General features: G+C 47.9%; 1 protein-coding gene across 1 annotated transcript; it reads left to right on the top strand.

The window, feature by feature from the left end:
- The first annotated feature begins 35120 nt into the window (after window positions 1-35120).
- On the top strand, window positions 35121-67157 carry RPS15A (ribosomal protein S15a). Its single transcript, XM_063934389.1, has 5 exons — window positions 35121-35139; window positions 36735-36872; window positions 37311-37390; window positions 41083-41168; window positions 67025-67157. Exons 2-5 carry the CDS (start codon window positions 36740-36742, stop codon window positions 67116-67118), a joined length of 393 nt encoding a protein of 130 aa, XP_063790459.1. The 5' UTR covers window positions 35121-35139; window positions 36735-36739; the 3' UTR covers window positions 67119-67157.
- Window positions 67158-72089: the final 4932 nt, after the last annotated feature.

Raw genomic sequence — 72089 nt, 5'->3', positions numbered from 1 at the left:
GTTAAAATATCTCACTTGGAAGGTGGTCATGTTAATAGCCTTGGCTTCAGCTAGGCGAGTGTCGGAATTGGCGGCTTCGTCTCATAAAAGCCCCTATCTGGTTTTCCATATGGATAGGGTGGAATTGCGGGCCCGTCCTCAATTCTTGCCTAAGGTGGTGTCATCTTTTCATATGTACCAACCTATTGTGGTGCCTGTGGCTACACGAGATTTGGAGGATTCCGAGTCCCTTGATGTAGTCAGGGCTTTGAAAATTTATGTGGCCAGAATGGCTAGAGTCAGGAAAACAGAAGCACTGTTTGTCCTATATGCAGCCAACAAGGTTGGCGCCCCTGCTTCGAAGCAGACTATTGCTCGCTGGATCTGTAATACGATTCAGCAGGCGCATTCTACGGCTGGATTGCCGTTACCAAAATCGGTCAAGGCCCATTCCAGCAGGAAGGTGGGCTCGTCTTGGGCGGCTGCCCGTGGAGTCTCGGCACTACAGCTGTGCCGAGCTGCTACTTGGTCGGGGTCAAACACCTTTGCAAAGTTCTATAAGTTTGATACCCTGGCTGAGGAGGACCTCCTGTTTGCTCAATCGGTGCTGCAGAGTCATCCGCACTCTCCCGCCCATTTGGGAGCTTTGGTATAATCCCCATGATCCTTACGGAGTCCAAGCATCCTCTAGGACGTTAGAGAAAATAAGATTTTAAACCTACTGGTAAATCTAGTCTTCCGCATGTCAATCTGCTAAATGTCCCTTCCAAAATGGCCGCCGCCATGGAGGAGACATGCTAGAGGTCAAACTTGACCTCTAGTGTCTAGGAGGTGCCGGGACCCGCGGGAGCGCATAACGCTGGCCACGACTGGCGGAACCCTGCAGCCCTGCCGCGGCAGCAGCAACGGGGGGATCGGGCAGCGATGCCCGCGGCACACTAAATAGCGGGGAGCGGTTTGGGCTGCATTACTCCCTATGACACCCAGTGCATAAAATTCCTGACAACAAGCATTACCCCCCAGCAACGAGCATAACACCCAGCGCATGAAACCCCGGGCAACGAGCATGACACCCTGAGCATGAAAACCCCAGGCACCGTGCATGGAACCAAGAGCATGAAACCCCTGGCAACGAGCAAATAATTTAAAAGTAATTAGAAGCCTTACTGTAGGGCTTAATGTGTAATGGGCATTGTGGTGTGTGGCATAATGTATCACGGACATTGTGGTATGTGGTATAATGTATACCGGGCATTGCGGTGTGTGTTATAATGTGTCACAGGTATGACAGTGTGTGGTATACTGTATCACGGGCATTGTATGTGGCATAATGTCTTAGGGGCATTGCAGTGTGTGGTATAATGTATAACGGGTATTGCGGTGTGTGTCATAATGTGTCACAGACATGACGGTGTGTGGTGTACTGTATCACGGGCATTGTATGTGGCATAATGTCTTAGGGGCATTGCAGTGTGTGGTATAATGTATAACGGGTATTGCGGTGTGTGTCATAATGTGTCACAAACATGATGGTGTGTGGTGTACTGTTTCACGGGCATTGTATGTGGCATAATGTCTTAGGAGCATTGCAGTGTGTGGTATAATGTATAACGGGCATTGCGGTGTGTGTCATAATGTGGCACATGCATGACGGTGTGTGGTATACTGTATCACGGGCATTGTATGTGGTATAATATCTCAGGGGCATTGTAGTATGTAGCATAATGTATAACGGGCATTGTGATGCGTGGCGTAATGTGTCACAGGCATTACAGTGTGTGTCATAATGTGTCACAGGCATTATGGTGTGTGGTATAATGTCTCAGGGACACTGTAGTGTGTGGCATAATTTATAACGGGCATTGCGGTGTGTGGCATAATGTCTAAGGGCCATTGCAGTGTGTGGCATAATTTGTAATGGGCATTACTTTAAAGAGGAATAATGACAAATAATGTAAGGGGCATGAATCCGGATTATTTTTTTCTTCCTGTGGTCACCAATGTTTTGGCATACAGGTTGCAAAACAGGGGTATAAGGTAGTCTTTTCCTGCAACGCCACGCCACTTTCAGCAAAGCCACACCCCATTTTCGGCATGCGCAAATCCTTCACTTTGCTAGTGCCAATTATGAGGATGGAGGGGGGCGTCACAGAATTTTTTGGCTTGGGGGAGAAATTTTTTTAGTTACACCACTGGTAGAGCCATAGGCCTTGATTTAGGATGTCTACTCTGCCAGTGTAGCTGTTGTGTGGCTATTACTGCTGTGTGCCTTGTGTAACTACTGATTCTTCTATTGTGTCACATAATACTGTAGAAGGCTTGGGCCCCACATAGCTTGGCAGGAAGGAACGCTTTGGGATCACACATATGCGGCATCGCCGGATGCCGCAGAACAGGATCCGAACAGTGCCACAACGGAATTTCAAGTAGAACACGCAGAGCCACACTGTGTGAACACATACATTTAAATGGTATGTGTTTTACTTGAAATCCGGTCATCCCGTTATCCTGCTGTGGATCCGGCGGCTGCGGTACCACCGCATATGTGCAGTCGGCCACATAGGAGTCCATGTGCAGGCTCCTTCCTGCCAAGCAGGTCCCACTGAACGTGACCTGCTAAAACGCTTTGTGCGGCCCAATCCTTAGCTGTTCTTCTTGCTTTGGTGCCTGCTTGGCCTCACTGACATTGTCCACCGGCTCACACAGTCATAAAGGTGAGGGCAGCTACCAGCGAATGGGGGAAGGGGGGCACGCTGAAAGACACATAGTGAATGGGGGGTGGAGGTTGAAAGACACAGAGTGAAGGGGGGCAGGCTGAGAGGCACAGAATGAAGGATAGACAAGGATACACAAACGAGCATCTTCCGGACCATGTGATATCCTAAATGAACAGTGAATACCGACTGAAGATGCCGTCTGGCCAGGGAGAATACACTTCTTCAGAGATTCGCCGTTGTGGGAAACCATCATATAGGTAAGTTGCATATGGAGTAGAAAGGAATGCCAATGGCGGTGCTAGACACGCCCAAAAGGCGGTGCTGGATATGCCCAGTAGGTGGTGCTAGCCACGCCCTCAGACGGTGCACCCCCTAATAAAATGTGCTGCGCATGCCTATGTGTGTTTGTGTGTGTGCATGTGTGTGTATGTATATATATATATATATATACACACACACACACACTACAACTGTAAAGTATTCACAGAGCTTCACTGTTTCCACATTTTGTTACGTTACAGCCTTATTCCAAAATGGATTAAATTCGTTTTTTCCCTCGAAATTCTACACACAATACTCCATAATGACAACGTGAAAAAAGTTTTTGATATTTTTGCAAATTTGTTTTAAATAAAAAACTAAAGGGCCCTACACACTGGCCGACATGACTGCACGATATGAACGATCTTGTTTATTAATGAACGAGATAACGTTCATATCGTGCAGTGTGGAGGCTCCAGTGATGAGCGATGCGCGGCCCCGCGCTCGTTCATCGCTGGTCCCCCGTCGGCTATACATGCAGGCCAATATGGACGATCTCGTCCATATTTGCCTGCACTTCAATGCAGCTGGGTGACGGGGGGAGTGAAGAAACTTCACTCCCCCTATCACTGCCCCCCCCACCGCCGGGTCGCCCGCATCCGCCGTCGGGTAGCTCGGCGGCGGATCGGCCAGTGTGTAGGGTCTATCAGAAATAATATGTACATAAGTATTCAAAGCCTTTGCCATGAAGCTCAAAATTGAGCTCAGGTGCATCATGTTTTCCTGTTGTAAATTCAGTTGTGTGGACATAATTTGGAAAGGCACACACCTGTCTATATAAGGTCCCACACTTGACAGTGCATGTTTGAGCACAAACCAAGCATGAAGTCAAAGGAATTGTATGTAGACCTCCGAGACAGGATTGTCTTGAGGCACAAATCTGGGGAAGGGTACAGAAAAATATCTGCTGCTTTGAAGGTCCCAATGAGCACAGTGGCCTCCATCATCTGTAAATGGAAGAAATTTGGAACCACCAGGACTTTTCCTAGAGCTGGCCGGACATCTAAACTGAGCGATCGGGGGAGAAGGGCCCTAGTCAGGGAGGTGACCAAGAACCCAATGGTCACTCTGTCAGATCTACAGCATTCCTCTGTAGAGAGAGGAGAACCTTCCAGAAGGACAGCCATCTCTGCAGCAATTCACCAATCAGGTATGTATGGTAGAGTGGTCAGATGGAAGCCACTCCTTAGTAAAAAGCACATGGCAGCCCACCTGGAGTTTGCCAAAATGCATCTTAAGGACTTTCAGAAACAAAATTATCTGGTCTGATGAGAGAAAGATTTAACTCTTTGGCTTGTGTCAAAGTCGAAAAATATTGCAGTACACACATCACGTACAAACTACACACAGATGGCCTCCGTGCGCGTACTTGCTCTGCTGTGCGTGCACATATTCGCAATTTGCGTATAGTCGCTCTCGCGGTCCTGCGCATTAGCGCGTGGTATGGGTATTTACGGTAGAGTTTGTGAACGCATGGAAGGCTATCAAAACACATTACATATTTAATCCAAATAGTGCACAATGTACACATAGTATCCCTGCACCACATCAGAAAGTAACAACAGTTTAAATGGTAACAGAACAAAGGGATTCACCTTTACAGGATAGGAGGGGACAGAACAACGTTATAAGGTGGTGTTTGGTATCCAGCTTTAGGGTATTTTAAGGGTAACATTCTGGTGTTGGTTTGAGAAAGATTGCATGTTCCTGCGGATAGTTATGTGCAGGAGCAGAATATAGATATAAACTGTATTTACTGTACATTATGTATGCGGCGGGAATCCAGAGGAGACCACCCACAAGAGCAGTTGGAAAAGACATCGCTTACCTATTCAAACCGACCTATGACCTTTCCTGTACTGTAAATGACCATCCCTGTGTCCAATGGACAAAGAGATTACAGTATCCATTGTGTTATGTTTTGAATGAAGTGTATAAAGAGAGCCTGCAGCAGGCCTGGTCAGACACAAGACTCACAACGTTATCTATCAGATGACGGAGGACCAGACTGGGTAGCGCGGCGAATTCACTCACGTATGTAACATTGACTGTAGCCATTTACTCTGTTATAATGTATTGTATTGATTGTATTGTAACCCCCTTTCAGCAATAATACGCTGTGGTGTCGGAACCCAGCGGTAAATTACAAACCGGTGTTGTGTCTTCCTTTCCCTGCTAAGGTTTAAAGGTAAATTGCTATCGCATTGCATTGCTGTATAAGGTTTAAAGGTGAATTAGTAATGCATCACATTGCTGTATAAGGTTTAAAGTGTGTTCATTGGGTGTGTACGCGCTGTGAGTACTTTGTACCATCAGTGCGGCGTTTGTACGCTAAGTCCGTACACAGCACGGGACTTTGTACGCTAATAGCGTACAAAGTACGCAGAGTGTGTATTAAGTACAGCGGCCGCAGCGGCTCCATGGTAAAGTGTATTTAAGGTGTGTTTAAGGTATAGCTTTCATTCCTAAGGATAAATCAGCATTATCAATTGGGGGCTCCTCCGGTTTTCCACATACTTACTACCTAACAGGTCACAGCAGACTTCATCTATCAGCAAAGGGTGGATAGAAAGTATCCTACGTATCCTTTTTCTGGTCGATGGATGCACTGAAAACCCTACTTGATTGCTGATTAGATGGCGTCTGCTCTGTATGGTTTGTAGAGATGCTGGTAGAACTCGTAAGGTAAACAGGAAAAAAGCTATTTAAAATCTGTGAATTTTTTTTGGCGCCAAAAGCGTACACGGCACCCATACTTTGCATACTCTCTCACATTGTTGCCATAACATTCAGATTGCTAGATTCATTTAGACCTGTGTGAAACCGGAGATATTTGTTGCTATATAGTTAAAACTAAAATAAGTATTTAAGGAAGTAAGAGTAAAATCACAAAACGCAGTTCTGGCCCAGTAGTAAGAGGGTTAAAACGGAACAAGTGTGGATTGTGTTTAGTGGGCAATAGTTTTATTGCTCACATTTATAGAATTGTATGATTTGTGCTATTGCGGACATACGGTTTTGTACACGTGTCTCGAACAAAGTACGGAACTGCACACGCAGCGTAAGAGACACGCACGGTCGCGTGTTTACGCAAATTGCGTAAGAATACGGTCGCTAAGTACAAATTACACAATAGTTCATTTAGTTTAAAGGTGGGACAGTAGCCACGCTACAATAGCACCAAACTACCCAGTTTCTAAAGAAATTTAGTATAAAAACAAAATTTAGTATAAATATTTTTTTTTAAATTCCCTCTGGGGTAAAGCTGCCAACTTGAGTGAATCCTAATTTTCTGTACAGAAAAACAAAGTATACCTGAGTGAGCGAACGTAGGAGTGAGTGAAATTCAAACCCAGTAAATAGGGATCCCGTCGTGTGGTACATCAAGTGAGTGGAGACTTGGTGGCGTGAGGCGGCTGACTCACGTTAGTATAAGATTGAAATATGCAAATCGTGAGGTGATTTGTAGAGGAGCGTGATAGTGCATTGTATTGCGAAGTATTGAAGTTAAAAGGTTTTTGTATTACGCTCCGGACTGAGGGTCGCAGTTGGTACATCGACCCGTGGTCGTATGGCAGATAGGTAACAAGTACCTATATGCTGTGCGATTTTGACCGCGCATTTGTGGGTGCGATATATATAGCGCAACTGGATACCCCTTTGCGAGTTTTTGCTTAAAATCGCGGTACCATTAGCACTGTATAGAGCATACGCAAGTGTGATTTGTGTATAAGGTTATAGGGAGTTTTCGCTGGTCTCTCTCAGGAAAATCTCCAGCGGTGTATATTCATTGGAATAGGTAAGTCACTCCTAAACACTTCCAGTGAATAGAAATCAGATAGGGACCTCGCTGGGTACGCGGTGTTCACTATTGGAGTGAGTCGTGGTACTTAGTGGAGAAGGAGTGGGTGAAAGCGCTCTAAGAACTTTCACCATCTATTCGTATTGTGCATTGGGGATTGAGTAAAAGGAAAAAGTCCGCAATGGGATCCAATTGCACAAGCGGTGGACGTCTTGTAGCCAGGGTTCAGGTTGAAGAGCCGCGGCCCAAGGGGTCGGCGAGGTTTGTTATGTGTGGTAAATATGGATCAGACACTGAAGACTTTTTGTCTGAATGGGTACGTATGACTGACAAAGATAGGGTACCATTCCCTAGGGTGGGCAGCTTTGAACCAGAGGTATTACAGAACTTAAGGTTAAGGATATGTCTGATAAAATCCAAGAAACAAAGGATTAAACATACAGATTGTTTAAATTTATGGCAACAGGAGGGGGATATGCAAAGGGAATTAGCTCGCGCAGCAGGTTCCAAACCTAGCGGGAAAACAATGGTGACTGCACCACCACCACCACCATATATTGTGGGGGAGAAAGTGGCTACAGACAATGGTACATTAGTACAGGATAGGAGAGTAATTGATAAATGTACTAACGCTAACCCTTGCCAATTGTATCCCATTTTAACTTTTCCCCAGGACTGCGAGCAGGAAGATGAGCCCAGCACGATATCGACACTCTCTCTAGCAGCCACCATACAAGACACTCAGGTGGGCACGGCCCAACCAACAAGAGCAGTAGTCAGGCCCCCTAGCGGAGGGATAAGTGAGGTCGTGTTCACAGGTAAGTACGGTACCGTACATTACGCAGAAACAATAGCACCTCACATTGTAGAATCAAACCAGAATGATGTAATTGAATTAAATCCTGTCAGGGTGATTGCAGTCCCCAATGGGAAGACTGACGCTCAGGGAATAACTCCCATCAGGAACCTTGCCATGCATTGTCCTTGGTCCCGGGCAGAGTTAAGGTCAATTATGTCAGAATTTCCCGATCCCAGAAAAGATCTAGTCGCATGCCAAAGGTTCATTAAAGAGTTAGGTAATGCCAACGAACCCACAAACAAAGATTGGCGAATAGTGCTACGGGTATGTTTACCCTCAAATATTGACCCCGCAAAATTCATAACCGATTGTAAGTTAGACGCAGAAGTACCTCTCACTGATGAATACAATCAGGAGAATGTACGGCAAATCAATCTGCAATTAGGAGTATATTTCCCTACTGTTGTCAAATGGAATAAAATCTTTTCCATAAGACAAAAGGAAGGTGAAATGGCATCCTAATATTTCCATCGAGCACTGCAGGAAATGTCTAGATACACTGGGATCGAGGACATAAAAGATAATGCGCATCACAGGGAGGTAGCTGTTACTGTATTAATGGGGGTGTGGCTCATCAAATCGACAGTGTCTAGGTCGACAATGTTTAGGTCGACCACTATAGGTCGACAGTCACTAGGTCGACATGGATGGAAGGTCGACAGGGTTTCTAGGTCGACATGTGCTAGGTCGACAGGTCTAAAGGTCGACATGAGGATATTTTTTTTTGGTGCCGTTTTCTTCGTAGAGTGACCGGGATCCCAAATTAGTGCACCGCGTCCCCTCGCATGGCTCGCTTCGCTCGCCATGCTTCGGGCATGGTGCCTTCACTCTGCTACCGCTTCGCTCGGCACACTTTACTGTTCCAATCGTAGTACACGTGGATCGTTAAGTATGAAAAAATACAAAAAAAGAATTTTTTTTGTGAAAAACTCATGTCGACCTTTAGACCTGTCGACCTAGCACATGTTGACCTAGAAACCCTGTCGACCTTCCATCCATGTCGACCTAGTGACTGTCGACCTATAGTGGTCGACCTAAACATTGTCGACCTAGACACTGTCGATCTTCAGACCGGATCCCATTAATTAACGGGTTAAAGGAGGCATTAAGAACAAGGGTACAGACCTCTCTACCAAACTGGAGAGGTATTTCGGTGGCTGCATTGAGAGAGTCCTCTATCGAGCACGATACGAACATCAGTAAGCACAGGGAGTCTCAGGGGGAAAAGCTGATGACTGTGAGTATAGACGCACTTACAAGAAGGCCATATCAGCCAAAACCCCAGACCCCTGATGGTAAGTCACGTGTAGTAACATGCTATACTTGTCACAAGGTAGGACATTACTCAAGGGAATGTAGGAACAAAGGTACACATCATGTATACCGACCCCCTAGACCAGAATATGAACCGCACTACAATGCACATAATTGGGATCAGGGACAACTTAGGAGAAATTACGAGCCACATGCAGGGGAAACAAGGAGGTACCCACCAAGGAGGGACTGGCAGGCCTCCGAAAACTCACAGCTACCCTGCTAACATATTGTAGCTGCCAATGTGCTGTGGGAGGGTCTCGCCACACAATAGGGGTTGGGCCACACCTGTAGTCTGCAGCCAGTGAAGTTGATTGCTAGCCTTGGTAGTGAACCTGAGGTCACGGTTGATGTAGCTGGTGTACCATTACCTTTTCTTGTAGATACAGGGGCGGCCAGGTCAGTGTTAAATTCGACAGTAGGTATAAAAACCACGGGTAAAACAATTTCGGCAATGGGAGTAACAGGAACTGTGCAACAATACCCTTTGAGTAAACCTGCAGAGATAACGATAGGGCCCTTGCAAACCAAACATTCTTTCCTGTTGGCTGCATCGGCTCCGACTAATCTACTAGGGAGAGATTTATTGTGTAAAATGCGGTGTGTCATATACTGTACTCCTGAGGGTGTCTTCTTGGATATACCTGGGAACCACGCTCAAGAAGTGCAAGATATATTAGACACCCCTCAAAGGCTAATGTCGCTTTCTACTGTTATAGACAAGTTTCCATCAAAGGTAGAGGAAATGATCTCACAAATACCGGGTACCCTTTGGACCAAAGATGGACCAGACACCGGATTGATGGCGAATGTAGCTCCAGTAGTAGTGCAAGTAAAAGATGGTAGGATAGCTCCAAAAATCCCTCAGTACCCTCTAAAGCCAGAGGTAGAATTAGGAGTGTACCCCGTCATAGAGTGGTTGCTACAACAGGGCATCCTAGTCAGGACGTCCAGAACTGCCAATAGTTCCATCTTCCCTGTGAAAAAGAGTGGGGGGAGGGGTTACAGGCTAGTGCAGGATCTAAGGGGGATAAACAAGATAGTTGAGAGCCAATTCCCCGTAGTGCCCAATCCAGCTGTCATCCTCATGCAAATTCCCTCTACTGCAAAATTCTTCACTGTCATCGACCTCTGTCCTGCCTTCTTTTCTGTCCCTCTGCACCCTGACAGCCAATATCTTTTTGCTTTTACATACAGGGGAGTACAGTACACCTGGACTTGTCTCCCCCTTTCATTGACAGCCCGAGTATTTTCTCCCAGGCCTTGCATGACTGTTTACAATCCTTTCAACCTGAGAGTGGATCAGTGCTAATACAGTATGTCGATGACTTATTGTTGTGTTCTGACTCACTCGAATCGTCTTTGAAAGACACAAAACAGCTTCTGATTCATCTTTCCCAAACGGGACACAAGGTTTCAAAGGATAAGTTGCAGTTATGCCAGACCAGGGTAAAATATTTGGGACATTGCTTGACTCAAGGACTTAGACACCTCACCGCTGATAGAATACAGGCGATTCATGACATGACTCTGCCACTAACTCAGCAACAGATCCGCACTTTCCTTGGAATGTGTGGGTACTGTCGAAACTGGATTCCAGGGTTCTCTATACTGGCTTTACCTTTGCAAGAAATGGTCTCTTCAAACAAACCAGAACGGGTCTCGCACACAGATGAGTCCGAACTGGCCTTTGAGAGACTCAAACAGTGCCTATCACAGGCACCTGCATTAGGTATGCCAGATTATGGGAAGCCCTTTGAATTATACGGTACATAAAGTACAGGGTGCGCGGCAGGAGTTTTAACCCAGAGACATGGTGATGCCAGCAGGCCGTTAGCTTACTACAGTGCACAGTTGGATACCGAAGCGCGGTCTCTCCCCACATGCTTGCGAAGTGTTGCAGCGGTAGCTTTGCTAGTAAGTAAAAGCAAGGACGTAGTGTTAGGACACAACCTGACCATCCATACACCTCATGCAGTATCAGCCTTACTGAACTCCGCCCAAACCAGACATGTCTCATCTGCTCGGTTTACAAAGTGGGAATTATCACTGATGGCCCCTGTAAACATCACCATTAAGAGATGCAGCTCACTAAATCCTGCAACTTACTTGCCAAGTGTGCCTGGACAGGCACAAAGGGTGGAGGATGAGAATGATGGTGAAGGAGGATTTAGTGCAGACACTGATACGCATGATTGTATGGAATACCTGAATCAGACTTTCACCGCGAGACCTGACATCAGTGACAGCCCACTGGAAGGGGTAGACTTTACCTTCTACACTGACGGTAGTTGCCACAGACAGACGGACTCAGGAGACCTGTGTACTGGATATGCAGTTGTAGACGACAGAGGTATCATAGAAGCTGAACCCCTGGGCCCACCGCACTCAGCACAAGTTGCTGAGTTGGTCGCCCTAACCAGAGCATGTGAATTGGCTAAGAAGGGTAAGTCAGCTAATATATACACAGATTCTAGGTATGCCTTTGGAGTGGTGCATGATTTCGGGGCCCTATGTCACCTCAGAAATTTCATGACGGCAGCTGGCACACCTGTAGTGCATGCGTCCCACATAAAAAGACTTCTAACAGCGATACAGGAACCAGACAGAGTGGCTGTTATCAAGTGCAAAGCACATACTTACAACCAATACCCAATTTCACTTGGTAACAGCCGGGCAGACGAAGCTGCTAAATCAGCAGCCAGCACCCCTATACAAACGAACATCACACCACTGATGACATTTAACACGATCAACACACAACAATTAATTGAAATGCAAGATTTGTGTTCATTACAGGAAAAGGCAGTCTGGAGGTCAAAGTGATATGGCCAGGAATCCTCAGGACTGTGGACAAGGTAAGCCAGTGGCTCCTAGAGCATATCTTCCAAGCTAAGCTGAGGCGGCACACGGTCTGACTCATCTGGGTAAAGAGAGTATGTGTAAGCTGGTGAGAGCCTACTGGTGTGCGCCAGGATTCTCTTCTCATGCAGGTAAGAGAGCAATGACATGTTTTACTTGCTTGAGGAAGAATATTGGAAAGTCAATACCAACAGAGCCATCCCATATCCCTCCGACAGACGGACCTTTTCAGGTAATACAAATCGATTTCATACAGTTACCACCCTGTAGGAATTTAAAATATGTGTTAGTTTGTATTGACATATTTTCTAACTGGGTAGAAGCGTTCCCTGCTGCCACAAATACTGCTTCGTTCACTGCAAAGAAAATTGTGCAGGAATTTGTGTGTAGATATGGTATCCCTAGAATAATTGAAAGTGATAGGGGTACCCATTTTACAGGTGAAGTCTTTCAGGTCATGTGCAAACTGATGGGAATTAATAGCAAGCTGCATACTCCGTACCGTCCACAGGCGAGTGCAAAGATGGAGAGAGTGAATAGCACTATTAAGAACAAGCTGAGCAAATTAATGGTTGAAACTGGATTGTCGTGGCCAGAAGCTGTGCCACTAGTGTTGTACAGCATCAGAACCACTCCCAGGTCTCCCCTTAACCTATCACCCTTTGAAATTCTTTTTGGTCGACAACCTCATGTAATGATAGACCCCCAGGATGATTTGAAATGTAATAATGAAGTGACTGAAATATTTGGTTGGGATGAGCCAGCAGCTGAGAAATCAAAAAAGAAATTTAAAGCTGGTGATTCCTGACCTACCGAACAGTAATTGTCATGACATTGAACCTGGGGATTATGTGATGATTCGAAATTTCTTATGCTCAGGTTGCCTCATAGACAGGTGGGAAGGACCATATCAAGTCTCGTTAACCAGCACAACAGCATTGAAGGTCGCCGAAAGAGAGACTTGGATCCACTCGTCCCACTGCAAGAAGGTCGCTGACTCGGAGAGAACTCGTGACAAAGAGCAGAGTGTAGAGAATCTCGTATCACTGGAGTGTCTGTTCCGGGAAAGTTGAGAGGCAGGACTGTTGAAGGTCATCTGAGCACAGAGAGTAACAAGAGCTAGAACGGTTGTTGTACCACTTTCTTTTTTTTCACCTCCCCCTGCATTTTTCCTTTCCTTTCTCCTTCTTATTTTCCTCCTTTCCCCTAACGAAATGGATCGATCACAAGAGACTGCGTTTCGGGTTCTATTAGTAATTCTGGTTTTGATAAGGACAGTGTGTTTTGGTGAGGGTCCCAGAGAGGTCGAGCAGGGATCTGGAATGGGTTCTGATGGCAAGTATGAATTTGTAGGATCTCAGGATCAGCACATCATTTTGGTAAAGGCTGGCATCAGTAAGCGCTCTGGTAGTCAGGGAGCTCGGAGGCACTGTGAGGGGCTATTGTCTGATGAATATTGTATTTGTAGGAATTGTGAGAATATAGTTGAGGATGGGTACATCCAGAGATGTCAGTCCAACCTTAATATCGACATGGACCGTCATCCGTTGAGTGATTACCACTCACTAGTGGGTAAGGTCTTAAACCAGACAGAATGCTGGGTGTGCTCACAGGTACCTCAAGGTCAGAGCAAGTCAGGATTAGTACCATACCCTTTAGCAATAGATGAGGTACTCGAATTACGGGGTGGGAGACCGGTGGACAAGAAATTCAATATCTCTAGGCCACCTAGTTTGAAGCTCCACCGATATCATGTAGACAGGTCCTTATTGTGTTTCAATATTTCCAATTACCGAAAACCGGGAAATTGGGAAGTGACGTGGAATAACCAGACAATGACCTTTTCACACAGAGCTGATAGGATACCCATAGACTCAGAACTTGTACGCCAAATAGCCAACAGTGGGAGGTATTTTCGGTATAGGTATACTCGTGGAAGCAAGACCATGTGGGTTGGAAAAGTATCGCCAGGGTATTGTGCCCATATCATCCAGCCCAGCCCGATACTTGTAATGAGCAGATGGGAGAACTAGGGATAGGTTTCTTTACTTGGTAAGTTTGTAATATGGTGATGTCATATTTTGTCCCCTATGTTCTCCCAGATGATGCCTATTTCATATGTGGGAGGAAGGCGTACAAGTGGCTTGCCCCGAGCTCAGAGGGATTGTGTTATATTGGGAGAGTACTGCCAGAGGTCATGACCATAACCCATGATAGGATGAAAGACGTTCACCGCAGTGCTCAGGCTCCTTATACTCATACTCACTATGAACACATCATCAAGAGACACCTCATAGATAGGACAGAGCACGCAGCCTCTGATTTGATCCACGAATCCACCGGGATTCAATTCCTTCTCGCATTAGACATCACCCGTACTGCCAGAGGAATTATAAATTATAGGTATATCCATGCGCTAGCGAACTTGATAGATAATATCACTGAGATGTATGATGACACCTTCAGGTATACGGGAAGGGAGTTACAAGCTTACAAGAAGGAACTGATTCAGCACAGGATGGTCTTAAATTATATCACAGCCGTGACAGGTGGGTACTGTGTTACTCTGGCAACTCAATATGGGGTGAAGTGCTGTACGTATATTACGAACAGTACTGACGACCCAATGGAGATCATCGATCAAAATATGGACGATATCTTGCAGTTGAAGTGGGAGTTCAGGAGGAAACACAACTATACCTTGGCGACTGTGAGTAATGAACTGACCGGCTGGGTCTCATGGTTGAACCCACGAAATTGGTTCTCAGGTTTAGGAGAGTGGGCTCAAAATGTTATTATGAGTGTAGGGAAGTTTCTCCTTTGTATCCTGGGAGTCGTCATAATTATTGGTTTGATATTTAGGTGTGTTCGAATTCTGACGCGGCGCAAGCACGGCACAAAGTCTAAGGAGCGAGGGCGCTGTTATAGCAGCAGATTTAATTTATGACCCATCCATAGAGACAGTGTTATGATAAGGATTGCAAATGAATTCCATGGCCTGTTTCTTTCACCCGTTTTTCTTTTGTCTCCCCCTCTGCCCAGATACATCCATCCGGAAAAAGACATCAGCCCTACCCAAAATGTTTATGTGAATGTATTTTATTTATATGTCTTATCTTCATTTCTGCAACCTTCAGTTAATAGCACACATAGGGGTATATTTACAAAGATTTGTGTTTTTGCCGTTTTGAAGGGTGTTTGAACTCGAATGGTATCGGGTGCATTTTACTGCAACTTTTTGAATCCTGATATGATCATTCACTAAGCTGCCAACTTTTCCCAATTCGTTTTTTTCCGATGTCGATGTGATTCGTGACGTTAGGCAGTGTTTTACGGGAGTGATGAGTAAAACACTGCCTGACAAAACACAAGTAATCCCGGCCGGATCTGTGAGATCCATGCAGGGCTTCATTGTGTACCTTAAAAAATAAGAATTTACTTACCAATAATTCTATTTCTCGTAGTCCGTAGTGGATGCTGGGGACTCCGTAAGGACCATGGGGAATAGCGGCTCCGCAGGAGACTGGGCACAAAAGTAAAGCTTTAGGACTACCTGGTGTGCACTGGCTCCTCCCCCTATGACCCTCCTCCAAGCCTCAGTTAGGATACTGTGCCCGGATGAGCGTACACAATAAGGAAGGATTTTGAATCCCGGGTAAGACTCATACCAGCCACACCAATCACACCGTACAACCTGTGATCTGAACCCAGTTAACAGCATGATAACAGCGGAGCCTCTGAAAAGATGGCTCACAACAACAAAAACCCGATTTTTGTAACAGCAACTATGTACAAGTATTGCAGACAATCCGCACTTGGGATGGGCGCCCAGCATCCACTACGGACTACGAGAAATAGAATTATCGGTAAGTAAATTCTTATTTTCTCTGACGTCCTAGTGGATGCTGGGAACTCCGTAAGGACCATGGGGATTATACCAAAGCTCCCAAATGGGCGGGAGAGTGCGGATGACTCTGCAGCACCGAATGAGAGAACTCCAGGTCCTCCTCAGCCAGGGTATCACATTTGTAGAATTTAGCAAACGTGTTTGCCCCTGACCAAGTAGCTGCTCGGCAAAGTTGTAAAGCCGAGACCCCTCGGGCAGCCGCCCAAGATGAGCCCACCTTCCTTGTGGAATGGGCTTTTACAGATTTAGGCTGTGGCAGGCCTGCCACAGAATGTGCAAGCTGAATTGTACTACAAATCCAACGAGCAATAGTCTGCTTAGAAGCAGGAGCACCCAGCTTGTTGGGTGCATACAGGATAAATAGCGAGTCAGATTTTCTGACTCCAGCCGTCCTGGAAACATATATTTTCAGGGCCCTGACTACATCCAGCAACTTGGAGTCCTCCAAGTCCCTAGTAGCCGCAGGTACCACAATAGGCTGGTTCAGGTGAAACGCTGAAACAACCTTAGGGAGAAATTGAGGACGAGTCCTCAATTCTGCCCTGTCCGTATGAAAAATTAGGTAAGGGCTTTTATAGGATAAAGCCGCCAATTCTGACACACGCCTGGCCGAAGCCAGGGCCAACAGCATTACCACTTTCCATGTGAGATATTTTAAGTCCACAGTGGTGAGTGGTTCAAACCAATGTGATTTTAGGAACCCCAAAACTACATTGAGATCCCAAGGTGCCACTGGAGGCACAAAAGGAGGCTGTATATGCAGTACCCCCTTGACAAACGTCTGAACTTCAGGAACTGAAGCCAGTTCTTTCTGGAAGAAAATCGACAGGGCCGAAATTTGAACCTTAATGGACCCTAATTTTAGGCCCATAGACAGTCCTGTTTGCAGGAAATGCAGGAAACGACCCAGTTGAAATTCCTCTGTAGGGGCCTGCCTGGCCTCGCACCACGCAACATATTTATGCCAAATACGGTGATAATGTTGTGCGGTTACATCCTTCCTGGCTTTGATCAGGGTAGGGATGACTTCATCCGGAAAGCCTTTTTCCTTCAGGATCCGGCGTTCAACCGCCATGCCGTCAAACGCAGTCGCGGTAAGTCTTGGAACAGACAGGGTCCCTGCTGGAGCAGGTCCCTTCTTAGAGGTAGAGGCCACGGGTCCTCTGTGAGCATCTCTTGAAGTTCCGGGTACCAAGTCCTTCTTGGCCAATCCGGAGCCACGAGTATAGTTCTTACTCCTCTCCGTCTTATAATTCTCAGTACCTTGGGTATGAGAGGCAGAGGAGGGAACACATACACTGACTGGTACACCCATGGTGTTACCAGAGCGTCCACAGCTATTGCCTGAGGGTCCCTTGACCTGGCGCAATACCTGTCTAGTTTTTTGTTGAGGCGGGACGCCATCATGTCCACCTTTGGTTTTTCCCAACGGTTCACAATCATGTGGAAGACTTCTGGATGAAGTCCCCACTCTCCCGGGTGGAGGTCGTGCCTGCTGAGGAAGTCTGCTTCCCAGTTGTCCACTCCCGGAATGAACACTGCTGACAGTGCTATCACATGATTTTCCGCCCAGCGAAGAATCCTCGCAGCTTCTGCCATTGCCCTCCTGCTTCTTGTGCCGCCCTGTCTGTTTACGTGGGCGACTGCCGTGATGTTGTCTGACTGGATCAGCACCGGCTGACCTTGAAGCAGAGGTCTTGCTAGGCTTAGAGCATTGTAGATGGCCCTTAGCTCCAGGATATTTATGTGAAGTGATGTCTCCAGGCTTGACCACAAGCCCTGGACATTTCTTCCCTGTGTGACTGCTCCCCAGCCTCTCAGGCTGGCATCCGTGGTCACCAGGACCCAGTCCTGAATGCCGAATCTGCGGCCCTCTAGAAGATGAGCACTCTGCAACCACCACAGGAGAGACACCCTTGTCTTTGGTGACAAGATTATCCGCTGATGCATCTGAAGATGCGACCCGGACCATTTGTCTAGCAGATCCCACTGGAAGGTTCTTGCGTGGAATCTGCCGAATGGGATTGCTTCGTAGGAAGCCACCATTTTTCCCAGGACCCTTGTGCATTGATGCACTGAGACTTGGCCTGGTTTTAGGAGATTTCTGACTAGCTCGGATAACTCCCTGGCTTTCTCCTCCGGGAGAAAAACCTTTTTCTGGACTGTGTCCAGAATCATCCCTAGGAATAGAAGGCGTGTCGTCGGGATCAGCTGCGATTTTGGAATATTGAGAATCCAACCGTGCTGCCGCAACACTATCTGAGATAGTGCTACCCCGACTTCCAACTGTTCCCTGGATCTTGCCCTTATCAGGAGATCGTCCAAGTAAGGGATAACTAAAACTCCCTTCCTTCGAAGGAGTATCATCATTTCGGCCATTACCTTGGTAAAGACCCGGGGTGCCGTGGACAAGCCAAACGGCAGCGTCTGAAACTGATAGTGACAATTCTGTACCACAAACCTGAGGTACCCTTGGTGAGAAGGGTAAATTGGGACATGTAGGTAAGCATCTTTGATGTCCAGAGACACCATATAATCCCCTTCTTCCAGGTTTGCAATCACTGCTCTGAGTGACTCCATCTTGAATTTGAACCTCTGTATGTAAGTGTTCAAGGATTTTAGATTTAAAATTGGTCTCACCGAGCCGTCCGGCTTCGGTACCACAAACAGTGTGGAATAATACCCCTTTCCCTGTTGCAGGAGGGGTACCTTGATTATCACCTGCTGGGAATACAGCTTGTGAATGGCTTGCAATACTGCCTCCCTGTCTGAGGGAGACGTCGGTAAAGCAGACTTTAGGAAACGGCGAGGGGGAGACGTCTCGAATTCCAATTTGTACCCCTGAGATACCACCTGAAGGATCCAGGGGTCCACTTGCGAGTGGGCCCACTGCGCGCTGAACTTCTTGAGACGGGCCCCCACCGTGCCTGAGTCCGCTTGTAAAGCCCCAGCGTCATGCTGAGGACTTTGCGGAGGCGGGAGAGGGCTTCTGTTCCTGGGAACTGGCTGTGTGCTGCAGCCTTTTTCCTCTCCCTCTGCCACGGGGCAGAAATGAGGAGCCTTTTGCCCGCTTGCCCTTATGGGGCCGAAAGGACTGCGCCTGATAATACGGCGTCTTTTGGAATCCGCATCACCTGACCACTGCTGCGTCCATAACCCTCTTCTTGCAGAAATGGACAGCGCGCTAACTCTTGATGCCAGTCGGCAAATATCCCTCTGCGCATCACGCATATATAAAAATGCATCTTTTAAATGCTCTATAGTCAGTAATATACTGTCCCTATCTAGGGTATCAATATTTTCAGTCAGGGAATCCGACCACGCCACCCCAGCACTGCACATCCAGGCTGAGGCGATTGCCGGTCGCAGTATAACACCCGTGTGAGTGTATATACATTTTAGGATATTCTCCTGCTTTCTGTCGGCAGGTTCCTTTAGGGCGGCCGTATCAGGAGAGGGTAGTGCCACCTGTTTAGACAAGCGTGTGAGCGCTTTATCCACCCTAGGGGGTGTTTCCCAACGTGCCCTATCCTCTGGCGGGAAGGGGTATGATGCCAATAACCTTTTAGGAATTATCAGTTTTTTATCGGGGGAAACCCACGCCTCATCACACACTTCATTTAATTCCTCGGATACAGGAAAAACTACAGGCAGTTTTTTCTCACCAAACATAATACCCTTTTTAGTGGTACTTGTATTATCAGAAATATGCAAAACATTTTTCATTGCCTCAATCATGTAACGTGTGGCCCTACTGGAAGTTACATTTGTCTCATCATCGTCGACACTGAAGTCAGTATCCGTGTCTGTGTCTGCCATCTGAGGTAACGGGCGTTTTAGAGCCCCTGATGGCGTTTGAGACCCCTGGACAGGCACAAGCTGAGTAGCCGGCTGTCTCATATCGTCAACTGTCTTTCGTAAAGAGCTGACATTGTCACGCAATTCCTTCCATAAGCTCATCCACTCAGGTGTCGACTCCCTAGGGGGTGACAACTCTATTATAGGCAATTGCTCCGCCTCCATCTCATTTTCCTCCTCAAACATGTCGACACAATCGTACCGACACACCGCACACACACAGGGAATGCTCTGATAGAGGACAGGACCCCACTAGCCCTTTGGGGAGACAGAGGGAGAGTATGCCAGCACACACCAGAGCGCTATATATAGACAGGAATACCACTATATAACGTGCTTTTCCCTTTATAGCTGCTATTATCAAAACTGCGCCAAATTAGTGCCCCCCCTCTCTTTTTTTACCCTTTTCTGTAGTGCAGGACTGCAGGGGAGAGTCAGGGAGACGTCCTTCCAGCGAAGCTGTGATGGAAAATGGCGCCAGTGTGCTGAGGAGATAGGCTCCGCCCCCTTCTCGGCTGCCTTTTCTCCCGCTTTTGGTGAATTCTGGCAGGGGTTAAAATACATCCATATAGCCCTGGAGGTTATATGTGGTGTATTTTCGCCAGCCAAGGTGTTTTACATTGCTGCTCAGGGCGCCCCCCCCTAGCGCCCTGCACCCTCAGTGACCGGAGTGTGAAGTGTGCCTGAGGAGCAATGGTGCACAGCTGCAGTGCTGTGCGCTACCTTGTTGAAGACTGATGTCTTCTGCCGCCGATTTTTCCGGACCTCTTCTTGCTTCTGGCTCTGTAAGGGGGCCGGCGGCGCGGCTCTGGGACCGGACTCCGAGGCTGGGCCTGTGTTAGGTCCCTCTGGAGCTAAGAAGCCCAAGCTGGCTGCAAGCAGGCAGGTTCGCTTCTTCTCCACTTAGTCCCTCGATGCAGTGAGCCTGTTGCCAGCAGGTCTCACTGAAAATAAAAAACCTAAAACTAAACTTTCACTAAGAAGCTCAGGAGAGCCCCTAGTGTGCACCCTTCTCGGCCGGGCACAAAAATCTAACTGAGGCTTGGAGGAGGGTCATAGGGGGAGGAGCCAGTGCACACCAGGTAGTCCTAAAGCTTTACTTTTGTGCCCAGTCTCCTGCGGAGCCGCTATTCCCCATGGTCCTTACGGAGTTCCCAGCATCCACTAGGACGTCAGAGAAAAGTGTTTAAAGTCGTTAAAAATCAGAAAAATCAAAGAGCCCGAGGCTGGTTATGCTTAGGAGGGGGGACCCCACGCAATTTTTTAATAAGTTTAATAAGTTTTAACACTAAACAGACCCTTTCCCATAGATAACCATGCACAGATCTCACTGATCCGTGCAGGGTTATCCAAACTCGACTGGAAAAAGCAGGTCTATTTTTTTGCTGCTTTTTAAAACGAATCGAAAAAAAACAGACCCGCACTTGAGCACTCAGAGACTAACACCCAAATACGAATGAATAGTGAATGCCCGTATTGTATGAAATAACATCCGTGTTTGACCGATGGTCTATACATTCGTATTTCTGAACTTTGCTAATCAAACCATTACGAATAGTCCAAACACTGCCGAGATTGGTGCTTAGTGAATTCCAGGATTGGGACTTAGAAAAAAAAACACAAATCGGACAAACTCGAATTCTTAGTAAATTTTGGCCATAGTCGACAGGTGATATCCACATATACTAGCACTCACTTATGTTTCCCCCTCCATGTATCATCAACTAAATGTGCACCCCATTTGTTTTAACAAGAAGCCGAAAAGAGCTCGGTAGTGTTTGTTGGCCCATTTACAGACCCAAAGTACGGGATGAGAAGGATTTAATGTAAACTTCGCAATACCTCGAAGCTTATTTAGAACATATACGGCACGATGATACATGCCCCTCAGACATGGATTCATACATACATGCTTTCTACTATCCCACTAGGTCATACATTTCCCACCTACAACTCTCCCCCGACCGTCCAAAACTTCTGTAGATATTGTATAGATATTTTTCTGTTTAGTGATTAGATAGTGGCAGTTATTGGTGACTGCCAAAGGGTGGACTGTCAAAGTCGAAAAATATTGCAGTACACACATCACGTACAAACTACACACAGATGGCCTCCGTGCGTGTACTTGCTCTGCTGTGCGTGCACATATTCGCAATTTGCGTATGGTCGCTCTCGCGGTCCTGCGCATTAGCGCGTGGTATGGGTATTTACGACAGAGTTTGTGAATGCATGGAAGGCTATCAAAACACATTACATATTTAATCCAAATAGTGCACAATGAACACATAGTATCCCTGCACCACATCAGAAAGTAACAGCAGTTTAAATGGTAACAGAACAAAGGGATTCACCTTTACAGGATAGGAGGGGACAGAACAAGGTTATAAGGTGGTGTTTTGTATCCAGCTGTAGGGTATTTTAAGGGTAACATTCCGGTGTTGGTTTGAGAAAGATCGCATGTTCCTGCGGATAGTTATGTGCAGGAGCAGAATATAGATATAAACTGTATTTACTGTACATTATGTATGCGGCGGGAATCCAGAGGAGACCACCCACAAGAGCAGTTGGAAAAGACATCGCCTACCTATTCAAACCAACCTATGACCTCTCCTGTACTGTAAATGACCATCCCTGTGTCCAATGGACAAAGAGATTACAGTATCCATTGTGTTATGTTTTGGATGAAGTGTATAAAGAGAGCCTGCAGCAGGCCTGGTCAGACACAAGACTCACAATGTTATCTATCAGATGACGGAGGACCAGACTGAGTAGCGCGGCGAATCCACTCACGTATGTAACATTGACTGTAGCCATTTACTCTGTTATATTGTATTGTATTGATTGTATTGTAACCCCCTTTCAGCAATAATACGCTGTGGTGTCGGAACCCAGCGGTAAATTACAAACCGGTGTTGTGTCTTCCTTTCCCTGCTAAGGTTTAAAGGTGAATTGCTATCGCATTGCATTGCTGTATAAGGTTTAAAGGTGAATTAGTAACGCATCACATTGCTGTATAAGGTTTAAAGTGTGTTCATTGGGTATGTCTGCGCTGTGAGTACTTTGTACCGTCAGCGCGGCGTTTGTACGCTAAGTCCGTACACAGCACGGGACTTTGTACGCTAATAGCGTACAAAGTACGTAGAGTGTGTATTAAGTACAGCGGCCGCAGCGGCTCCATGGTAAAGTGTATTTAAGGTGTGTTTAAGGTATAGCTTTCATTCCTATGGATAAATCAGCATTATCACTTGAATGCCAGGCATCATGTTTGGAGGAAACCAGGCACCGCTCATCACCAGGCCAATACCATCCCTACAGTGAAGCATGGTGGTGGCAGCACCATGCTGTGGGGATGGTTTTCAGCGGCAGGAACTGGGAGACTAGTCAGGATAGAGGTAAAGATGAATGCAGCAAAGTACAGAGACATCCTGGATGAAAACCTGCTCTAAAGCGCTAGCTCAGATTGGGGCGAAGGTTCATCTTTCAGCAGGACAACGACCGTAAGTACACAGCCAAGATATCAAAGGAGTGGCTTCAGGACAACTCTGAGAATGTCCTTGAGTGGCCCAGCCAGAGCCCAGACTTGAATCCGATTGAACATCTCTGGAGAGATCTGAAAATGGCTGTGCACTGACGCTTCCCATCCAACCTGAGGTGCTGCAAGGAGGAATGGGTGAAACTGCCCAAAGATAGCTTGTGGCATCATATTCAAAAATAATTGAGGCTGTAATTGCTGCCAAAGGTGCATCAACAAAGTATTGAGCAAAGGCTGTGAATACTAATGTACATGTGATTCTTTTTTTTTTTAAGAAATTTGCAAAAATCTCAAAAACACTTCTATCACGCTGTCATTATGGAGTATTGTGTGTAGAATTCTGAGGGGAAAAAATAATATATTTTATTTTGGAATAAGGCTGTAACATAACAAAATGTGGAAAAAGTGAATATAATATAGTACATATACACCTAGGGGGCTTCTATCACTTCCCCAGTATCTATATGTCCTTATTGGAACATTACTCCCCACCCCTACCCCCTGGTGGAAATAGATCACTTAAACAATAACACAATGATTCCTGCGCACTTTCCAAAAAGGTAGATTTAACCGTAGTTCATCAGATGATTGTAATCTTCAATCAGTCTGTATAGCACAATAATGCAACAATGGTGGTGATTCGTCTATTCAAGCAATATGTAAAATACACGGTTTCAAAAACCTGTTCGCTGTGCCCATGAACCAATCCAGTCGGTGAAAGCTACAAGTCACTTTATCACAATGTTTTTCTGGTTCCTTCAATCTCGGTAACACATCCACCGGGTCAAATTCCTTCACCTTTGTTATATCGACCTCTCAGGGTGAATTACGCAAAACAAAAAGGTGGAAAGACCATAGTGTGACCATAACACATTTATTGTTAAAAAGATAAATGAATACCAAACATGCGTACCAAAAATAACTGTCTAAGGAAGGCACATAACAAAATCATATAGGGGTTATTTTTAGAAGCTTCTCCTACTAAGCTGTACCTCCTTCCAGTCAAGGAACGTCCGCGAGTAGACCGCGAAGATCCGAAACCAAGCTCTCCAAGGCCAATGAGGCGCCACTAGTATGACTGTGGCGGACTCTCTTTTGATCCGTTTTAGCAACAGAGGGAGCAGCGGAAAACGGTGGAACAGATACACGAGACTGTATGGCCATGTGATTGTGAGAGCATCCACCGCCACTGCCTTTGGATCTCTCATTCTGGACACGTACTGGGGCGTTTGATAATTGTGGCGAGATGCCATCAGGTCCACTTGCGGGTAACCCCACCTCTGGACCAACATGCGAAACACTTCTGGATTTAATGCACATCCTGGATAAAAATCCCGACAGCTGAGATAATCCGCCTCCCAGTTGTCCACTCCCGGAATGAATACTGCCGACAAAATCACCTCGGCCCAATTGAGGATTCGAGCTACCTCCCGCATGGCCATGCGGCTTTTCATTCCTCCTTGTTTGTTGATGTATGCGACCGCCGTCGCGTTGTCTGACTGCACCTGAACAGCCTGAGCCTGCAGCATGTGCACTGCTTGTCGTAGAGTATTGTAAATTGCCCGGAGTTCCAGGACATTTATAGACAGCAATCTTTCTTGATCCGCCCAGAGACCCTGGAGCTGAAAATTTTGAACTACAGCTCCCCAACCTCTGAGACTTGCGTCCGCCGTGAGAATTATCCAATTCCAGGCGCCAAACCGTTTCCCTGCGGTTAGATTCTGTACTTTGAGCCACCAGAGTAGAGACACTCTGGCCTTTGGAGACAACCTCACCCTGCGGTGAATCTGCAGAAGCGAGCCCGACCATTGTGCGAGCACATCCAGTTAAAAAGGACGTGAGTGAAGTCTTCCGAACTGAAGCGCTTCGAAAACCGCCACCATTGTGTCTAATAGGCGAATACACAAATGAACCGAGACTGTGCGTGGCTTAAGCACTAATTGTACCAGATGACGAATGACCTATACTTCTGTTCGGGTAGGTAAATTCCTTGATTTACCGTATCGAGAATCATACCTAGGAATTGAAGTCGATGAGACGGAATCATTCAGGAATTCGCGTAGACAATGGTAGGAAAACAGATCCCCCCCCCCCCCCCCCCCCACCTGGTCTGTGATCTATTCTCGTCTGGAACGTAGCCAACGTGGACGTTGTGTGCCACTAGCGAAGCTGAAACGCAAGAACCAACTGCCAACGTCACAGAAGCTGTAGGCAGCAAGAAGTGTAAGGTGGTCTTTATTTAGGGCAAACCTGAACTGGAGTACCCTGCCATTACAGCCTTGTTACCTCAAACCCTTACCAAAGCAGGGCGAAGCAACAGCCGTACTGCTGTGTAGGGTACACTCCGATAGGTAGTTAAACGCCCAATAATTGCAATTGTCTCTCATTGGAAATTGTTCAGCCTTCGCTGAGAACCTAATGTACTGGCCTGGTGCTATGAGGGCTGGCGGTGAATCGACCGCAACAATTTAGCTGAAAACAGTAAAAAAAAAATCAGGCAGTACATGCGCCCGCATTTCCCCCCAAAGAGGACCGGTAAGGGTCTGTCTGTGCAGTCGTATTTGTCCGACACACTGTGTGACCGACTCTGCAGCGAAGCTGCTTGTTTGATTATGCATTAGACTTAGTGATCATGTAACCCGACCAGTAAGTACACCACGGAAGTAATCTGTGTATAAACCTGCATTACCGTGCATGTGGTTACCAGCAATAGTGAATCTTCCTGTAGAGACATGCTGTCAAAAACAATTAATAAACTAATAAATTAAATTCCTAACAACCCCCCGTCCCCAGAGGCTGAGTGTTGTAGGGCAGCAACCTCCTGCAAAGAACCAGGAAGTAATGTTAAAAATGGTGTCCTACCATGTTTTATTTTTTTTTATTTTTATATATATTACACCTGTTAAACCAGGATCTGAACCAGTGTCCATGTAATCACAAAGTTCACTGTGGGCGGGAAGACTAACCACTTGGCTACAGAGCCACCTGTAAAAATAATAAGCAAAGCTGCTGTTTAAACATCAACTCTGGTGATGAAATGGTTGCTGTAGTGACTTGCAATCCAGATGGGACCTGAACCCACAATCCCCGGTTTAGGAGGGCAGTGTCCTATCCATTAGGCCACTGGGGATCTGGGGAGTTGAGGCCTGAACTCACAATGTTTGCAGTGCTCAACAGATACTGTTTAATAAGCACTGTGTGCCAACCAACTGCGTCACTGTAGTCTTGCTTATTGCAAAATAGATTTTTAATGTCAGCATATTTTATATATATATATATATATATATATATATATACACACACACACACACACACACATATATACAACAACGTATATTCACACATACTCAGACCTTATAAATATATATATATTTCATATATGCATACATACACATATATATTATATACCCATATACATATATCCAGATATATCCTGATTCAGAGGTATAATAATTCTTAGAAGTCTGAAACTTGCCATGATTCAGATTTGCAGTCTTTGGGATAATATCATTATAAACAGTTATGATAAGAATAATAGTCTTTGCTGGTGTCTTACTCATTATACCGACAGACAATACAAAATACAACTTGCGCGACTCAGTAAATAGCACTAAGGTGTCTTTACAAATATATATCTGGCCAAGTGCAGTACACGTCAGCAATATGCCTGGTTCCAAATTCCCCTTAACACCCCTGCGCCTTCAATGGAGGAGAGATGTAATACAGGAAATTCTGGAAAAACAACAGGAAAAATGGTTAAATATGCAGACTTATAATTATGTAAGCAGATTTAATAAACATACTATGTTGCATTCAAACCTGCACATATATGAGCAACATGTATCCTGTTTAACAAAGACTTAATAGCCTATTGTAATACATATGCAGCGCTGCTGTATTCTAGTAAACATACTTTCTTTTATCAACAAGAGTTGAATCATGAGATTTTATCCAGTGACCCTGACATTTCTGTGTGCAGGGAACATCACTGTGGCATCAAAGTTACTCACTAGGCTATGAAGCCTGCCTTTTACAAAAACTCTCATTTGTGTGCCCCCCCCCCCGTGCTTCGTGTATCGTACTCTATACACGGAGCCGGGCTATGGTGGAGAGGGAGCCGGAAGCGGCATCGAGGGCCGGGGAGTGCGCTGCATAGAGCCGTGGAGCGGCCTATGCATAAATCAACGTGGCCGGCGCGGCTCAGAGCGGCGGGGGACACAGCATAGACAGCGGCGCTGGAAACGGCGGCGGGCGGCTGAAGGCAGCGGCCGGCGGCCACACACACACACAGTATCCCACACAGCAAGGCGGCAAGGTGAGCTGACCGCCCCGTTCAACATACCTGGACCCTGTGGTGAGGGCTATGACGGGGCTTCTCTGTAAGTTCCGTCCAGCCTTTACTGCAGGTTTTAGTCCTGCACGTGGTAGTGAGGGAGCTCTTTTTAGAGAGGTCCGACACCCACAGCTGCTTCAGCAGCTTCCACTATCCCGGCCCCTCGCCTTTCTGGAAGGGGGGAAGGGATGTGGAACATTGAAAAATAAAAAATAAATCCAATAATTGTGGAGAAACGCCACAGGCCTAGTTTCGGTGAGCACCGAAAAAACACTGAGGTACTCTGGGATATGGAGGGGAGAAGTAGTCTCAAATTTTAACTTATTCAGTGCCTAGTTCCTGTGGAACCGTCCATATCCCTAGAGTACTCCAGTGACCCCTAGTGGATGAAAAAGAAAGTATGTTTTTGGAATATGGTGCATTCTGTACGAGATCAGTATGATATATCGGTGGCCGGGATGTCGGCTGTCTGTATGCCGCCAGCGGGGCGAGTGCTTCAGTATACACAACAACCCCATAATACCTTTAAGTATACAAGTGCCTTCCACCATATTACCTCTCAGTACACAACATAGTGGTCACCATGGTATTTATTTCCTCAGTACACACAACTGGATGCGGTTAATATCCCGACGGTCAGGATCCCTGTGCACGACATAATGGCGCTAGAATCCCGACACACAATGGAATGCCGATGCCGGAATCCAAAAAGGGGATAGAACACTGACACCGGAATTGCGTTCGCCGGGATCCCGATCGTACAGACAGTAGACCAGGTAAGTACTACACCGGGGATGGGGTGGTTAGGTTCAGGTGATCCCCAGGGGACTTAGGGTTAAGGTGCGGGGGGGAGAGCAGGACCGGTTTTCCCGTTACGGCAACTACGCAAGCACATACAGTGCCAGCCAACAGAGGGCGCTAGTTGGTTGCACTCAGGCATCGGCTGCAGCCTGCATGAAATACAGAAGATCAGAATGGTGACAGCTAGCGCTGTGTAACGGGGAAGGGGGGGGGGAGAACTAGCACCCCCTAACTGCGCACAGGCCAGAGGCCTGACATCACCCACGGGCCTAGCACCCGCCTAACATAGGGGCCATGTGGGTGACCTGGGCCTAATGCCCAGGGTCACCTTATTCCCTAATGGGCCACACTTTGAACTAAGGCCTAATGCCCTCTATTGCAGGCGCAGGCCTAATGCCTGATATTGACCCCGGGCCTAGAGCCCGTCTACTGCGCCCACAGGCCCATGGCCTGACTGTCCCCACCGGCCTAATGCCCGATCCCTGGTGATCTAGGGAGGAGGGGTGGGTGACTGGCACCCTCACCGAGGGCCTACCTGTCTGTTGGGAGAGGCACCAGGTGGAGCTTCATTAGCTCTTTCCCTTTCCACCCCTGGTGGCCTCGCCGATCCTCAGCTTCTGTCATCTGCCGCTGGCCTGTCCTGACCAGCGGCGCCGTTTCCTCTTTTCTTCATTAAGACGCTGGCGCCTATCTTCTTTCTTCCTCCCGGCGTCTTCTGACCTCTGGAGCTCTTTGCTGCTCTTCTGTGCGGCCTCCTTCTCCTCGGTCCCGAAGGCATCTGTCACTCACCGGGGGGCGGGGCCTTCGACGCAGCGAGCACTGATTGGCTCGTCGCTGCCGTTCGTGATTGACTGGCGCTCCACGAGCCATGAAAAGTCAGTTGGGTGTCTTTTTTTTCCTGGCAGCGTCTAGTTTCCCTTCGTGGAGAGGACCTTTCCCATAACCCCCTGGGTCCATGTCACAATCTATTTGGAGTAGTAACCTCATGCCCTCCAACATGACCCGCCCCACTAGGTACAAAATGCTCTGTTTCTGGACTTCCCTCTTAATTTATTATTGCCATCACCTGTGAAGAAACAGCTTTCTTATCACGTAACTAGTTCAACACAGGTGATGGAAAACTAGTTTTATGGTAAGAACTTACCTTTGTTAAAACTCTTTCTGCAAGGTACAATGGGCTCCACTAGGATCGACATTGGGGTGTAGAGTAGGATCTTGATCCGAGGCACCAACAGGCTCAAAAGCTTTGACTGTTCCCAAGATGCATAGCGCCGCCTCCTCTATAACCCCGCCTCCCTGCACAGGAGCTCAGTTTTTAGTTAACCAGCCCAATGCAGTAGCAGGAAAAGAGACGACAACAGTTAGTAGCCACAAACACCACATTCTCACGACAGGAGAAGTGTCAGCGGCTAATGCCATACCAATCCAAAGAAGCTAAGTGCGTCAGGGTGGGCGCCTTGTGGAGCCCAGTGTACCTCGCAGAAAGAGTATTAAACAAAGGTAAGTTCTTACCATAAAACTCGTTTTCTGCTGCGGGGTACACTGGGTTCCACAAGGATAGACATTGGGGATGTCCTAAAGCAGTTCCTTATGGGAGGGGACGCACTGTAGAGGGCACAAGAACACGGCGTCCAAAGGAAGCATCCTGGGAAGCGGCAGTATCGAAGGCATAGAACCTTATGAACGTGTTCACTGAGGACCACGTAGCCGCCTTGCACAATTGTTCAAGGGTCGCACCACGGCAAGCCGCCCAAGAAGGTCCAACGGACGGAGTAGAATGGGCCGTAATGTGAGCAGGAGCTGACAGACCAGCCTTCACATAAGCATGTGCAATCACCATTCTAATCCATCTGGCCAAAGTCTGCTTGTAAGCAGGCCAGCCCCGTTTGTGAAACCCAAACAGAACAAAGAGAGAATCAGATGTCCTAATAGAAGCAGTTCTCTTCACATAGATACGGAGAGCCCGTACCACATCCAAAGACCGCTCTTTGGGAGACACATCAGGAGAAACATGTGCCGGAACCACAATCTCCTGATTAAGGTGGAACGAAGAAACCACCTTAGGTAAATATCTGGGACGAGTCCTAAGAACCGCCCGGTCACGGTGAAATATCAGATATGGGGAACTACAAGACAAGGCACCCAAATCCGACACTCTTTAAGCTGAGGCAATAGCCAGCAGAAACACCACCTTAAGGGAAAGCCACTTAAGATCAGCCGAACCAAGAGGTTCAAACGGAGACTCTTGTAATGCCTCCAAAACCACCGACAAGTCCCAAGGAGCCACAGGCGGGAGGTTGGATACGCAACACACCCTGAGTAAAGGTATGCACATCAGGTAAGGTCGCAATTTTTCTCTGAAACCACACCGACAAGGCAGAAATGTGAACCTTGAGGGAGGCCAGACGCAGTCCTAAGTCCAGGCCCTGCTGAAGAAAAGCCAACAAGTTGGCTGTACTAAACTTGGAAGCGTCATAATTGTTAGATGCGCACCAAACAAAGTAAGAATGCCAGACCCTATGGTAAATCCGAGCCGAAGCCGGTTTCCGGGCCCGCAACATAGTTTGAATGACCGCCTCAGAAAACCCTTTAGCCCTCAAGACAAAAGCTTCAAGAGCCACGCCGTCAAAGACAGCCGGGCTAGGTCCTGGTAGACACAGGGGCCCTGACCGAGGAGGTCTGGGCGTTGTGGAAGTAGAATTGGACGCTTTGACGAGAGGCCCTGCAGGTCTGGCTGGAGCTATGAGAAGCAGGATTCCTATTTCCTGCTTGAACTTCCGAATTACCCTGGGCAGGAGTGACACCGGAGGGAACACGTACGGCAGCCGAAACCTCCACGGCACCGCCAGCGCATCCACGAATGCTGCTTGAGGATCCCTTGTCCTTGCTCCAAAGACCAGAACCTTGTGATTGTGTCGAGACGCCATCAGATCCACATCTGGAAGACCCCACCTTTCCACGAGGAGTTGAAACACTTCTGGATGGAGGCCCCACTCTCCGGCGTGTACGTCCTGATGACTGAGAAAGTCCGCTTCCCAATTCAGGACTCCCGGAATGAATATCGCTGATATGGCTGGTAGATGGCGTTCTGCCCATTGCAGAATCCGTGAGACTTCCTTCATTGCCGAACGGCTTAGAGTGCCGCCTTGATGATTTATGTAAGCCACTGTGGTGGCATTGTCCGACTGTACTTGAACAGGACGGTTCTGAATTAAATGCTGGGCCAGGTTCAATGAGTTGAAGACCGCCCGCAATTCCAGAATGATGATCGGGAGGAGAGACTCCTCCTTGGTCCACCGACCCTGAAGGGAGTGTTGCTCCAGCACCGCACCCCGACCCCTTAGACTGGCATCTGTCGTCAACAGGACCCAGTCGGAAATATTTATTTATTTATTTATTAACAGTTTCTTATATAGCGCAGCAAATTCCGTTGCGCTTTACAATTTGAAATAACAATAACAAACTGGGTGATAACAGTCATAGAGGTAGGAAGGCCCTGCTCGCAAGCTTACAAATATCCAGAAGGGACGGCCCCTGCACAATCGTTGGTCCTCGAGCCACCAGTACAGCGACAGACATACCTCCGGAGTCAATGAGATCATGTGAGACCTGATCTGGTGAGGCAGGCCGTCCCACTTGGTCAGAATCAGCCTCTGGAGGGGGCGAGAATGGAATTGAGCATACTCCACGATGTCGAATGCTGACACCATGAGGCCCAGCACCTGCATCGCCGAATGTATCGACACTTGCGGACGAGAGAGGAAGCAACGAATCCTGTCCTGAAGCTTCAGGACTTTCTCCTGAGACAAGAACAACCGCTGGTTGTGAGTGTCCAATAGCGCTCCCAGGTGCACCATGCTCTGAGCAGGGACCAGGGAGGATTTCTTCCAGTTGATGAGCCACCCGTGGGCTTGCAGAAACCGGACAGTCAGATCTAGGTGATGTAGGAGAAGTTCTGGGGAATTTGCCAGGATCAACAAGTCGTCCAGATACGCTAGGATCCTGACCCCTTGATGGCGGAGCACCACCGTCATCACCGCCATAACTTTGGTGAAGACTCGCGGAGCCGTGGTTAAACCAAAAGGTAACGCCCGAAACTGGTAATGGAGGTTGCCAATCACAAACCTCAGGTATTGCTGATACGACACTGCTATAGGAATATGCAGGTAAGCATCCTGTATATCCAGGGAGACCATATAATCCCCAGGTTTCAAGGCCAGAACGATAGAGCGAAGGGTTTCCATACGGAACTTGGAGACTTTCACAAACTTGTTCAATGCCTTGAGGTTGAGAATGGGCCGGGAGGACCCATTCGGTTTCGGGACTAGAAATAGCGGAGAATAGTACCCCAGGCCTCTCTGAGCAAGAGGCACCTGTACTACCACTCCTGTGTCCAGGAGGGTCTGTACCACCGAATGTAGAGTTTTTGCCTTTGGTCCAAAGGGACGTCTGTCAGGCAAAATCGATGAGGGGGGGGCGGGCGGGTTTTGAAGGCTATGGCGTAACCTCGAGTGACGACTTCCCATACCCAGGCATCTGAAGTGGTCTTCAACCATTCCTGGGTATACCCTAGAAGCCGGCCCCCCACCCTTGGATCCTCCAGGGGGAGGCCCGCCCGGTCATGCAGCAGGCTTATCGGTCTTGGAAGCTGGCTGACGGGCAGCCCAGGCTTTTCGGCTTTGGCTTACCAGGTTTGGAAGTGCGGGCCTACTTGTGGTACGCCTGACCTTTTGCTTTACCTGAAGGACGAAAGGAAGTAACTTTAGCCTTCGACACAGAAGGAGTGGTACTTGGCAGACAGGCAGTTTTGGCAGTAGCCAAATCAGCCACTATCTTATTTAAGTCATCCCCAAACAGAATATCTCCCTTGAAAGGGAGTACCTCCAGGGTTTTTCTAGAATCCAGATCCACGGACCAGGATCTCAGCCACAATATCCGGCGAGCCAGGACTGACGTGCGGATCGCAAGCGGGACCCACTCACCACCTCCCGAAGCGCGGCCACGCGATCCCGGAGAGCCCCAGTCGTGTGTGCCTGACAGGAAGAAAACCGGAGCCTCCCGCTGTAGTTACCCGGCAACAAGGGCGCGGGAGTGTACAGCACCGCTAGGGAGAGATGGAGCTGCAGCAGTGAATGTCTCCTGACATCTACACACTGCTGCAGCCCTTGAAGTCTTCACTTTTCTTCATAAAAAGCTCTTCTTAGGGCTGCCTGGAGCAGCCCCTCTGTTACGCGCCTGCTATCTGCGGCACCAACTACAAAACTGAGCTCCTGTGCAGGGAGGCGGGGTTATAGACATACCTCCCAACTGTCCCGATTTTCGCGGGACAGTCCCGTTTTTTGGGGACTGTCCCACCCGTGGGCCGCAGTGTCCCGCGGTGGGGGGGGGGCAGTTGGGAGTCTCTGTCTCTCGCTGCCCTGCTTAGCAGAGCAGCGGTGAATAGACGCTGTGCGCATGCGCACAGCGTCTATTCACTGGAGACAGAGGGAGAGGGGGCATGCCAGTGGCTCAGAGCGCTGGGCATGCCCCCTCAGTGACGAAAACGGGGGCGTGGCTCGCGATCCTCCCACGAAGCCACGCCCCCTTTTCATAGGCCATGCCCCTTTTTGGGAGAGTGCGCGGCGAAGCCGCGCGTGTGTCCCTCTTACTGCAAGGGCATACCTCCCAACATGACCTTCTCCAGGAGGGACACAATGCTCTGCTCCTGGACTTTTCTCTTAATTTATGATTGCCATTACCTGTGGTGAACAGGTTAATAGATAAGAAAGGTGTTTTCCCACAGGTGAGGGCAATCATACATTAGGTGGGAAGTCCAGAAGCAGAGCATTCTGTCCCTCCTGGAGAGGGTCATGTTGGGAGGTATGCAAGGGCAAAGTTGGGAGGTATGTATAGAGGAGGCGGCGCTATGCATCTTGGGAACAGTCAAAGCTTTTGAGCCTGTTGGTGCCTCGGATCAAGATCCTACTCTACACCCCAATGTCTATCCTTGTGGAGCCCGGTGTACCCCACAGCAGAAATCATAAATTAAGAGGGAAGTCCAGAAACAGAGCATTTTGTACCCAGTGGGGCGGGTCATGTTGGAGGGTCTGTAACCTGTGGTGAGCGTAGCGGAGCGAGACACCGAGCCCGAAGAGCGAAGTGAGCCCGCGAGGGTCCAATGGTGCATAGAAGAAAAAAAAAATTAACCTCAAACGAAGGGAAAATGGAGAAAACATTTAGGTGCTGTAAGGGCGGAAGTTCTCTCCTGCCCTCTCGTTATGTCACTTCCAGGTCCTCATCACGAAGGTAACATAGACACAAACTTTTTTTCCTATCTACAAAACAGACACCCAACCGATTTTTCAAACAATTGAATTCCACCCTTAGTTTGTGGAGCAGAAAGAAACCATCAGTCACAGGATTCATTAAATGTCAGTATCGCCTCAATGAATGGACCACTACACTGTTCACATATTGACAGCCAGACCTAGCAACGTCACATCTGCCTTCATGTGCCATTGTCACAGTGTGCCTCTTCCCATTTATTTCCTCCACAGCAAGACCCTGCCCCTGGTACATAAACAGTAAGAGCGCTGAACTTACTACAGGCATGCCGTACATACAGCAGCCACACAGCACTGTGACTACTTCCTTTGCTTTCAGCATTTTGCAATGTGTGTTACCTATGTAAGTGATATTAATCGATAAACGAGCGGCTTTAGTGAGGTCCGGCGCAGCCCGATAGTATCGGCAATACATTGCTGATGCCTGCCGTAGCTGATAGACTGGAAATAAAGGCATCTCGCGAGAGCGGCGTAGTTCCCATATCGCCCCGCGCGCTCTCTCCTCCCTCTTTCCGCCATACTGCAGAGCCGGTGAGTAAGGCTGAGCCCCGGGCCCGGTCGCAATCCGCCCTACACCGCGGTCATCCTGACCCCGGCAGCCGCACCGGCACGGCCATCGCGTTACGGAGACCCAGCGCTCTCGGAACTGCTCGGTATGGGGACGATCTGGCTGTGCGCTGCCCCTAATACTGAGCATGGATCCGAGACTGGGTCCCTGCTGCCTCCCGCCTGGGTATGGAGCCTGGGGGTGCTCTCTGGACCGGGACTGGGAACAGGGCGTCACGGGCGCTCCCCAGGGCAATGTCCCTGGCCTCTGTGTTCGGCTTTCCCGTATACTGTGTTACATGGCGGATAGACTATGCTTACTGTGGACAATGGTCTTATAGTGCCTCATATGTCCTGTGCTACTACTGTGTACGGTCATATAGCTAATGGTGCCTCATACCTCCTACGCTGCTGTGTAGGGTCATATGGCTAATGATGCCTCATACCTCCTGTGCTATTGTGTAGGGTCATATGGCTAATAGTGCCTCATACCTCCTTTTGTGAAGGGCAGTGTCTCCTAATGCCAGTCCACAAGCCACCTAACATTGCATATTTTCCAGGTCACCTCACAGAATCACAAGTGACATAAACAGCTTCTTCTGTGGGTGTTTTAAAGTGTCAACCAGTAGTGGTCCTGAGGGCTGGAGATGACACTGATGTATGGTCACACCGGTAATACAGGACATGGGTTAATGGTGCCTCATATTCCCTGTGCTGGCTGCATGTGGTCACTAGTAATACTGGGACAGGGTTTATTGGGGCCGTGTAATCCCTGTGCTAGTGGTGTGATCACATTTGCTCCTTTAATCTATGATTTACCATACTGTATATAGGTGTCCCTGCATCCCAGGATGCTAGATCCCATGCCCTCTATCTGCATGGGCAATGAGATTCCTTTTTATATAGCAGAAAAGTTATTAGCTGTTGCCCATAGCAATGAATCCACTTCTAGTTAGCATTTGGGTATTTTTCTAAAATGATAGGTAGAAGCTGGTTTGATATGGGCATCTTTTCCACTTCTCAGAAAGCTTGAGCTTGTTGCATCTTCCCCATAGTCTCTAAGGACGTCCTTCTCTGGCTGAGGATGTTATGTCTGTGTTCTTCAGTAACCAATCCTTAAGTTCTGCAGTCAGTTAAGCCTGGTTGTCATGTTGAGGTTTCTAGCCTTGCTGCTGTGTTCGGTGATGCCGCTGGTATGTCCTAGTCTGGCTGACACTGGTGTAAAATGAAGCGGTCAGTTTTATTCCCACGTCTCTAGCTTCAGTGCTTATTTATGTTGCTCTAAACTTGTACATTTAGCGTTACAACCATTAGAACTGTAACACCATATAGTATTGAATTCAATCTGATCTGTCTGCTGGTAGATCATACTACTGAATTGAAACTGATGGTGCTGAATATCTTTCTGGAGAGAGGCGTTGAATTTATGCTTTGCTTTCATACTCGTTAAGTCTATTGTGTAGTGTTCCTAAACACTTAGGTACTAACACTGTCAATCTACTGGCTTGCAGTACTACAGTAATAATTGGTGGTAATGTGCAGAATGGTCACTGATGTAGTAATGCATTGTTTTATTGCAGGCACCATGGTGCGCATGAATGTCCTTGCAGATGCTCTGAAAAGCATCAATAATGCAGAGAAACGTGGTAAGCGACAGGTTCTCATCAGGCCATGCTCCAAAGTGATCGTGCGATTCCTTACAGTGATGATGAAGCATGGTAAGAAATGTTTTTTTTTTTTTTTTTTTTTTTACAATTAAATGTGGTTTATTTGTACAGATCTATCCTTTACTGACATTTCTATGCCCACACTTGCATTCATGTAATGCAGAGGTTCTCAAACTGTCCATTGGACCCCACACAGTTCATGTTTTCCAGGTCACCTGCGGACTTTTAATGTGACTACACAGTGCAACATGCAGGGTGATATGGAAAACATGTTGGGGTGGTGGAAGAGAACCGCTGATGTAAGGCATTCCCTACCACAGAGGGTAATTTGAGTGTGTTCGGGGGGTGTTTATAACGGTTCAGTCAGAAAAGGTGGCTCTTGTGTAAAACCATGATTGAGCTCCTTGCTGGTGGTTGCTTCCTATTTATTGTTGAAGCTAGCACATACGTTTTTGTTGCAGTGCTTCCTAACTTGTCTGTTTTTTGCAGGCTACATTGGAGAATTTGAAATAATTGATGATCACAGGGCCGGAAAAATTGTTGTCAATCTTACAGGCAGACTTAACAAGGTGAGCGGTTGTGGTTTCCCTCATGTGGCTTTGCCTTAAATCCTAAGCAAATTCCTTTCACTTGCATGGTGCAAAGCTAAATAAAGTGAAATTTCATTGCTCAGGCTAGAATTAACAGCAGTTAGGTTTGTAGCTCTATCATTGAAGTGGTAATATTCCACCTGAATCGGCATTAATAAACAAGCTAATACAGGGGCAGATTTATTAAGCTCGGTGAAGTGATAAAGTGGATGGTGATAAAGGACCAGCCAATCAGATCTTAACTACCATGTCACAGGCTGGGTTTGAAAAATGACAGTTAGGAGCTGACTGGCTGGTCCTTTATCACCTTCCAATTTATCACTTCACCGAGCTTAATAAATCTGCCCCACAGTTCAGTACCAGTGTTTAGAAATGTTTCAGGGCTGTGCTCCTGTATAGATGCGAAGTTTTATGTATTGTGGCTTTTTGCTCTTATTTGTTTTTTATTTTAATGTCCTGCAGTTCATAAATGTTGCTTGTAGAGTATAAATTGCTTTGGTGCTGCATATTAAGTAGGTGTAGATGACCCAAAGTCAGCAGGTTGCTTGGAGAATTCAGACTGACTTTGACGTAAGTGGCGGTGCAGTTGATAGACTCTATAAAACGTTATCTGATAGATTTACTGTAAAGGTTGTGGTATTTGCTTCAGTTTGTGTGGAAGACTATGTAATGTTCTCGTTCATTAATGAGTGAGAACTCGTTCATATCGTTCAGTGTGTAGGCACAAACGATGAATGATGCACGGCCCTGCGCTTGTTCATCGTTGGTGCTGGGTCGCTTATACTTGCATGCCAATATGGTCAATCTTGTCCATATTGGCATGCAGGGCTACGGGGTTGGGTGACGTGGAGTGAAGAAACCCCCCCCCCCCCCCCTGCTGGATCGCCCGTCTGGCACCTCAGCGGCCAATTGCTAATGTTTTGGCCCATTAGTTAGGGCTAGCAGTGAATTGAATCCAGGTTGAATATTTTTTTGAGTTAAAAGTAAAAGCGGTAGAACAGTAACTATGAATTATGTGCTCACCCTGTAAATGGGGTAGAAATTCATTTTGTGAATGAAGGTACCATTTAAGTATCTCACTGTCCCCAACCTTTATTGCAGCTGGAACTACTGTGCTTGAGCCCTGTAGTTTAGACTTCTCCCCTGCTAGTTCTAAATAACCAGTCAGTAGATGGGAATGTGTAAACAGTGCTAGATTGGCTTCTGAACTTGAGTTTTCCTGTGTGTGAAACACTAGTGCAGGCCTGGCCATCCTGTGGCTCTCTTGCTGTAGTAAGGACCAGCATGCTTTATCAACTGATCGCCGGGCAGATGTGCTGGAACTTTAGTTTCAAAACAGCTGAAGCGCAGCAAGTTGGCCAGGCCTGCACTAGTGATGAAGGCATTAGTGTTGGCAATAAGGGGATATTAAATTACCTGCGATTATTGATTTAATTGTCTCGCCGGGGGCTACTCAATTAGCCCCAATATGCTGGCGCGCGATGCAGCTTATTGGGGAATTGTTTCACCTGCCTCAGGCAGGCCAAGCAAAATCCCTGAAACTTCTCCGTTTCACCTGGCAGCCGTGTTTTTGGGTGAAAAGGAATTTTTTTTTAATTTTTTTTTTTTATTATTTTTTTTTTTTACACCCGATGCATTTTCACTGGTAATGGAATATCCCCCTCAGAGACTTTTTTGTTGTCATTATCGTTTGTGTGTATATGGTACTACAAGGGTAACAAAGTTGCCTAAAGGATAAAAGGGGCAGACTAGATGGGCCAAGTGGTTCTTATCTGCCGTCAAATTCTATGTTTCTACATAAACAAACAAATGAGCGAAACAGGCAACCAATGACTTGGAGTACATCACAGTGTAGGTCAAGTACATGGTACATAAACTTTACTGCATCAGAGGACAGGACACTGAAATAATCCTCATGGTGGCAGAAACTGAGTTTTGGGTGCTGTTGTATAGCGTAGAAAATGGCCTGAGAGAGAAAAGCACATGAGGGGAGAAGGCCCTGCTTGTGAGCCTACGTTCTAAAAGGGAGGGGCAGACTGGGGTGACAGTGTAGAAAGGAGTAAGGACCAGACGGTTAGGATGAGATAGCTGGGTTTGATGAACAAGTGGGTCTTGAGAGCTCTTTTGAGAGTCTGATAAAGGAGAGGTAGAGAATTAGAGGTAGGGAGCACCACAACCAAAATATTGGAGGCAGGAAGTAATCATTTGGCAGGAGAGGTGGCATGTATTTCTGTTACGAAGAGTGGGAGTGTAAAGGGAGGTAAGGTCAGATATGTAAATGTGTGAGGGCATTGTATGTGAGTTGTAAGAAGCTTGCATTGTATCCTGAAGGGCTTATTAGAGGGAAGTCAGATTTAGTACGATTGGAGAGGAAGATGAGCCAGGCAGCAGTATTAAGGATAGATTTGGAGTGGAGAGGGGTGTTTGTCGGGGAGTCCAGATAGGTTACTGTAGTCCAATCTGTAGTTAACCAGTGAGTGTGGTGATCACTCAGGGTTGCTAGTTTGAGGGAGGAGGCTAAATTTTTATTTTTTTAATTTCATTGGCTGTGGTCTTTACCATTTAGGACTTGTGTACTTCTGTTAGGCTATATACAGCAGCGCTTGTGTGTAAGAACATGTTCATGTGGGTACATTGTCACAATGTTTCAAAATGCAAAAATTGTTACATTTTTATTTGGTCGTTTCTGGCTGACAAATAGGTTTGTTACTGTCTAATTCAGTATTATGGAAACAGATTCTTCCTTGCAAGAGGTAACAGGGTTTATTTATGGAGCATTTGGTTCTAAAGCCCAGCGCTTCTGATCATGTTTATACCCAAAATCTTAAAAGGGCAATGATTTTACACGGTTAGATAAAACATTGCCTTTAAACGTCTGTCAAAGACTTGTTCAGCATCGTCCTATTTTAGAACCAGACACACAGGGGGGGGGGAATTCAAATCTTATTGCACCCTCGATCCCCCTTCTAAAGGGATAGGAGATCAGGGTGTGATATTCAAATGCCCCCAGTTATCGCGCCCATTACAGTCAGGTTTAGGTGCGCAGAGCACCTAAACCCAACTAAAGTAATGGGCGCGGGGGTGAAAAGAAATGTTTGGGCGTCCAAATGGGTCTCTATGCGCATTTCAGCTTGCTACCCCCTGGGAATAATGAGCTGAAATGAACTTGTCGCGCCTGTCGGCAGCAATGTTAGAATTGCCGAGGGAGGGGGGAGAACATTGAATCTGGCCCTTAGTAAATAATCCCTACATTTTACAGATGAAACATGGCTCGTGTATATGCCTTTAAAAAACTAAAAAGTCAAACATTTGACGTGTGACCTGGTAAAATAAGGCAGTTCACTTGTATTACTAAGTGTCTTGGCTGTATATTCTCTCAAAATAAACATTAAGGCTGTGTTCTTGTGTTGGGAGAAATCTCCTCCTGCCCACTGTTGCTTTGTGCCCCTCCCCGCAGCTGGTTTTATCTTTTCTGGGTAAGGACTTGTATTACAGCTGTTACCCTGTAGGATGCTACAGAAAACAGCTTCTTATTGTCATACATACTTTGTTAGAATGGCAAACACGCAACACTCCTATGGCTGTCTTGGAGTACACTTTTAAATATTCATTTAGTAATGTTAAATCAGTATGCATGTACAGAAGCATGGTCTGATCTTATGTATTTGCAGTGTGGCGTCATCAGTCCCAGATTTGATGTGCAGCTGAAGGATCTGGAGAAGTGGCAAAACAACCTCCTGCCTTCACGTCAGTTTGGGTAAGTCCCTCAGACATTGGTCTCACTCCATGAGAACCGCTTGGTGTATGTGTTTATACCACAACGCAAATATGAAACTTACAAGTAAGTTTGTCCAATATGGTAGAGCTTCATCTATTTGGGTACATAAAGTAAGACTGACATGGTCGCATCAGATGTGACCAGTCAAGGCCCTCTGTGCGGCAGCAGGAAGCAAAACTTTCTGGTGCCTTCCAATGTTACCTGCTTAAGGCCTCTAGTGGCTGGCTGACCATTATGCTGCCATGTTAGCAGATAGAATGACAAATCTATAATCACCCACCTCTTGGACTGCATTTGACAGTCTCATCTGTTTGAGGCATGCATTTGTAGTGGGGTTTATTTCTTACATTGTTTAACTGTAGTGTGCTATATGTTGACTGTCTAGCCTTCCTGCTTAGACTTTTGCATCAATGTGGTGTACCCATTTTAAGGTTTCTTGATGTCTCAATTTTAATGGGACAGTAAGACTTGTAACTTAGTTTCTCTAACGTCCTAGTGGATGCTGGGAACTCCGTAAGGACCATGGGGAATAGCGGGCTCCGAAGGAGGCTGGGCACTCTAGAAAGATCTTAGACTACCTGGTGTGCACTGGCTCCTCCCACTATGACCCTCCTCCAAGCCTCAGTTAGATTTCGTGCCCGGCCGAGGTTGGATGCACACTAGGGGCTCTCCTGAGCTCTTAGAAAGTTATAGTCTTAGAATTTGTTATTTTCAGTGAGACCTGCTGGCAACAGGCTCACTGCAGCGAGGGACTAAGGGGAGAAGAAGCGAACTCGCCTGCTTGCAGCCGGATTGGGCTTCTTAGGCTACTGGACACCATTAGCTCCAGAGGGATCGACCGCAGGCCCAGCCTTGATGTTCGATCCCGGAGCCGCGCCGCCGTCCCCCTTACAGAGCCAGAAGCAAGAAGATGGTCCGGAAAATCGGCGGCATGAAGACTCTGTCTTCACCAAGGTAGCGCACAGCACTGCAGCTGTGCGCCATTGCTCCTCTCACACACTTCACACTCCGGTCACTGAGGGTGCAGGGCGCTGGGGGGGGCGCCCTGAGGCAGCAATAAAAACACCTTGGCTGGCTAAAATACCTCAATATATGGCCCCAGGGGCTATATATGAGGTAAATACCCCTGCCAGAATTCCATAAAAAACGGGAGAATAGGCCGCGAAAAAGGGGCGGAGCCTATCTCCTCAGCACACTGGCGCCATTTTTCCCTCACAGCTCGGCTGGAGGGAAGCTCCCTGGCTCTTCCCTGCACAGTAAGAGGGAAAAGAGAGGGGGGGCATTAAAATTGGCACTGTATACAGTATATTATATAAAAGCTATTAGGGACATAACTCAGTTAGTCCCTGTATATATATATAGCGCTCTGGTGTGTGCTGGCATACTCTTACTCTGTCCCCCCAAAGGGCTTTTGTGGGTCCTGTCCTCGTTTAGAGCATTCCCTGTGTGTCTGCGGTGTGTCGGTACGGCTGTGTCGACATGTTGAATGAGGAGGCTTATATGGTGACAGAACAGAGGCCGATATATGTGATGTCGCCCCCTGTGGGGCCGACACCAGAGTGGATGGATAGGTGAAAGGTATTAACCGACAGTGTCAACTCCTTACATAAAAGGGTGGATGACGTAACAGCTGTGGGACAGCCGGCTTCGCAGCCCGCGCCTGCCCAGGCGTCTCAAAGGCCATCAGGGGCTCAAAAACGCCCGCTCTCTCAGATGGCAGACACAGATGTCGACACGGAGTCTGACTCCAGTGTCGACAAGGTGGAGACATATACACAATCCACTAGGAACATCCGTGACGTGATCCCGGCAATAAAAAATGTGTTATACATTTCTGACTTTAACCCAAGCACCTCTAAAAATGGGTTTTAGGTTTGGGGAGAAAAAAACAGGCAGTGTTTTGTTCCCCCATCAGATGAATAAATGAAGTGTGTGAAAGCGTGGGTTCCCCCGTTAAGAAACTGGTAATTTATAAAAAGTTACTGATGGCGTACCCTTTCCCGCCAGGTGGATAAGTTACGCTGGGAGATATCCCCTAGGGTGGATAAGGCGCTCGCACGTTTGTCAAAAAAGGTGGCACTGCCGTCTTAGGATACGGCCACTTTAATAGGTACCTGTTGATAAAAAACAGGAGGCTATCCTGAAGTCTGTATTTCTCTAACGTCCTAGTGGATGCTGGGGACTCCGTCAGGACCATGGGGAATAGCGGCTCCGCAGGAGACAGGGCACAAAAGCAAGCTTTTAGGATCACATGGTGTGTACTGGCTCCTCCCCCTATGACCCTCCAAGTCTCAGTTAGGTTTTTGTGCCCGGCCGAGAAGGGTGCAATCTAGGTGGCTCTCTTAAAGAGTTACTTAGAAAAAGTTTTTAGGTTCTTTATTTTCAGTGAGTCCTGCTGGCAACAGGCTCACTGCATCGAGGGACTTAGGGGAGAGATTTTCAACTCACCTGCGTGCAGGATGGATTGGATTCTTAGGCTACTGGACATAGCTCCAGAGGGAGTCGGAACACAGGGCTCGCCCTGGGGTTCGTCCCGGAGCCGCGCCGCCGACCCCCCTTGCAGACGCTGAAGATGAAGAGGTCCGGAACCAGGCGGCAGAAGACTCTCAGTCTTCATCAGGTAGCGCACAGCACTGCAGCTGTGCGCCATTGTTGTCAGCACACTTCACACAGCGGTCACGGAGGGTGCAGGGCGCTGGAGGGGGGCGCCCTGGGCAGCAATGTATAATACCTGTATGGCGAAAAATACATCACATATAGCCCTTGAGGCTATATGGATGTATTTAACCCCTGCCAGATATCTAAAACTCCGGAGAAGAAGCCCGCCGAAAAGGGGGCGGGGACTATTCTCCTCAGCACACAGCGCCATTTTCCCTCACAGAAAGGCTGGTGGGAAGGCTCCCATGCTCTCCCCTGCACTGCACTACAGAAACAGGGTTAAAACAGAGAGGGGGGGCACTGATTTGGCGATATGTATATATATTAAAATGCTATAAGGGAGGAACACTTATATAAAGGTTGTCCCTGGATAATTACAGCGTTTTGGTGTGTGCTGGCAAACTCTCCCTCTGTCTCCCCAAAGGGCTAGTGGGTCCTGTCCTCTATCAGAGCATTCCCTATGTGTGTGCTGTATGTCGGTACGTGTGTGTCGACATGTATGAGGAAAATATTGGTGAGGAGGCGGAGCAAATTGCCTGTATGGTGATGTCACTCTCTAGGGAGTCGACACCGGAATGGATGGCTTATTTATGGAAATTACGTGACAATGTCAACACGCTGCAAGCCGGTTGACGACATGAGAGGGCCGGCGAACAAATTAGTATCTGTCCAGGCGTCTCAAACACCGTCAGGGGCTGTAAAATGCCCATTTACCTCAGTCGGTCGACACAGACCCAGACACGGACACTGATTTCAGTGTCGACGGTGAAGAAACAAACGTATTTTCTTTTAGGGCCACACGTTAAGGGCAATGAAGGAGGTGTTACATATTTCTGATACTCCAAGTACCACAAAAAAGGGTATTATGTGTGAGGTGAAAAGACTACCTGTAGTTTTTCCTGAATCAGATAAATTAAATGAAGTGTGTGATGATGCGTGGGTTTCCCCCGATAGAAAATTATTGGCGGTATACCCTTTCCCGCCTGAAGTTAAGGCGCGGTGGGAAACACCCCTCAGGGTGGATAAGGCGCTCACACGCTTAGCAGAACAAGTAGCGGTACCATCTACGGATAGGGCCGTACTTAAGGAGCCAGCTGATAGGAGGCTGAAAAATATCCTAAAAAGTATACACACACATGCTGGTGTTATACTGCGACCAGCGATCGCCTCAGCCTGGATGTGCAGAGCTGAGGTGGCTTGGTCGGATTCCCTGACTAAAAATATTGATACCTTTGACAGGGACAGTATTTTATTGACTATAGAGCATTTAAAGGATGCATTTCTATATATGCGAGATGCGCAGAGGGATATTTGCACTCTGGCATCAAGAGTAAATGCGATGTCCATATCTGCAAGAAGATGTTTATGGACACGACAGTGGTCAGGTGATGCAGATTCCAAACGGCACAAAGATGTATTGCCGTATAAAGGGGAGGAGTTATTTGGGGTCGGTCCATGGGACCTGGTGGCCAGGGCAACTGCTGGAAAATCCACCGTTTTTTACCCTAAGTCACATCTCTGCAGAAAAAGACACCGTCTTTTCAGCCTCAGTCCTTTCGTCCCTATAAGAGTCATATCTGCCCAGGGATAGAGGAAAGGGAAGAAGACTGCAGCAGGCAGCCCATTCCCAGGAACAGAAGCCTTCCACCGCTTCTACCAAGTTCTCAGCATGACGCTGGGACCGTACAGGACCCCTGGATCCTACAAGTAGTATCCAAGGGGTACAGATTGGAATGTCGAGAGGTTTCCCCCCTCGCAGTTTCCTGTAGTCTGCTGTACCAATGTCTCCCTCCGACAGGGAGGCAGTATTGAAAACAATTCACAAGCTGTATTCCCAGCAGGTGATAATAAAATTACCCCTCCGACAACAAGGAAAGGGGTATTACTCCACACTATATGGTGGTACTGAAGGCTAGGTGAGACCTATTCTAAATCTGAAAAATTTGAACACTTACAAGGGTTCAAATCCAGATGGAGTCACTCAGAGCAGTGATAGCAAAGAACAAGGGGACTATATGGTGTCCCGGGACATCAGGGATGCTTACCTCCATGTCCTAAAATTTGCCTTTTCTCACCAAGGGTACCTCAGGTTCGTGGTACAGAACTGTCACTATCAGTTTCAAGACGATGCCGTTGGATTGTCCAAGGCACCCCGGGTCCTTACCAAGGTAATGACCGAAAGGAGGATTCGTTTTCAAAGAAAATGGACGACCTCCTGATAAGAACAAGGTCCAGAGAACAGTTGGAGGTCGGAGTAGCACTATCTCAAGTAGTTCTACAACAGCACGGGTGGATTCTAAATATTCCAAAACCGCAGTTGTTCCGACGACACGTCTGCTGGTCCTAGGGATGATTCTGGACACAGTCCAGGAAAAGGTGTTTCTCCCAGAGGAGAAAGCCAGGGAGTTATCCGAGCTAATCGGGATCCTCCTAAAACCAGGAAAAGTGTCAGTGCATCATTGCACAAGAGTCCTGGTAAAAATGGTGGCCTATTACGAAGCGCTTCCATTCGGCAGATTTCACGCAAGAACTCTTCAGTGGGATCTGCTGGACAAATGGTCCGGATCGCATCTTCAGATGCATCAGCGGATAACCCTATATCCAAGGACAAGGGTGTCTCTCCTGTGGTGATTACAGAGTGCTCATCTTCTAGAGGGCCGCAGATTCGGCATTCAGGATTGGATGCTCGTGACCACGGAGGCCAGCCTGAGAGGCTGGGGAGCAGTCACACAAGGAGTGTGATCAAGTCTGGAGAATTCTCTCCACATAAATATACTGGAGCTAAGAGCAAATTTATAATGCTCTAAGCTTAGCAAGACCTCTGCTTCAAGGTCAGCCGGTATTGATCCAGTGAGATAACATCACGGCAGTCGCCCACGTAAACAGAAAGGGCGGCACAAGAAGCAGGAGGGCAGTGGCAAAACTGCAAGGATTTTTCGCTAGGCGGAAAATCATGTGATAGCACTGTCAGCAGTGTTCATTCCGGGAGTGGACGACTGGGAAGCAGACTTCCTCAGCAGGCACGACCTCCACCCGGGAGAGTGGGAACTTCATCGGGAAGTTTTCCGCATGATTGTGAACCGTTGGGAAAGACCAAAGGTGGACATGATGGCGTCCCGCCCGAACAAAAAATGGGACAGGTATTGCGCCAGGTCACGAGACCTTCAGGCGATAGCTGTGGACGTCCTGGTAACACCGTGGGTGTAACAGTCGGTGTATGTGTTCCCTCCTCTGCTTCTCATAACCAAGGTATTGAGAATTATAAGACATAGAGGAGTAAGAACTATACTCGTGGCTCCGGATTGGCCAAGAGGGACTTGGTAACCGGAACTTCAAGAGATGCTCACAGAGGACTAATGGCCTCGGGAGCTAAGAAGGGATCTGCTTTCAGCAAGTACCATGTCTGTTCCAAGAGGAACCGTGGCATCGGCCTTTAAGAAAGGACCTGCTCCAGCAGGGACCTTGTCTGTTCCAAGACTTACCGCGACTGCGTTTGACGGCATGGCGGTTTGAACGCCGGATCCAAAGGGAAAAGGCATTCCGGAACAGGTCATACCTACCCTGGTCAAAGCCAGGAAGGAGGTGACCGCACAACGTTATCACCACATGTGGTAAAAATATGTTGCGTGGGTGAGGCCAGGAAGGCCCCACGAAAAAATTTCAACTAGGTCGATTTCTGCACTTCCTGCAAACAGGAGTGTCTATGAGCCTAAAATTGGTGTAGATTAAGGTTCAAGTTTCGGCCCTATAGATTTTCTTCCAGAAAGAATTGGCTTCAGTTCCTGAAGTCCAGACGTTTGTCAAGGGAGTATTGCATATACAGCCCTTGTGTGCCTCCAGTGGCACCGTGGGATCTCAACGTAGTGTTGGGATTCCTCAAATCATATTGGTTTGAACCACTCAAATCTGTGGATTTGAAATATCTCACATGGAAAGTGACCATGCTGTTGGCCCTGGCCTAGGCCAGGCGATTGTCAAAATTGGCGGCTTTGTCTTACAAAAGCCCATATTTGATTTTCCATTCGGACAGGGCAGAACTGCGGACTCGTCCCCAGTTTCTTCCTAAGGTGGTGTCAGCGTTTCACCTGAAACAACCTATTGTGGTGCCTGCGGCTACTAGGGACTTGGAGGACTCCAAGTTGCTAGACGTTGCCAGGGCCCTGAAAATAAATATATATATATATATATATATATATATATATATATATATATATATATATATATATATATATATATATATATATATATATATATATATATATATATATATATATATATATTTCCAGGATGGCTGGAGTCAGAAAGTCTGACTTGCTGTTTATATTGTAGGCACCCAAAAAGCTGGGTGCTCCTGCTTCTAAGCAGACTATTGCTCGTTGGATTTGTAGTACAATTCAGCTTGCACATTCTGTGGCAGGCCTGCCACAGCCAAAATCTGTAAATGCCCATTCCACAAGGAAGGTGGGCTCATCTTGGGCGGCTGCCCGAGGGGTCTCGGCTTTACAACTTTGCCGAGCAGCTACTTAGTCAGGGGCAAACACGTTTGCTAAATTCTACAAATTTGATACCCTGGCTGAGGAGGACCTGGAGTTCTCTCATTCGGTGCTGCAGAGTCATCCGCACTCTCCCGCCCGTTTGGGAGCTTTGGTATAATCCCCATGGTCCTGACGGAGTCCCCAGCATCCACTAGGACGTTAGAGAAAATAAGATTTTACTTACCGATAAATCTATTTCTCATAGTCCGTAGTGGATGCTGGGCGCCCATCCCAAGTGCGGATTGTCTGCATTACTTGTACATAGTTATTGTTACAAAAAAATCGGGTTATTATTGTTGTGAGCCATCTTTTTTAGAGGCTACTTCATTGTTATCATACTGTTAACTGGGTTAAAATCACAAGTTGTACGGTGTGATTGGTGTGGCTGGTATGAGTCTTACCCGGGATTCAAGATCCTTCCTTATTGTGTACGCTCGTCCGGGCACAGTACCTAACTGAGACTTGGAGGAGGGTCATAGGGGGAGGAGCCAGTACACACCATGTGATCCTAAAAGCTTGCTTTTGTGCCCTGTCTCCTGCGGAGCCGCTATTCCCCATGGTCCTGACGGAGTCCCCAGCATCCACTACGGACTATGAGAAATAGATTTATCGGTAAGTAAAATCTTATTTTACACACTCAGGTACTAGACTGAGACCTGCAGATAGTGCTGCTGCAGCGTGGTCGGTGACCCTGTCAAACAGGGATACTAGTTGGCAAACATAAAAACATATTAAAGACGTCGTCTTATATATGGGGGATGCACAGAGGGATATTTTGCCGGCTGGCATCCAAAATGAATGTAATGTCCATTCTGTCAGGAGGGTATTAGAGACCTGTCACTGGACAGGTGATGCTGACTTAAAAAGCGCATAGAGAGCCTTATAAGGGTGAGGAATTATTTGGGGATGGTCTCTGGGACCTCGTATCCACAGCAACTGCTGGGAAGAAATAATTTTACCTCAGGTTTCCTCACAGACAAAGGTACAGTCCTTTCGGCTTCAGAAAAGCAAGCGGGTCAAATGGCGCTTCCTTTCTGTACAGAGACAAGGGTAGAGAGAAAAAAGCTGCACCAGTCAGCCTGTTCCCAGAATCAAGATTCTTCCCCCGCCTCCTGTGAGGCCACACCATGACGCGGGTGCTCCACAGGTGTAGCCAGGTACGGTGGGGGGCCGTCTCAAAAATTTCAGCAATTAGTGGGCTCGCTCACAGGTGGATCCCTGTTTCTTTCAAGTAGTATTTCAGGGGTACAAGCTGGAATTCGAGATGTCTCCCCCCAGCCGTTTCCTAAAATATGCCTTGCTGACAACTCCCTCAGGCAGGGAGGCTGTGCTAGAGGCAATTAATAAGCGGTATTCCCAGCAGGTAATACTCAAGGTGCCCCTACTTCAACAAGGACGGGGTTACTATTCCACACGGGTTGGGGTACCGAAACCGCATGGTTCGGTGTGACCCATTTTATATTTAAAATCCTTGAACACAAAAATTCAAGTTCAAGATGGAATCGCTCAGGGCGGTTATTCCAAGCCTGGACGAGGGGGATTACATGGTATCCTGGGACATCAAGGATGCTTACCTGCATGTCCCCATTTACCATCCTCGCCAGGAGTACCTCAGATTTGTGGTACAGGATTACCATTACCAAGTCCAGACACTGCCGTTTGGACTGTACATGGCACCGAGGGTGTTTTATCAAGGTAATGGCCGAAATGTTGATTCTCCCTCAAAAAAAAAAGGGAGTTGTAATTATCCCGTACTTGGACAATCTCGTTTTAAGGGCGAAGTCCAAGGAGCAGTTGGTAGTCGGGGTAGCACTATTTTGGAAAGTGCTACAACAGCATGGTTGGATTCTAAACAGTCCAAAGTCACAGCTGCTTCCTATGACACGTCTACTGTTCCTGGGGATGGTTCTGGACATAAACCAGAAATAGTGTTTCTCCCGGAGGAGAAAGCCAAGGAGTTGTCATCTCTAGTCCGAGACCTCCTGAAGCCAAAATAGGTAGCGGTGCATCATTGCACGTGAGTCCTGGGAAAAATGGTAGCTTCCTACGAAGCAATCCCATTAGGCAGGTTCCATACAAGAACTTTTCAGAGGGACCTGTTGGACAAGTGGTCCGGATCGCATCTTCCGATGCATAGGCTGATACCCTGGTCCTTGGAGACAGGGTTATCTCTACTGTGGTGGCTGCAGAGTGCCCATCTTCAAGAGGGCCGCAGGTTCGGCATACAGGACTAGGTCCTAGTGACCATGGATTCCAGCCTTTGAGGCTGGGAGGCAGTCACACAGGGAAGAAATTTCCAGGGACTTTGGTCAAGTCAGGTTATTTCCCTACACATAAATATTCTGGACCTGAGGGCCATTTACAATGCCCTGAGGCCGGCAAGGCCTCTGCTTCAAAACCAGCCGGTACTGATCCAATCGGACAACATCACGGCAGTCGCCCATGTAAACCAACAGGGCGGCACAAGAAGCAGGATGGCGATGGCAGAAGCCACAAGGATTCTCCGATAGGCGGAAAATCATGTGTTAGCACTGTCAGCAGTGTTCATTCCCGGAGTGGACAACTGGGAAGCAGATCTTCTCAACAGACACGACCTCCACCTGGGAGAATGGGGACTTCCTCCAGAAGTCTTCCAATAGGATTGTACACCATTGGGAAAGGCCACAGGTGGACATGATGGCGTCCCGCCTCAACAAAAAGCTATAAAAGATATTGCACCGGGTCAAGGGACCCTCAGGCGATAGCTATGGACGCTCTGGTAACACCGTGGGTGTACCAGTCGGTTTATGTGTTCTCCCCTCTGCCTCTCATACCAAAGGTACTGAGAATAATAAGAAGGCGAGGAGTAAGAACGATACTCGTGGATGGCCAAGAAGAGCTTGGTACCCAGAACTTCAAGAATTTATATCAGAGGACCCATGGCCTCTGCCACTCAGACAGGACCTGCGGCAGCAGGGGCCCTGTCTGTTCCAAGACTTACCGCAGCTGCGTTTGTCGGCATGGCGGTTGAACGCCGGATCCTGAAGGAAAAGGGCATTCCGGAGGAAGTCATTCCTACGCTTACTAAAGCCAGGAAAGAGGTTACAGCAACTCATTATCACCGCATATGGCGAAAATATGTTGCATGGTGTGAGGCCGAAAGGGCCCCAACAGAGGAATTTCAACTAGGTCGATTTCTGCAGTTCCTGCAAGCAGGAGTGACTATGGGCCTTAAATTGGGTTCCATTAAGGTACAGATCTCGGCTCTGTCGATTTTCTTTCAAAAAGAACTAGCTTCAGTACCTGAAGTTCAGACATTTATAAAAGGAGTGCTGCAGAGTCAGCCCCCGTTTGTGCCTCCTGTGGCACCTTGGGATCTCAACGTGGTGTTGAGTTTCTTAAAATCACATTGGTTTGAACCACTAAAAACCGTGGATCTGAAATATCTCACGTGGAAGGTGGTTATGTTATTGGCCTTGGCTTCTGCCAGGCGAGTATCAAAGTTGGCGGCTTTGTCTTGTAAAAGCCCTTATTTGATTTTCCATATGGATAGGGCAGAATTGAGGACTCGTCCCCAGTTTCTCCCAAAGGTGGTGTCAGCGTTTCACCTGAACCAGCCTATTGTGGTGCCTAGGCTACTAGGGACTTGGAGGACTCCAAGTTGCTAGACGTTGTCAGGGCACTGAAAATATGTTTCCAGAACGGCTAGAGTCAGAAAATCTGACTCGCTGTTTATCCTATATGCACCTAACAAGCTGGGTGCTCCTGCTTCTAAGCAGACTATTGCTCGTTGGATTTGTAGTACAATTCAGCTTGCACATACTGTGGCAGGCCTGCCACAGCCATAATCTGTCAATACCCATTCCACAAGGAAGGTGGGCTCATCTTGGGCGGCTGCCCGAGAGGTCTCGGCTTTACAACTTTGCCGAGCAGCTACTTGGTCAGGGGCAAACACGTTTGCAAAAATTCTACAAATTTGATACCCTGGCTGAGGAGGACCTGGAGTTCTCTCATTCAGTGCTGCAGTGTCATCCGCACTCTCCCGCCCGTTTGGGAGCTTTGGTATAATCCCCATGGTCCTTACGGAGTTCCCAGCATCCACTAGGACGTTAGAGAAAATAAGAATTTACTCACCGGTAATTCTATTTCTCGTAGTCCGTAGTGGATGCTGGGCGCCCATCCCAAGTGCGGTTTATCTGCAATACTTGTACATAGTTATGGTTAACTAAATCGGGTTATTGTTGAGCCATCTGTTGAGAGGCTCTATTGTTTCATACTGTTAACTGTTTCATATCACGAGTTGTACGGTGTGGCTGGTATGAGTCTTACCCGGGATTCAAAATCCTTCCTTATTGTGTACGCTCGTCCGGGCACAGTACCTAACTGAGGCTTGGAGGAGGGTCATAGTGGGAGGAGCCAGTGCACACCAGGTAGTCTAAGATCTTTCTAGAGTGCCCAGCCTCCTTCGGAGCCCGCTATTCCCCATGGTCCTTACGGAGTTCCCAGCATCCACTACGGACTACGAGAAATAGAATTACCGGTGAGTAAATTCTTATTTTCTCTAAACGTCCTAGTGGATGCTGGGGACTCCGTCAGGACCATGGGGATTAGCGGCTCCGCAGGAGACGGGGCACAAAAATAAAGCTTTAGGATCAGGTGGTGTGCACTGGCTCCTCCCCCTATGACCCTCCTCCAAGCCTCAGTTAGGTTTTTGTGCCCGTCCGAGCAGGGTGCAATCTAGGTGGCTCTCTTAAGGAGCTGCTTAGAAAAAGTTTTAGGTTTTTTATTTTCAGTGAGTCCTGCTGGCAACAGGCTCACTGCATCGAGGGACTTAGGGGAGAGAAGTTCAACTCACCTGCGTGCAGGATGGATTGGCTTCTTAGGCTACTGGACACCATTAGCTCCAGAGGGAGTCGGAACACAGGTCTCACCCTGGGGTTCGTCCCGGAGCCGCGCCGCCGACCCCCCTTGCAGATGCTGAAGATTGAAGGTCCAGAAACCGGCGGCAGAAGGCTTTTCAGTCTTCATGAAGGTAGCGCACAGCACTGCAGCTGTGCGCCATTGTTGTCACACACTTCACACCATTAGGTCACGGAGGGTGCAGGGCGCTGCTGGGGGCGCCCTGGGCAGCAATGTATAATACTTTTTATGGCTAAAAAATACATCACATATAGCCCTTGAGGCTATATGGATGTATTTAACCCCTGCCAGATATCTCAAACTCTGGGAGAAAAGCCCGCCGGAATAGGGGGCGGGGCTTATTCTCCTCAGCACACAGCGCCATTTTCCTGCTCAGCTCCGCTGTGAGGAAGGCTCCCAGGACTCTCCCCTGCACTGCACTACAGAAACAGGGTAAAACAGAGAGGGGGGGCACTTTTTTTGGCGATATTTTATATATTTAAGCTGCTATAAGGATACAACACTTATATAAGGTTGTTCCCATATATATTATAGCGCTTGGGTGTGTGCTGGCAAACTCTCCCTCTGTCTCCCCAAAGGGCTAGTGGGGTCCTGTCTTCAATAGAGCATTCCCTGTGTGTCTGCTGTGTGTCGGTACGTGTGTCGACATGTATGAGGACGATGTTGGTGTGGAGGCAGAGCAATTGCCGATAATGGTGATGTCACCCCCCAGGGAGTCGACACCGGAATGGATGGCTTTGTTTATGGAATTACGTGATAATGTCAGCACATTACAAAAATCAGTTGACGACACGAGACGGCCGGAAAACCAGTTGGTACCTGCCCAGGCGTCTCAGACACCGTCAGGGGCTGTAAAACGCCCTTTACCTCAGTCGGTCGACACAGACCCAGACACGGACACTGAATCTAGTGTCGACGGTGATGAAACAAACGTATTTTCAAGTAGGGCCACACGTTATATGATCACGGCAATGAAGGAGGCTTTGCATATCTCTGATACTGCAAGAACCACAAAAAGGGGTATTATGTGGGGGGTGAAAAAACTACCTGTAGTTTTTCCTGAATCAGAGGAATTGAATGATGTATGTGATGAAGCGTGGGTTAACCCAGATAGAAAAGTGCTAATTTCAAAAAAGTTATTGGCATTATACCCTTTCCCGCCAGAGGTTAGGGCGCGCTGGGAAACACCCCCTAAGGTGGATAAGGCGCTCACGCTTATCCAAACAAGTGGCGTTACCGTCTCCTGATACGGCCGCCCTCAAGGATCCAGCTGATAGGAGGCTGGAAACTACCCTAAAAAGTATATACACACATACTGGTGTTATACTGCGACCAGCCATCGCCTCAGCCTGGATGTGCAGTGCTGGGGTGATCTGGTTGGATTCCCTGACTGAAAATATTGATACCCTGGATAGGGACAGTATTTTACAGACTTTAGAGCAATTAAAGGATGCTTTTCTTTATATGCGAGATGCTCAGAGGGATATTTGCACTCTGGCATCGAGAGTAAGTGCGATGTCCATATCTGCCAGAAGAAGTTTATGGACACGACAGTGGTCAGGTGGTGCGGATTCCAAACGGCATATGGAAGTATTGCCGTATAAAGGGGAGGAATTATTTGGCGTCGGTCTATCGGATCTGGTGGCCACGGCAACGGCCGGGAAATCCACCTTTTTACCTCAGACCCCCTCCCAACAGAAAAAGACACCGTCTTTTCAGCCGCAGTCCTTTCGGTCCTATAAGAACAAGCGGGCAAAAGGACAGTCATATCTGCCCCGAGGCAGAGGAAAGGGTAAGAGAGGGCAGCAAGCAGCTCCTTCCCAGGAACAGAAGCCCTCCGCGGGTTCTGCAAAGCCCTCAGCATGACGCTGGGGCTTTACAAGCGGACTCAGAAACGGTGGGGGGTCGACTCAAGAATTTCAGCGTGCAGTGGGCTTGCTCACAGGTGGACCCCTGGATCCTGCAGATAATATCTCAGGGTTACAGGTTGGAATTCGAGAAGTCTCCCCCTCGCCGGTTCCTAAAGTCTGCTCTGCCAACGTCTCCCTCAGACAGGGCGACGGTATTGGAAGCCATTCACAAGCTGTATTCTCAGCAGGTGATAGTCAAGGTACCCCTCCTACAACAGGGAAAGGGGTATTATTCCACACTATTTGTGGTACCGAAGCCGGACGGCTCGGTAAGACCTATTCTAAATCTGAAATCTTTGAACCTGTACATACAAAAATTCAAGTTCAAGATGGAGTCACTCAGAGCAGTGATAGCGAATCTGGAAGAAGGGGACTTTATGGTGTCCCTGGACATCAAGGATGCTTACCTGCATGTCCCAATTTGCCCTTCACATCAAGGGTACCTCAGGTTCGTGGTGCAAAACTGTCATTATCAGTTTCAGACGCTGCCGTTTGGATTGTCCACGGCACCTCGGGTCTTTACCAAGGTAATGGCCGAAATGATGTTTCTTCTACGAAGAAAAGGCGTATTAATTATCCCTTACTTGGACGATCTCCTGATAAGGGCAAGGTCCAGAGAACAGCTGGAGGACGGAGTAGCACTAACCCAAGTAGTGCTGCAACAACACGGGTGGATTCTGAATTTCCCAAAATCTCAGTTGACCCCGACAACACGTCTGCTGTTCCTGGGAATGATTCTGGACACGGTTCAGAGAAAGGTGTTTCTTCCGGAGGAGAAAGCCAGGGAGTTATCCGAACTTGTCAGGAACCTCCTAAAACCAGGAAAAGTGTCTGTGCATCAATGCACAAGAGTCCTGGGAAAGATGGTGGCTTCTTACGAAGCAATCCCATTCGGCAGATTCCACGCACGAACTTTTCAGTGGGATCTGCTGGACAAATGGTCCGGATCGCATCTGCAGATGCATCAGCGGATAACCTTATCGCCACAGGCAAGGGTGTCTCTTCTGTGGTGGTTACAGAGTGCTCATCTGTTACAAGGCCGCAGATTCGGCATACAGGACTGGGTCCTGGTGACCACGGATGCCAGTCTGAGAGGCTGGGGAGCGGTCACACAGGGAAGAAACTTCCAGGGAGTATGGTCAAGCCTGGAGATGTCTCTTCACATAAATATACTGGAGCTAAGAGCGATTTACAATGCTCTAAGCCTGGCAAAACCCCTGCTTCAGGGTCGGCCGGTGTTGATCCAGTCGGACAACATCACGGCAGTCGCCCACGTAAACAGACAGGGCGGCACAAGAAGCAGGAGAGCAATGGCAGAAGCTGCAAGGATTCTTCGCTGGGCGGAAGATCATGTGATAGCACTGTCAGCAGTGTTCATTCCGGGAGTGGACAACTGGGAAGCAGACTTCCTCAGCAGACACGATCTACACCCGGGAGAGTGGGGACTTCATCCAGAAGTCTTCCACATGATTGTGAACCGTTGGGAAAAACCAAAGGTGGATATGATGGCGTCTCGCCTCAACAAAAAACTGGACAGGTATTGCGCCAGGTCAAGAGACCCTCAGGCAATAGATGTGGACGCTCTGGTAACACCGTGGGTGTTCCAGTCAGTCTATGCGTTTCCTCCTCTGCCTCTCATACCCAAAGTACTGAGAATTATACGGCAAAGGGGAGTAAGAACGATACTCGTGGCTCCGGATTGGCCAAGAAGAACTTGGTACCCGGAACTTCAGGAGATGCTCACGGAAAATCCGTGGCCTCTACCTCTAAGACGGGACCTGATTCAGCAGGGACCGTGTCTATTCCAAGACTTACCGCGGCTGCGTTTGACGGCGTGGCGGTTGAACGCCGAATTCTAAGGGAAAAAGGCATTCCGGAAGAGGTCATCCCTACACTGGTTAAAGCCAGGAAGGAGGTGACTGCACAACATTATCACCGCATTTGGAAAAAATATGTTGCGTGGTGCGAGGCCAGGAAGGCCCCCACGGAGGAATTTCAATTGGGTCGATTCCTACATTTCCTGCAAACGGGATTGTCTATGGGCCTCAAGTTGGGGTCCATTAAGGTTCAAATTTCGGCCCTGTCGATTTTCTTCCAGAAAGAATTGGCTTCAGTTCCTGAAGTCCAGACTTTTGTAAAAGGAGTACTACATATACAGCCCCCGATTGTGCCCCCAGTGGCTCCGTGGGACCTTAATGTAGTTTTGGATTTTCTAAAATCCCATTGGTTTGAGCCACTCAAATCGGCGGATTTGAAATATCTTACATGGAAAGTAACCATGCTACTGGCCCTGGCTTCAGCCAGGAGAGTGTCAGAATTGGCGGCTTTATCGTATAAAAGCCCATATCTGATTTTCCATTTGGACAGGGCAGAACTGCGGACGCGTCCTCATTTTCTGCCTAAGGTGGTGTCAGCGTTTCACCTGAACCAGCCTATTGTGGTGCCTGCGGCTACTAGCGATTTGGAGGATTCCAAGTTGCTGGACGTTGTCAGGGCATTGAAAATCTATATTTCAAGGACGGCTGGAGTCAGAAAATCTGACTCGCTGTTTATACTGTATGCACCCAACAAGTTGGGTGCTCCTGCTTCTAAGCAGACGATTGCTCGTTGGATTTGTAGCACAATTCAACTTGCACATTCTGTGGCAGGCCTGCCACAGCCTAAATCTGTCAAGGCCCATTCCACAAGGAAGGTGGGCTCATCCTGGGCGGCTGCCCGAGGGGTCTCGGCATTACAACTCTGCCGAGCAGCTACGTGGTCGGGGGAGAACACGTTTGTAAAATTCTACAAATTTGATACCCTGGCTAAAGAGGACCTGGAGTTCTCTCATTCGGTGCTGCAGAGTCATCCGCACTCTCCCGCCCGTTTGGGAGCTTTGGTATAATCCCCATGGTCCTGACGGAGTCCCCAGCATCCACTAGGACGTTTAGAGAAAATAAGATTTTACTTACCGATAAATCTATTTCTCGTAGTCCGTAGTGGATGCTGGGTGCCCATCCCAAGTGCGGATTGTCTGCAATACTTGTACATAGTTATTGTTACAAAAAAATCGGGTTGTTCTTGTTGTGAGCCGTCTGTTCAGAGGCTCCTACGTTGTCATACTGTTAACTGGGTTCAGATCACAAGTTGTACGGTGTGATTGGTGTGGCTGGTATGAGTCTTACCCGGGATTCAAAATCCTTCCTTATTGTGTACGCTCGTCCGGGCACAGTATCCTAACTGAGGCTTGGAGGAGGGTCATAGGGGGAGGAGCCAGTGCACACCACCTGATCCTAAAGCTTTATTTTTGTGCCCTGTCTCCTGCGGAGCCGCTAATCCCCATGGTCCTGACGGAGTCCCCAGCATCCACTACGGACTACGAGAAATAGATTTATCGGTAAGTAAAATCTTATTTTCCACTGCATTTTGTTAGCAGAACACTGCTTTATCAATACAGCTATTTACCATTGACATCTGGGGCCCACACAACTGTATTACAGCAACATTTCATAGCGGCTGAGTGCTCTATAGATACGGCATAAGCACAAGTCATAAGGGCCCTAGCGGATAAATGCTTCAATTCATGTATAAATATGGATTTAGCAGGAAAATAAAACTAGGATTATAAAAGGATATGTCTGAGGAAATGTTGGACGATGCTCAGAGGTTCAATGTAGAAATAAAGAAGCACTGCTACAGGGCTGATGCCAACGTTTTAGGGCTTAGTTCTTTAATTGAGAGAGAGAGAGAGCTACCTACCTCGCTCTGATCTGGCTTTAAGGTCCCAATAAACTATAAATTGTCAGCCATAGATCACTCCCTTTCACACTGCAAACCTGGGTCTGACCAGGTACCTTTCACACTACATTTTCAACCTGGGTTATTGCAGGGTTGGCTCCTTTTAACTCAACCTGGGTCAGCAATTAAAACACCATGGATGTCATTTTAAACTGACTTTTTGTGGCTCATAAAGATCTTTCAGAAGGGGACAAAAGGAGAGGGTGGTTACAGCTCACAGCATTGCAGGAATTGTAGCTGACAGAGCTATGTTTTATACACAAAACATATCTCCCAACTGTCCCGATTTTCGCGGGACAGTAGTTTTTTTTGGGGCTGTCCCACCTGTGGGCCGCAGTGTCTCGCGGTGGAGAAGGCAGTTGGGAGGCTCCTCTCACTGCTGCTTTACTTAGAGCAGCGGTGAATAGACGCTATGCCCCCTTAGTGATGATACAAGTGTCCGTGACTCGCAGCCATGCCCCTTTCATATAGGCCACACCCAAGTTGCTAGGCAGCTTTCTGCATACCTCCCAATTTCTGCCTCACCCCTAATTCTTAATAGCTCTAATTGTTAATGCTCCTTGTTGCTCTGTCTTTAATGCTCTCCTGTGTAGCAGGGCTCAGGCTGCTGACATCAAGGAACGGCTAATCGGCACTTTCACATGAATGCAGGGTTTAATAACCTGGGTTGGCACTTTAGAGTGCACATTGACCTGGATCCAACCCGTGTGTAACACTGCTTTTATACCGTGTTGAAATGCAGGGTTGCTCAACCTAGGATATTCGAAAGTGGTGCTTTTAGACTGCATGACCTGGCAATATCCCTGGATATATTTGCGGTGTGAAAGGGGTCAAACCCCTTTCACATCGCCAAAATTACCCGCGTTTTTTCCGGGTTGCTGCTGAGTCGACCCAGGTAGAGGTGCGGTGGGAATGCGCCAAGTTGAATATCCTGGGTCGTCCAACCCGGTATTTGTTCCCGGGTTAAAAGAAGGGTTGTACACGTATCTGACCCGGGTTATTTTGCTCTAAAAAGGTACAGTCCCAGGATATTCGACCTGGCTCTGAAGCAATAGCGCTGATTGGCTGTTTGTAGTCAGCTGAGGTTTATTTACAGTACTGCACTGCGAGCACACTTGTCTTAAAGCAATCTGCACAGCTCTACACTCGTTTGGACCAGTTCAGCACTCCTTTGACCTCATTAACCATGTCAAACTGGGGTGATGATGAAGTCAGTGAGTTGCTGCGGATCAGGGGTAAGGAGGAAATCCGTCCGCAGATAACGGGTACAGTCAGGGATACGATAACCTATCACAGCATCATTAAAATGCTTGTGGCATCAGGCTTTATTAGGTCCCAACAGCAGGTGGTCAATAAGTTGAATGGGCAAATATTGGGAACCAATCAAGTCCTTTGAAAATTACATCACACTGGTTTTAACATGGGTGACCCGGGTTGAGCAAAAAGGCACCAACACTGCAATAACCCGGGAATAACCCAGGTCAGTGTTGCGATGTGAACGTCTTACCCGGGTTGGAGCCGTGTTCAAATCCCAGATCTGACCCGGGTTTGCGATGTTTAAGGGGTAAACGGAGCATTGCTGAGATACAGCAGAGACAGTCACCCAGTTCTAACATGACCCAAAAGAAAAGTACAGAACAACTTTATTGCACCACTTGGAAACAAAATGGCTATTGCATCTGGTAGCAGGGAAGCATTCTGCAATGGGCCTTGCAGCCTAGTTTTCCTACCACAGCCACACACACACACACGTATACCAAAGAGTTTGAGACACTAAACTGCCACTAGATCTTTGAGTAGTGTGATCAGCATATTAAAACTCCACATACATCATACAGCTAGAACAGAAACTGGAGGCCACGGAGTGGACGGTGCCACGCGGTTTATTACTTGGCATACACCCTAATTTTGTATTTCTCTGACGTCCTAGTGGATGCTGGGGACTCCGTCAGGACCATGGGGAATAGCGGCTCCGCAGGAGACAGGGCACACAATTTAAAAGTTTGACCACTAGGTGGTGTGTACTGGCTCCTCCCCCTATGACCCTCCTCCAAGCCTCAGTTAGGTTTTTGTGCCTGTCCGAGCAGGGTGCAATCTAGGTGGCTCTCATAAAGAGCTGCTTAGAGTAAAAGTTTTGATAGTTTTATTATTTTCAGTGAGTCCTGCTGGCAACAGGCTCACTGCAACGAGGGACCTAGGGGAGAAGAAGTGAACTCACCTGCGTGCAGGATGGATTTGCTTCTTAGGCTACTGGACACTAGCTCCAGAGGGACGATCACAGGTACAGCCTGGATGGGTCACCGGAGCCGCGCCGCCGACCCCCTTGCAGATGCCGAAGTAAGAAGAGGTCCAGAAACCGGCGGCTGAAGGCTTTTCAGTCTTCATGAGGTAGCGCACTGCAGCTGTGCGCCATTGCGCTCAGGCACACTTCACACCGGCGGTCACTGAGGGTGCAGGGCGCTGGGGGGGGTGCCCTGGGCAGCAATGTTAATACCTTTCTGGCTAAAAAGAATACATCACATATAGTCCATGAGGCTATATGGATGTATTTCACCCCTGCCAGGTCTCAGAAAAACCGGGAGAAGAGCCCGCCGGAATAGGGGGCGGGGCCTATCTCCTCAGCACACAGCGCCATTTTCCTACACAGCTCCGCTGCTAGGAAGGCTCCCAGGCTCTCCCCTGCACTGCACTACAGAAACAGGGTAAAAAACAGAGAGGGGGGGCATTTTTTGGCGATATTATATATATTTAAGCAGCTATAAGGAAACAACACTTATATAAGGTTGTTCCTATATAATTATAGCGCTTTGGTGTGTGCTGGCAAACTCTCCCTCTGTCTCCCCAAAGGGCTAGCGGGGTCCTGTCTTCTATCAGAGCATTCCCTGTGTGTCTGCTGTGTGTCGGTACGTGTGTGTCGACATGTATGAGGACGATGTTGGTGTGGAGGCGGAGCAATTGCCGGTAATGGTGATGTCACCCCCTAGGGAGTCGACACCGGAATGGATGGCTTTGTTTATGGAATTACGTGATAATGTCAGCACGCTGCAAAAGTCGGTTGACGACATGAGACGACCGGCAAACCAGTTAGTACCTGTACAGGCGTCTCAAACACCGTCAGGGGCTGTAAAACGCCCTTTGCCTCAGTCGGTCGACACAGACACGGACACCGAATCTAGTGTCGACGGTGAAGAAACGAACGTATTTTCCAGTAGGGCCACACGTTATATGATCACGGCAATGAAGGAGGCTTTGCATATCTCTGATACTGCAAGTACCACAAAAAGGGGTATTATGTGGGGTCTGAAAAAACTACCTGTAGTTTTTCCTGAATCAGAGGAATTTGAATGACGTGTGTGATGAAGCGTGGGTTACCCCTGATAAAAAACTGCTAATTTCAAAGAAGTTATTGGCGTTATACCCTTTCCCGCCAGAGGTTAGGGCGCGCTGGGAAACACCCCCTAGGGTGGACAAGGCGCTCACACGTTTATCCAAACAAGTGGCGTTACAGTCTCCTGATACGGCCGCCCTCAAGGATCCAGCTGATAGGAGGCTGGAAAATACTCTAAAAAGTATATACACACATACTGGTGTTATACTGTGACCAGCAATCGCCTCAGCCTGGATGTGCAGTGCTGGGGTGGCTTGGTCGGATTCCCTGACTGAAAATATTGATACCCTGGATAGGGACAGTATTTTATTGACTATAGAGCAATTAAAGGATGCATTCCTATATATGCGAGATGCACAGAGGGATATCTGCACTCTGGCATCAAGAGTAAGTGCGATGTCCATATCTGCCAGAAGAAGTCTATGGACACGACAGTGGTCAGGCGATGCGGATTCCAAACGGCATATGGAAGTATTGCCGTATAAAGGGGAGGAATTATTTGGGGTCGGTCTATCGGATTTGGTAGCCACAGCAACAGCCGGGAAGTCCACCTTTTTACCTCAAGTCCCCACCCAGCAGAAAAAGACGCAGTCTTTTCAGCCGCAGTCCTTTCGTTCCTATAAGAACAAGCGAGCAAAAGGACATTCATATTTGCCCCGAGGCAAAGGAAAGGGTAAGAGACTGCAGCAAGCAGCCCCTTCCCAGGAGCAGAAGTCCTCCCCGGCTTCTGCAAAGGCCTCAGCATGACGCTGGGACCTTACAAGCGGACTCAGGGGCGGTGGGGGGTCGCCTCAAGAATTTCAGCGCACAGTGGGCTCACTCGCAGGTGGACCCCTGGATCCTGCAGGTAGTATCTCAGGGTTACAGGTTGGAATTCGAGAAGTCTCCCCCTCGCCGGTTCCTAAAATCTGCTTTGCCAACGTCTCCCTCAGACAGGGCGACGGTATTGGAAGCCATTCACAAGCTGTATTCTCAGCAGGTGATAATCAAGGTACCCCTTCTACAACAGGGAAAGGGGTATTACTCCACGCTATTTGTGGTACCGAAGCCGGACGGCTCGGTAAGACCTATTCTAAATCTGAAATCTCTGAACCTGTACATACAAAAATTCAAGTTCAAGATGGAGTCACTCAGAGCAGTGATAGCGAATCTGGAAGAAGGGGATTTTATGGTGTCCTTGGACATCAAGGATGCTTACCTTCATGTCCCAATTTGCCCTTCACACCAAGGGTACCTCAGGTTCGTGGTACAAAACTGTCATTATCAGTTTCAGACGCTGCCGTTTGGATTGTCCACGGCACCCAGGGTCTTTACCAAGGTAATGGCCGAAATGATGATCCTTCTTCGAATTTTCCAAAATCCCAACTGATCCCGACGACACGTCTGCTGTTCCTAGGGATGATTCTGGACACTGTTCAGAAAAAGGTATTTCTTCCGGAGGAGAAAGCCAGGGAGTTATCCGAACTCGTCAGGAACCTCCTAAAACCAGGGACAGTGTCTGTGCATCAATGCACAAGAGTCCTGGGAAAAATGGTGGCTTCTTACGAAGCGATTCCATTCGGCAGATTCCATGCACGAATTTTTCAGTGGGATCTGCTAGACAAATGGTCCGGATCGCATCTGCAGATGCATCAGCGGATAAAATTGTCGACAAGGACAAGGGTCTCTCTGCTATGGTGGTTGCAGAGTGCTCATCTGTTAGAGGGCCGCAGATTCGGCATACAGAACTGGGTCCTAGTGACCACGGATGCCAGCCTGAGAGGCTGGGGAGCGGTCACACAAGGAAGAAACTTCCAGGGCGTGTGGTCAAGCCTGGAAACGTCTCTTCACATAAACGGCAGTCGCCCACGTAAACAGACAGGGCGGCACAAGAAGCAGGAGGGCAATGGCAGAAGCTGCAAGGATTCTTCGCTGGGCGGAAAATCATGTGATAGCACTGTCAGCAGTGTTCATCCCGGGAGTGGACAACTGGGAAGCAGACTTCCTCAGCAGACACGATCTTCACCCGGGAGAGTGGGGACTTCATCCAGAAGTCTTCCACATGATTGTAGTCCATTGGGAAAGACCAATGGTGGACATGATGGCGTCCCGCCTCAACAAAAAACTGGAGACTTGGTACCCGGAACTTCAGGAGATGCTCACGGAAGATCCGTGGCCTCTACCTCTAAGAAGGGATCTGCTTCAGCAGGGACCGTGTCTATTCCAAGACTTACCGCGGCTGCGTTTGACGGCATGGCGGTTGAACGCCGGATCCTAAGGGAAAAAGGCATTCCCGGAAGAGGTCATCCCTACCCTGGTCAAAGCCAGGAAGGAGGTGACTGCACAACATTATCACCGCATTTGGAGAAAATATGTTGCATGGTGTGAGGCCAGGAAGGCCCCGACAGAGGAATTTCAACTGGGTCGATTCCTACATTTCCTGCAAACAGGATTATCTATGGGCCTCAAATTAGGGTCCATTAAAGGTTCAAATTTCGGCCCTGTCGATTTTCTTCCAGAAAGAATTGGCTTCAGTTCCTGAAGTCCAGACTTTTGTAAAAGGAGTACTACATATACAGCCCCCGGTTGTGCCCCCAGTGGCACCGTGGGATCTCAATGTAGTTTTGGATTTTCTCAAATCCCATTGGTTTGAGCCACTCAAATCGGTAGATTTGAAATATCTTACATGGAAAGTAACCATGCTACTGGCCCTGGCTTCAGCCAGGAGAGTGTCGGAATTGGCGGCTTTATCGTATAAAAGCCCATATCTGATTTTCCATTCGGACAGGGCAGAATTGAGGACGCGTCCTCATTTTCTGCCTAAGGTGGTATCAGCGTTTCACCTGAACCAGCCTATTGTGGTGCCTGCGGCTACTAGCGATTTGGAGGATTCCAAGTTGCTGGACGTTGTCAGAGCATTGAAAATATATATTTCAAGGACGGCTGGAGTCAGAAAATCTGACTCGCTGTTTATACTGTATGCACCCAACAAGCTGGGTGCTCCTGCTTCTAAGCAGACGATTGCTCGTTGGATTTGTAGCACAATTCAACTGGCACATTCTGTGGCAGGCCTGCCACAGCCTAAATCTGTCAATGCCCACTCCACAAGGAAGGTGGGCTCATCTTGGGCGGCTGCCCGAGGGGTCTCGGCATTACAACTCTGCCGAGCAGCTACGTGGTCAGGGGAGAACACGTTTGTAAAATTCTACCAATTTGATACCCTGGCTAAGGAGGACCTGGAGTTCTCTCATTCGGTGCTGCAGAGTCATCCGCACTCTCCCGCCCGTTTGGGAGCTTTGGTATAATCCCCATGGTCCTGACGGAGTCCCCAGCATCCACTAGGACGTCAGAGAAAATAAGAATTTACTCACCGGTAATTCTATTTCTCGTAGTCCGTAGTGGATGCTGGGCGCCCATCCCAAGTGCGGATTGTCTGCAATACTTGTACATAGTTATTGTTACAAAAAAATCGGGTTGTTTATTGTTGTGAGCCATCTTTTCAGAGGCTCCTACGTTATCATACTGTTAACTGGGTTCAGATCACAAGTTGTACGGTGTGATTGGTGTGGCTGGTATGAGTCTTACCCGGGATTCAAAATCCTTCCTTATTGTGTACGCTCGTCCGGGCACAGTATCCTAACTGAGGCTTGGAGGAGGGTCATAGGGGGAGGAGCCAGTACACACCACCTAGTGGTCAAACTTTTGAATTTTGTGCCCTGTCTCCTGCTGAGCCGCTATTCCCCATGGTCCTGACGGAGTCCCCAGCATCCACTACGGACTACGAGAAATAGAATTACCGGTGAGTAAATTCTTATTATTTTAATTAGAATCTGTGGGGGATTAATTCGAAATAACTTGAAAATGTAACGAGACTGGACTATGGAATTTTATTTAACACGCTGTTCAGTTTTGTATTGGGCTGTAACCTTTTTATGCAGTGTTAGTATTTGTGGGCATCTTAACCTGTGGTTAGGCCCCTGCTTAGTGTATCATATTTGGTGTATAGTAGCAGAAATTGTATTGCAAGGCTATCCATGCAGAACTCTTTATGGCTGTAATGAGTACATGGTATCGGGATGCTGGCAGTCTGAATACAGACAGCGGCATCCAGATGCTCAGGGTTCAGGCACCTAATTAGTAAGGTATGCTAGTGTTCACTGTAGAATCTGGGCAGGGCGCCGGACTGTGAGGGGCACAAGCGTGTTTGCGCGCTGCAAAAAGGGGCGTGGGCGGGTCACTGTTGGGGGTGTGTGGTGCTGGGCTTCCCCAAGCTTTCACAGCGTGAATGGATGCTGCGCGCATGCGCACGGCATCTTTACACGCTGGGAGGGCAGGAAGTGGGTGGCTGTTCTAGCAGGCTGCTGCAGAAAGGGCAGGGCCGATTTTGCCCTTAAAAATCGGTCAGGGCGCGGCGCCCTGCTAAAACATGCAGCTTAACACTACCTAACTCTATATTCAACTGCCGCATTACTCACTGGATCTTGTAATGAGACTGCCTAACAAAATATTGTATACTTGACAATGCTGTGATACGCTCTTATAGATCACATTAATTGGTAAAGCGTCAATGGTTTTGCCTAAAAGCAAATCCATGATGTTAAAGCATAGTTTGGTAATTGAAATGGAATTTATCATATTGAGAGATCATTTTATGGAATGTATGACATTAGTCTGACTTTCTTGTTTCAGGTATATTGTGCTCACAACTTCAGCTGGCATTATGGACCATGAAGAAGCGCGGCGAAAACACACAGGAGGCAAAATCCTGGGATTCTTTTTCTAATGTGTAGAACAGGCAGGACAATAAATTTATCAGAAACCATGTGTGTGTGTGTGTGTTCTGTTATTAAGATTGCACTCTGGACCTTAACTATACGTGACTCGGGGCATATAGGGAATAGGAAGTATCCAGATAAAGTGCTCATTCTGTGATGCAAGACGGACCATGGTCTAGTGCTTAGGCTATTGTCTGGGTGTAGGATGGGTTGCCTGTAACAAAAGCCATACTTGCTGTTTCAGCAAATTGATTATTCACAAATGTGAATGGCAAAGGAAAGACACTCTGGCTTGATCATGTCTGAATTTGTTGCTGCAGTCGGCAGATTACAGTAGTACACATGGTGATGGGGGTAATAGGCAGCTCTTTCTGACCATAATTTCCACATGCCTGGTAATGTGTTATGGACTGGAGTAGGTTTTGGCTAGTGTGTGTGGTAGATACTTGGTTTATAGTGTTCTACCTCTACTTGGTTTACTTTCAGATATGTATGCCTACCCAGTATCAGTCTAGCCACAAGGTCCTGATGCAAATTTGCTTGTATGTATGTCTAGGCCATACTATCCATGCCAGGCTACCGGGCACACATGCATGTTTGATATTGGTGTCTTTACAACAGATTGCAACTAAAGCTGTACTCAAATATTAACTACTGAAATCATATTGAGTTTTACTGTAGGGGTCAAGGTGAAATATGCCAAGTTATCCATGCTGTTTTTATTTAACACACCTTTTTACAAGACTGAAGAAGTGCTGACTTATGAATAGTGATAGCCGCTTTACTTGCTGATGGTGAGATTTGCGTTTTCGTTGCTAATTTGGGGTATGCTCGCTCCTCACGGGTAATTGTTCTAATCCGTACACTAACTGCAGAAATGTGGAGCTATAGTCGCTGGCAGCACCTGGGATTTACTTTTAGCTGTTGTAACAATTTCTCTAGCATCCATAAGGGATATTGGGGACAGAATTAGTACGAAGGCTATAGACTGGTCCAAAGGAGCCAGTGCACTTTAAATTTCTTCAACTGGGTGTGCTGGCTCCTCCTCTCTATGCCCCCTCCTACAGGCAGTTTAGAAAAAAGTTGCGTCAGGAGGGGATGCATACTCTGCAGCTCGAGAGGCTTTTTTTTTTTTCCCTTCAATTTAATTTAAAACTTGTTTTGTTTAGGTATGCTGTTTGGGCAGCAGCCTACCTGCGCAGTGGGAGTTAGGGGGGAGACGGTCACCGACCTCATGAGGTGCAGAGCCGCTTCTCCGCTGCAGGACCACCGTTCTGAGGGGCTGTTTGTTCAGCTGGGCACTGCGCCTTAGCTATCGCAGCCGCAGCTTGGCGCGCACCCCTAACAGCTTGAATGTGACCGTGGTGAGTACAAACCGGGAGCCCCACTGGGGGGGGGGGGGGGGGGGGGCTGGTTCATTGTGCGGCAGATGTGTGGTTGAGGCGTACAGGTTATTCCTGGGGGGGGGACCCGCAGGTGCCCCTGCCTGAGACTGGCGGGAGGTATGTTGTACCAAGTATTTGTGAGGCTACACAGCCTGTGGAGGCACTGCCAGTATAAAAATCTTATAGTAGTTCTGGTGCCATAGCAGGGGGCGGAGCTTACATCAGAGCGGGCACAATGGCATTTTGCACCTTCCTCTGCATAAGCCAACAGCAGCCTAATACGCTTGTATCGGGTGTAGAGGGCGAGAGCCGCTATTAGTGCACAGTTTACAATTTCTGTACAGCAGGATCACTGTTTTATTGTACTACATAAAATGCGGACAGTCTTACTGGGGCTGTGCAGCGTTGGGTGTGCTGGGGTCCTCTCTTCTGTGTCTCCTCTCACATGCAATAGGGCAGGCTTGTATTGTATTCAGTCTGTGTTGTAGGTGTATATTGTCTGTATTTCATTATGGTGAAACAGAAGTTATACAGTGTATGTAATGCCAGATTCTCCCCTATTTCATCTGGTTCCATATCATGTGAGCAGTGTAGTCAGTCATCACAAAATTCTGATAACAAAATTCTGATAACAAGGGGGAGAGTCCAGAGCGTTCCTGGCTGGGGGCTATAAAAACTATGATGTCTGATATGTCCGCTCAGCTCACTGCCAATACAACTCAAGAACTCCAACAAGCAGTGGCTAACCTAACTGCTAAGGCTGATGCTTCCCATACCCCGCTGTGTACAGGTGCACAAAAACGTGCTTTACCTGCAATCCTATAAGATTCTGATGTACAGGCGGATGGGGATGATGGAGACCACATTAGTGGGGATTCCATCCCTACACGGAGTATAGAACCCCTCATATTGGCTATACGGGATGTTACTACGCTACTAGTCAGCAGTAATTTTTCCTCCCACAAGGCAAACGGAGTGTCACCTTTCCTGATTCCAAAGAATTGGATGATTTATTTAAATTAGCATGGAAAAATCCAAATAGAAAATATCAGGTGTCAAAAGGTTTTTAAATACCTTCCCATTTGCCCCTGAAGACAGGAAATTAAGGGAAGTATCTCCAGCAGTAGCTGTATGTCTCGCCTTTCTAAAAAGATGGCGCTCCGGGCTCTTTAACGGTTAAGGACCCGGGGGATAGGAAAATAGAGACCACGCTAAAATCTATCTACACTGCTGCAGGTATAGCTCAAAGGCCGGTCATTGCTGGATGACAGATGCCATTCATACTGTACATGGGCTACTCGGATTCATGAGGGTCTTTTGGGTGATATGACCTTGGTTACTGTAACTTTCCTGAAACACATTCAGGACATGGCAAGAGTCCTCTGACTCCCTTAAAGAGATTGGCAATATAAATGCTGGAACCACTGCTATGGCTGTGTCTACAAGCAGAGCCATATGGTTGCGTCAATGTATTGCAGATGCTGATTCCAAACGTAATGTGGAATCTCTTCCCTTCACAGGTGCATGGCTCTTCGGAGGTAAATTGGACTCATGGATTTCCAAAGCTACTGCTGGGAAATCCATGTATCTCCCTTCAGAGGCTCCGCCTGCTAGACGCACCTACCCGGGACAGTCTACTCAGTCCTTTCAGTCCTCCAAATTTCAATCTAGGGCCCGGGGTTCCTCCAATGCAGCTATAGGTTCCAGAGGTAAGCCTAAGTAACCAGCCGATGCTGGCTCTCAGGAACAGAGCACCAGTTCAGCTTCCATAAAGACTTCTGCATGACGGTGCCCACCCCGAGAGCATCTCGTGGTGGGAGCTCTGTTGCGTCACTACAACCACATCTGGGACTGTTCCTGCCGAGATGCCTGGGTAAGGTACCTTATCTCAGGGTTACAAGCTGGAGTTCGACTGCTCCTCCCCAACGATTTTTCAAATCAGGCTTGCCAGTTTTGGGAAGTATGCCGTGTTACACTACTACTGGCCATCAAGTTGGTCCAGTTCCAGTATCCCTGCTACAGCGCGGATAAGGTTACTACTCCAGTCTGTTTGTAGTGCCAAAACCAGACTGGTCTAAGACCCATTTTGAATCTGAAGTCCTTGAATCCTTACCTGTAGGGTTTCAAATTCAAGATTGAATCTTTGAGAGTGGTGATCATGGGCCTGGAACAAGAAGAATTCCTTATGTCCGTGGATATCAAGGATGTCTACCTCCATATCCCGATATAGCCTCCTCATCAGGCCTATTCACGGTTTGCCCTACTGAACGATCACTACCAGTTTCAGGCGTTGCCCTTCGACCTGTCTACAGCTCCGAGGGTGTTCACAAAGGTGATGGCAGAAATGATGTTCCAGCTCAGAGTCCAGGGGGTCAACATTGTCCCTTACCTGAAAGATCTCCTGATAAAGGCAAGTTCCAAGGAGCTTCTACTGCTCTATATAGCTCGCACTATCCACCTTCTGTCTCACCACGTGTGAATCCTCAATCTACAGAAGTCTCAACTGGAACGGTCTCAGTCTCCTGTTTCTGGGTATGATACTGTAGCTGAGAGTGTTCCTCCCAGAGGACAAGGTGAGACCACTTCAAGAGATGGTTCGCATGGTTCTCTGCTCGAGTTTCCATTCATCTTTGCATAAAATTGGGGGAAAATGGTGGCCTCGTACGAGGCGGTTCGGCAGGTTCCATGCCAGGCCCTTCCAATGGGCTGTCCTGAACAAGTAGTCCGGTTCAGCTCTTTAGATGCACTGAATGATTCAGCGGTCACCCAAGGCCAGGATTTCACTCCTGTGGTGGTTACAGCTTTCCAACCTGCTGGAAGGTCGATGTTTCCGGATTCAGGATTGGATCTTCCTCACGACGGATGTGAGCCTGAGAGGATTGGGAGCTGTCACCGAGGGGGTGCAGTTCCAGGGCAGGTGGTCTGCCCAAGAGGCCCTACTTCAGTTCAACATTCTGGAACTTCGGGCTACCTACAATGCTCTGATTCAGGCTTCCTCTCTACTCAAGGATCAGGCGATCCAGGTTCAGACAGACAACGATTGCATCCTCAGGTGTTTCAACAGATTGTCGACAGGTGGGGGTACCCGCAGATCGACATGATCTCGCCTCAACAAGAAGCTTTGCTGCTACTGCTCCCGAACCAGGGACCATCAGGCGCGTGCAGTGGATGCATGGACATTGCCTTGGCCTTACCGGCTGGGCTACCTATTTCCTCAGATCCCGTTGATCCCAAGGGTGCTCCAATGGATCAGACATCAGAGTCCAAGCAATCCTGATTGCGCTGGATTGGCCCCGAAGGGCATGGTACGCAACTTTTTTTCTCTTCTGGACATGTCCATAGAAGACCCTTAGCCTCTGCCGCTACGAAAGGATCTTCTCCAGCAAGGACTGTTCGTCTACCCGGATTTACGGCGGCTTCGTTTGACGGCACGAAAGTTGAGTGGAATATCCTAGCTCACAAAGGGCTTTCCAAAATTTCATTGCCACTATGGTGCAAGCCAGAAAACATGTGACGTCAAAACATTATCCTTTTTATCTGGAGCTGATGTCTCTTGGTGTTAGGAACGCATGTATCCACCAGCGGAGTTTCACT

This window comes from Pseudophryne corroboree, chromosome 7, assembly GCF_028390025.1.
Source record: "Pseudophryne corroboree isolate aPseCor3 chromosome 7, aPseCor3.hap2, whole genome shotgun sequence".
Lineage (NCBI taxonomy): Eukaryota > Metazoa > Chordata > Amphibia > Anura > Myobatrachidae > Pseudophryne > Pseudophryne corroboree.
The sequence above is the reverse complement of the archived record's forward strand: the minus strand, read 5'-3'. Positions and strand labels throughout refer to the sequence as shown.

Excerpts from the sequence above, each read along its gene's own strand:
- RPS15A (XM_063934389.1), top strand. The coding sequence starts at position 36,740 with ATGGTGCGCATGAATGTCCTTGCAGATGCTCTGAAAAGCATCAATAAT. Across the intron at positions 36,873-37,310 it reads TACAGTGATGATGAAGCATG|GCTACATTGGAGAATTTGAA; the intron begins GTAAGAAATGTT and ends TGTTTTTTGCAG. Across the intron at positions 37,391-41,082 it reads TTACAGGCAGACTTAACAAG|TGTGGCGTCATCAGTCCCAG; the intron begins GTGAGCGGTTGT and ends ATGTATTTGCAG.